This window comes from Haplochromis burtoni, unplaced genomic scaffold, assembly GCF_018398535.1.
Source record: "Haplochromis burtoni strain Fernald_Lab_line unplaced genomic scaffold, NCSU_Asbu1 Contig_189, whole genome shotgun sequence".
NCBI lineage: Eukaryota > Metazoa > Chordata > Actinopteri > Cichliformes > Cichlidae > Haplochromis > Haplochromis burtoni.
In genome coordinates, this window is record NW_024582550.1 from 258,332 (window position 1) to 319,089 (window position 60,758).

A 60,758-nucleotide genomic window follows, 5' to 3' on the forward strand; every position below is an offset into this window, starting at 1 on the left:
AGAAAAGAAAGTGCAGCTTTATGGTTTCATGGACAAAAGAATTTCTGTGGCTGCAATATGACGAGCTAAATAACCAGGGCTGCACATAAGTGGTCCGCAGGTGCGCATTCGCTGTCAAAATAAAAAACACGCACAAGATAAGAAGTTGCAACGCGTGTTTGCGTACATAAGATTTTCTGGAGGAGGACAGACATTTGTTTAGAACTCTTAAAGATGTCGAAGAAGCTCCTTTAAGCAATTACTTTGGTGTTCCTCCACCTCCAAAGAAATGTCAGAAGGAGTCCGAACCACAAAAGAAGCACGTATTCTCGGAAAAGTGGTTGCAGGAGGTGAGCTGGCTTCAAACAAATGATGAACGCACAGAGATGTGGTGCAGAATGTGCCGTGAAAATCCCACTCTAGCGGACAAAAACAGTGCTTTTTATATGGACGCAAACGCGCGTTGCAACTTCTTATCTGGTGCGCGTCTTTTATTTTGACAGCGAATGCGCACATGCGGACCACTTATGTGCACCCGTGTAAATAACATAATGTTCTGCCGGGTGTGTTGTTGGTTTTCTCTCGATTTCTGAGTCGACAAGCGCCTTTGTTACTGGGACCAGTCATTTTAAGAAAGGCCCCCATTAGAACCCATGAGAAATGCAAGAAATGCATTATTGCTCAGTCTGCAATATCTTTCCCAGAACAAACACCAATTGCAAATAACATACTAAAAATAAACCTGAAAAATCTGTTTAGAACAGCTACTATGTTGCAAAGAGTGAACTACCACTGGCAAAATTTAGCAGTCTTTGCAAACTTCAAAAAGCAAATGGCCTAGATCTTGGTTCCACTTGTCTCTTACCCGTGACTTCAGTGGAAATTTCAAATTCAGGATCTGACACAGACTGATTCATGTCCTACACAGTTCTTACAAGTTCATAGAAATTTCTGTTCAATTAGAACCAAGTATTTGAGTTGATGATTGTAATTTTTATACAATGTTGTAATTTGTTTTTCAACAATTTTTTGATTAATGTTTTGTTTCCTTTACAATATTATACTTTAATGTATAATATTGTAAAGGAAACAAAACAGGAAACAAAACATCAATCAAAAAATTGCTCTTTTTTTATTCGGGCTACTTAAATTTATTTTGGGCTACCAAAAACTGAAGAGTCCCTGCCCGAAGGGCTACCAGGGATTTTGAAATTTTGCGAGCCCTGAGATATATTTTTTTTTTATTACTTTTTTGTTTCAGCAACATTAAATTTAAAAACTGTACTTTTGAGTTAAAATATATATTTATAATTTTAATAAATGACAAATTAAAAAGGCATGAACATTTTTTGTATCGAAAAAATATCGAACCGTGACACCAAAGTATCGAACCGAACCGAACCGTGAATTTTGTGTATCGTTGCACCCCTAATATATATATATATATAAAATACCACATTCAGCACACAGCGGTCTCTTGTTTACTAACCTAGTTTGTTTAGAGCTCCGTGATCTGGGCAGACCAATACAAAAATTTAATTCTTCACATAAGGGTGATGGGGTCAGTCTATTCACAGAGGGATAGAAGAAAACGTATTTCGTTGAGTTGTGCGATTACAGTTTCTGGAGCTTAAAAATACCACACTGATGAAACTATCTCAGCACCAAGTTGGGTATATATAAACAAAGATGTCAGAAAAGTCTGTGTTTCCCAGTCATAATTATTACTTTAGAAGTCTAGATCTCATAATTACCATTACCAAAATCTGACCTGAATGTGGCACAAAATGCGAAGGAAAACAACAGCGAATGAAGTATTGATTTATAGCCCGGTCTCGCTGCGGCGGTTGTATCTCAGTACGTGGCCCGGTCAGAATATGTCAGTTATATTTTTTACTTCTCCTGACACTGCTGCGTCCAGCTTTCTTTTTCCTGCCTGCATCATGTCACCGCAGTGCACTGGCCTGCTAAAATTAAAGCCACTTGTAATAAAGCTAAAAATACGACACATGTACTTTATCAAGCAGGACTCATGAGCACACACTCAAATGCAATTTAGTTCTAATTTAATAAACTGTTCTCCATCAGCTCCGAGGTGTAAATCAGGCTAGGAAGATGCAAAAAATGAGAAGCACATGCGCATAAGCCCTCCAAGAAAAAAGAGACTCTAAGAACAAATACATATATATATACATACACATATACATATATATATATATATACATACACATATACATATATATATATATATATATACACATATAAATATATATATAAATAAAAATATATATATATATATATATATATATATAAATATACATATATATATATATATATATATATATATATATATATATATATATATACATACACATATATATATATATATTTACATATATATATATATATATGTATATATATATATATGTATATTTTATATTATTATTATTATATATATATATATATATATATATATGTGAGTAGATATATATATATATAATATACACATATACATATATATCATATACTAATAATCCTGTCACTGAGTATCAAGAGTGTTACAGTGACCTCTTGACTCCTCCAAGTAGACTTACTGCCAAGCTATTTTTGAGGTGGCAGCAGTAAGTCAAACCCCAGGGTCCTGTTGCAGAAAGGCAGCTTCCCCTGAGAGAGCGCCACAAAGTTATTAAGAGCTTAACACAAATTCTGAAGAGCTTCTCCTCATCGCCCCCATCAATTTCTCACTCTTACCCTTCATCCAGAGACTTAAGGATGTATTTACTGCAACTGCCTCTTTGATTTCAGTTTTCTGGAGCCCTGATATTTAGTCTGTTAATCCATACGGCTGCTATATTTCACTCCCGAACCAATAAATGAGCTCACTTTTTTTTCTTCCTACTCCCACATTAGTTAATTAAGGAAGAGCTGATGGGTGGACAAGAAATCCAAAAAGGTTACATTATGCAGAATTGCTGACAATAGCGAGGTAACGACGAGCCACCGAGCACCAGCCACTACACTGCTTCACCTACTTATCTCATGATTCCTGTTCTGCTGAGCTCATCGTTCCCAGACAGGCAACAAATTGTTTTATCCCATGACGCGCAACATAACGACAACATCCTGACCGAAAGAACGTCCATGACATTCATGAGGGGTGTGTGTGTGTGTGTGTGTGTGTGTGTGTGTGTGTGTGTGTTGGCAGCACAAAGCACTCTTCACTGCAAAACAACAGGCCAGAAAATCAAAACATGTCTCTTGGGTTTGAGCCACAGATGGATCTGCAGAGGTTTCTTATTTAATATACAAACAAAGGTCACAACACAATGGCCGCACATTAGAGCTCTGAAACTTTAAACTGGATCCATTTAAACATCAAGGTTACCGTCCCACAGCCTAATAAAGGAGACCTGGAGATCACTTTAGTTTGTCGGCAAATCAAAGTGAAATTAATTTTACTGACCGAACAGCTATTCTCGGTGTGTGTTCTGTCTTCTAGTAGCTGCACATCCAGCAGTGCAAAAGAGACTTAGCAGAGTAGAACTAGGTTATGTGTTCGGCATAAGTTGCATGGTGATTCAGCCAGGTAAGGGTGGACACTTTGATGAAACAGAAAACTCGGACTTCAAGCTCACATAGCTCGAAAACTTCCAATCTTGCTTTATAGTACTTATACACATCTAATTATAGATTCAGTTGAAAAACAACTGATCAGATTTTAAAGACAGAGCATTAATACCACAGTCAGCACTTTATTAATATAGCAGAACCACTGAGCTAAGATCTCTTTTACAACAGAGACTTTGTCAAGATAGCAACCATATAAACTCAAAACATCTCAAAAGTATCAAAAATCCAACATTACATACAGGACCTACAACATAATATGCAGCATTGCCACACTGACTGCCAGTGTTAGGGTAAATGAAGCTGTGGGTATGCAGACCTTGTTTTTTAATAGTAGTGGCGTTAATCACTTTAACCAAAAGCTTAAATACGCACTTCCTGTTTCATTAATACAGGTGAGACAGCAACACAATTCTTTAGCCGCTGAATAACTTCATAACATAAAGTGCACTTCTTCTGTTTGGATGAAGGATCAAAGTCGAGTTGTAAAAACTTGTCTTTGTATCGAAAAGAAATGCAGCAAAAGTTTTTATTGTCTTATAAACCTTCAAATTCATGGATGTGTGAATAAAAAAGGAAAAAAGAGCCTCTGAGGGTAATATCTCATCACCTCACTGGTATTTAATGTAACACGCCCCCAACAGCGCTGCCACTTAGGATTTTTTTTAAAGCAGTGCTGTTTTCAAGCTAAACATCCGGAGCTGTGGCTGCAGGCCGTCCATCATCCCAAGTGATTCATAGTGAGAGGCTGATGAAGCCAGCAAAGCTACAGGGCAAACCAGACACTGGAATCACAGCACTTTATTATAAGACAGGAAAGCAGCCAGGGGGACAGATATTGGGGGTGCTGACTTGGGATGGAGGGGGATTTCCGTCCTATAAAGCAGCCTCACCCCTCCCACAACAATGTCTGGCACAGAAAGATGTTCCCTTCTTTACTGAAGCTACATTTAGTTTGCTTCACATGTGAAGAAGCTGCAGTGTGTCCTGCAGGAAGAGGTGTAAAAGGAGATGCGCACTGAAGTGGCTCGTCTGAGGTTTGACAAGTCAAAGCAACAGCAATAACAACAACAACAACAACAACAACACAACAAGAAAACCACAAAAGATATCACGAACACTGACCTAAATCCTGTCATTTCTAATGTGAGACAGCCGCAGGCAATAAAACACAGCTGTAAAGTGAATGGTTCTCATAGCAAATGCAGTGGTGGGAGAAAAGCCCTGTTTGGGAAACAAAAACTATTTTCAGTTTGCCAAATTAGTGGCGAGGGAGCCAGTACAAACCACATCCACTCAGACAGTTCAGTAAAACCTAAATAGAGTCTGAGTAGAAGCTCAAATTTAAACAAGGGAGCATTTAAAATAATTTAAAAATGTATATATTATATATAAGGTTCCAGAGGCAAACACAAAATCAGACATTATCAATAATCCACTGGAACAGTTTGCAGCAGCCTCTGTTTAACACACAACTACTTTGGCCAGAGGCTCGATTAGTAATAATTAGCTAATCAATACAGCCATGGACCCCCTCGGGCACTGCTGTCTTACCTTGTGGCTGCCCTCCGTCCAGTCACACTGAGGCTTGTCATAACTTCAGTAGAGGTAAGAAAAGTTTGGGAGGAGAAGGAGGGAGGGGAAAAAAACTCCTACCCCCTGACTTCAGCCTTTGGGTCAAGTTACCGAAAAAGTTTAAAATGTGTTTCCGATTTAGAATTTCAAAATAAAACGACCACGTTGCACTGAAGGGGTTTGTTTTACCTCTTGTATACATTTGCATCTCTAATCTCGTTTTCTTAAATCACGTTCTATCACAGCTCTTGTGTATACGCTGATGACAGACCTGTCAGCTTCAGTTATCTAATGGTTTGTCTGATATTATAAATACATTTAGAGCATTGAACTTTTAATTTATTTATTTATTTATTCATTCATGCTTTTGTATCGTAAAATTGATTTTCTAAAACATGCATTTTATTATTTTATTTCTCAGTAGTGATACAGTAATAATACAGTAGGTTTAACATTTGCATGATTTTTAGTAAAGATCATTGTTTGATCAGTAAATAAGTCCAACAAACAGGTTTTCTTTCAACACGGCAGAGCATATACAAACATAATTCAAACTCACGACTGCTTATATCATGACTGATGCGTTGCTTTCTACCAGTCTACTTGTGTGTTTGTCGGATGCACAGAGTGATGAGGATTTGGAAAAGCATCATTGGTGTTTATACATATTCCTTGTCTTACAGGGTTTTGTTTTGTTTTTTAACCTATGAAAATCATCTTCTGTGAGCATACTGTGTATCTGCATAGTATGCTCAGAGCAACAGAGCATACTGTTGCTTTAACTGGCTTTTATTTTGAATGCAGAGGCCTTCTTTTCCGTCATTTCCTGTTTAGCTGCGACGACAGATTATATTTTGACGTAGGTTTTGGAGAGTTTGCCGCTAATTCCATCTTGAAGGAACACTGACAAACAGCTGAATGCTCCAATCAGGAACCCTGTGTGGAGCCCCCAGGGACCGACGACACATAGGCGGGACTTGTTTGTCAGTTTGGTCAAATGGCGCCAAATCTGGCATGTAATCATAAATCATTTTTAAATATTTCTTTTGTTTCTTGCATGTAACAATGGCACAAGTTTGTGCCATTGTAAAAAAAAAAAATAAAAAAAAAAAGCCCAACACAAGTTAAAATTTCTGGTTTTGAGATCAAGGTTTTTCCTTAACTCAAAGGGTTTGGTTGGTAAATTAACAGGAAGAAACCTCCAACAGATGCAGGGTCAAGGAGGGTTGGCCATCTACTGTGACTGGTTAGGGGCTACAGGAGGAAGACAGACAAAAGATACGCTGTGGAAGAGAACCAGAGATGAATAATAACTAATGATTAAGGAGGCCAGTGAAGAAGAAGCACTCAGTGCATCATGCGAAGCTCCTTGCAGCCTGGGCTTATTGCAGGGTAACTATGGGAAGATTCAGGGTCACCTGATCCAACCCTAACTATGGGCTTTGTCAATAAGGAAAGTTTAAAGCCTAATCTTTAAAGAAGAGAGGATGTCTGTCTCTTGAGTCCAAACTGGGAGCTGAGAGGTTAAAAATAAAGTTTCTTGAGACGCCTTTGTGGCCGATTTATTCTAGACTGTCTGCCTGAGGGATGAAAAACCATGATTCCAAGAGATTTTCCCACATTTGGTGCTTTGACAGTTGTAGTGAAGGATTAATGACAAATAACAGCGTCACCAACCACAGGGCAGGGGACACTGTTATTGGTCAAGTCTAACTGAACTCCTACTGGGTATTTTGGGTGCTACTTTGAGGTATTTACTCAGAATTTTGAGTTAATAAGTTGAGATTTTGACATGCCTAATTCGAAATTTCAAGATATAAAATCGACAAAACCGTCCAAGGATTGTGTGTCTCTTCCTGGCCTCAAAAAAGGGGATGATTGACTTATTATTCGAAAGTACCTTCATAAAGCACTGTAAACTGCATCACCTGCCATCCAACAGCTGAGGGCGCTGTAGTCTTTCCAGTATGAAGGTACTCACAGGGATTCTCTACATACAACAAACAGGACGCCCCAGAAAATACAGATGCCTAAAGTGGCTGTGACAAAGAAGTTTCCAAATGTTTTATACTGAATTAAAAATTTAAAAGAAACCTTACTGAGCCAAAATATTTGAAACCAAACAAAGAAACTGTAAAGGGTCATTTCAGTGAAATAAAGAATGAAAATATTGGCTTTAATACAATAAAAAGACATCAGCCACACACAAAGATACCAGTCTGAATGAAGTGTAACAAAGACTAACTAGGGAGAAGAGCCCTGCACCATAACAAAATGTTAAAATATCTCAAATTGATTCCCAAAATTCTTTTTCTGCTGTAAGTTTTGGTTATTTCTCACCATTTTGATCACCGTCAAAGCAAAGACTCTATAAAAAAACTAAAAACTTAAGGATTATCATGTTGCATCATTCTCCTGACATGCTTGTTGAGTTCATCCAGTATTTTGGGGTGTGCACAGCTGCATTTAGCTCTTGTGTATCTTCAGTCATTTCTAATTCATCGCCTTGCTCCATGTTCATTACTGCAGTGGTCCTCTGGTCTGAGCTATGAAGCAAGTTCAACATAAAGAGCATTTTGTTTTTGCTGTTTGCGTGAAATTTAACAGCAGGACAGCGTGCAGAACAGAGTCACAACGGGGGTTATAGGAGTATTCATGCATGAGTCAAACATAAGCGTGCAATTAGGACTAAGTTTGGGTCCAAACCTAAGAGCTCTTTCATGCTGGTAATCAAACTGATGGCCCCAAAGATGAAACTACTGCTGTCAGTGGTTATGGGAGGGTTTAATCCAAGAACTTTTATGGATGACTGGTCTGTCCACAGGGATTTTCTTCCCACAGAAATGACCTCAAATGAACGCTACATTACTCTGTACTTTCAGCTCTCAAATGTGTCTCTGAGGATTCACGGGTTTTTTAAAAACCTTGTTAATGGTGAATTGTAACCATTGTTAAGCTTACACGGTAATTAATTGTGAAATCTGTTTTTATGGCCTTGAGGCTCAAAGTTTGGGCCTGCATTTTTGTTGGAGTCTACTCAACCTGTTTCTTATTTGTGCATCAGCTCAAACAATCAACATATTAAAATTCAAATAATACACTCATTCTCAACCATTTATTATCTTTTTCATATCACACAGAGCTGTTGTTTGCTTTCTCAAAAAGTGTAATATAAATTTTTATTACTGGGTTTAGCATTCATCCATCCATTGTTTTAGGTCACTGAGCAGCAGTCTAAGCAATGATACCCAGACCCTCATCTGCTACCTCCTCCAGCTCTTCTGGGGGTGGATGCTGAGGCGTTCCCATATCAGCCAAAAGATATAATGCCCTGGGTTGGCTCCCAGTCAGGCCTGCCCGAAACATCTCACCTTATCCAGGAGAAATTTGCCCCAGATAGTGTCTTCCAAGACAAACTGGTCCTTGGTGTCAGGCCAGACCAAGACCAAGATAGAAGATCAGTGGTCCATATTACCTTGCACAGATCGTTACTAGGGCCCCACCCTGGACCCACGACTAAGCAAGAAATTGCCATCCTTCATCCTAATCTATAAACAATAGGGGAACAATGCCACTCCTTCTCTGCTGCTGGGAAGCCAGACCATCCAGCATCTGGTTTGTTTTTGCTGCCATAACAAACCATAAACTATGAGAGAAAAAGGAACATTTGACTTAGTTACAGTTCACCTCTCCCTCTCCCGAAGCAGTTTCCTTTTTGCTTATAAGCCTGTTTTATGGGGAACTTACACAGTTCACAGTGATGACATGACCATTTCTTCACCTCACACAGTCTTTATGGGATGAGGGTGAGAGAACAGAGCTATAACAATGAAAGAAAAAAACTTCTTCTTTTTTTCTTTTTAGGAAGAGCTTTGAGAGAACGCATGAGAGTCACAATCATCAAAATCTCAGCTCATGGTTTTCTTATAGAATATTGTATCACTTATTACTGACTGACACACAAAAATATGATTTAAAAAAGTATTTAAACAACCTGGAAACAGAGAGAAATGTTTGAGATTATAATGTCAAACTGCCTTTAAATGTGGTTATAATGAAACCTGTTATCATTAGTTCTGAGAAGCACATGATATGTTTTAAACCTGGGGAAAGCTGGCAAGATAGTTTGTTTGATTTTGGGTTAGAGGCAAGCAATTTGTGAACTGTAGCACTGCAGAGGTGACACATTGTTGAACCTTGGTTTGGATCTGACTGATATAAGATGGAGTGTGAGCTGCTGGACAGGAAGGCTGAAGCAACAATGCTTTCAGGTCAGTGTGACCCAGCAGGGTCGACATGACACTGTGTCAATACATTAATGAGCAACACGACACTGAAAACACAGCAGGCTCTGGACGGGAAGAGCAGTGCAGTTCAACAGTTCATATCTCTGGAGCCAAACTATCCCACCCTGGAGGAACAGATACTTAGAAGTAGCAAAGCTGCTGCTTCTGTGATCTTGTTAGAAAGACCTGTGACCTGGTCCACTTCTTAAGAAACACTCATACACAGATAACCCTTTCCCCCACTTGGATCAAAACATAAAACTTTTAGTCTCTACAATGAAACAAGGCAAAAACAAACAATGACTTCAACTGAATACATTCAGTTAAAAAAGAAGTTACACCTTGTCAGTGTTGAACTCCCTTTTGCCTTTAAAATTGCATTTTCTTTCAAAGTACAGATTCAACAAGCTGCTGGAAAAACTCTCAGAGATTCGGGTCTATATTGACATGATATTTTCCATCCCAAAGAAACCAGGAGTGTTAGCTTGGTGGAACCAGCAGGTAGAAGATCGGTACACTGTGGTTATAAAGGGATAGAGATAGTCAGCAACAATACTCGGGCAGGCTGTGGCATTTGAATAATGCTCAGTTGGTACTAATGGGCTCAAAGTGTGATAAGAAAACAGTACAGTATTACTACAGTATTACTTCACACTACAAGTCTGCACCATTAATGAGAGTCAGGATAGATCCATGTTGTTTATGCCAAATATTGACCCTACAGCAGAAATTAAGACTCATCACAACAAACATTTTAAATTTTTCCAATCTTACATGTTACACAAGGTTACATTTTTCCCAGCCGGTCACGGCAGATGGCCCCGCCCCTCTCTGAGCAGGAGGTTCTGCAGGAGGTTTCTTCCTGTTAAAAGGGAGTTTTTCCTTCCCACTGTCACTAAAGTGCTTGCTCATAGGGGGTCATATGATGGTTGGGTTTTCTCTGTATGTATTATGTATTATTATTAGGGTCTACCTTACAATATAAAGCTCCTTGAGGTGACTGTTGTTGTGATTAGTATAAATATGGTATATTTATATATGGTAAGTATAAATAAAATTGAATTGAATTGTTCAGTTTTGGGGAGCCTGTGCAAATTGTAGCCTCAGTTTATTGTTCATAGCTGACAGGGAATGAAGCTGGTGTGCTCTGCGGTAGCCCGTCAGCTTAAATGTTTAATATGTTGTGCATTCAAAGATGCTCTTCTGAGGCTCCAGTACATCTCGCCTGGTTGAGCAAGAGATGTGCTGCGAGACACAATTCCAACCCAGGGCCCTTTGTCTTTCCTCATTCACTCCTTTTTTTTTAAGAAACACTCTTCTCCTTAACTGGGTTTTATCAATTGGTTATTTGAGTTACTCTTGCCTTCCTATCTGCAAAGCAGTTTTGGCCACTCTCCTCTTACATCAACATTTTCACCCAGAGAAACCCAGAGCTGTATATTTTTCTCTTTTTCTGACCATTTTCTGTAAACCTGGTTATGTGGGAAAATCCCAGCAGACCAGCAGTTTCTGAATTACTCAAACCAGCCTGTCTGGCACCATAGTCACTTACTTAGTCACTCATTCACTTATTTCTTTGTTGTGTGTGGTCATGACCCACCCAGCTGTAACCTCTGTAAACTGTAGAAATGGTCTGAAATTTAGAAAATTATTTCAGTATACCAGTGCATTTTCCTGCTAATGGTTCTGCACGTCTCCTACAGGTTGCTGCTGTTTTTCTTCTTACAGCCACAGTTACAGACGTGCAGGAGTTTGCATGAGGAGATGTTCTGATGGATTGTACAGATGGAGGAAGCTGCAGCAATTTGGAAGCACTGAAAGGTTTTATGGCTTCTTTTTCCTCCAGGTAAGCACGACTTCCGGTTCAGAAGGTCACCCTCACAGTGACTTGGATCATGCCTAAAAAAGATGGACACACCCTCATCCTCCTAAAAGAAGAGGAGACTGCCATCAGCTAAAGTCAACCTTTTAACCTTTCATTTTTTTTAAACACAGATGTGTGGGAGAAAAAAATCTGGAGTTCCATTATGCCCAAGAAAGAGCTTTGATTTTAGTGGGCAAAGTCTCTCTCTTTCCATGTCTCTCTCAAGGTCCTTTTGAAGCTTTTAAGCTGTTCACAGGACATGTGGTAATATATCATAACGTTTTTGTTTGCTAATATTGCCACAAATCAAAGGTTTTCTGTTATCACGGATGGCGTCAACACCCACTTCATCCCACCAGAAACATAGGGCGGTTGCTGGTTGTTTGTGTGTTGGCAAGGTTTCTCTCAGTGAGTCATTACTTCCATCAGCGCGATGGTTTGTCTTCAAGAACGAACGTGCAATGTGCATTAAACACGACAAAGCCAGGAAGTTATCATTCGGATCAGTCTGAGCTTTAGCTCCACGCCTGCTCTGTGCAACACCAGAGGAGACTCTCCTGGTAGATTTTCAGTGATCTTACTAAAACAGAAGTTCATCAGGAAATTATTTGTAATTTTTGAGTAAAACACTAGAACAATCTGTTCATGGATGATGGATGAAAAAAAAATGTGGCCACTTGGGGCCAGAGAAACCACCTGTAAACACAAACCTGAGATCACAGCACGTTCCAATCGTTCCCAACTGAGAAATGATTAAAATGCTGACAAACACTGCAATAAAAACTGCTGCACATTCTGTACCATCAGTGGTACCACTCCTCTCTGCTGTTTCTCTCACTGCCGCATTTCATGGTAACATTGTAGAAACCTTTGTACGCTATTACCGGCCAGGGAGGAAAAACAAAGCTGGAGGCCAAGCAGCAGCGGCTCTTTATCAGAACAATAACCTGTAAAATAATTTCCCTGCTGAGCAGTTAGTTGTACGTACAGGATGGAGGTAGGAGTATACCTGTCTATCAGCTCAGAGTATGCATCAAAGTCCAAGAAAAGGCTGGCAGCAAAATGTGTTTTCTCAAGTAGAGTCAGAATGAGGCCACACAGGAAGGAGTCATAAACACATTTACATTGGTCTCAAGGCCTCTGCGCACATAAATGCACAGAATTTCCAAGAAAAACAAGCTTACAAATAAATAACTGATGCAGTCGTCTAGTTTAAGTGGCTATATTATTATATACTATTTCTACATCATAGTAATGATTTTTTTGTCATTGACCATTTTTCCTTTAAAACTCGATCAGAGAAGAGTCGGAATCACAGGAGACCTTTATATCAAGAATTACATCATTTTAGCTTCTTGAAGTTTGTTCATCTTCCCTAAAAAAAAACATCAGATTCATTAAATGCCTCACCTGTCGAGGCTCTCTGAGCCACTGGCTTAAGGTGTTGAGGGTGCTCAGGAGGCAGAATGGGTCATCTGCTAATATGAAGGTTGGTGGTTCAATCCCTGGCTGCTCCAGTCAAAAGATCACTGGGCATAATGCTGAACCTCAAGTTGCTCTGCAGTGTGTTCAATAGCGTGTGAATCTTGAATCTCAGAATAAAGCGTGTGTGAATGAGGCATGTTATATAAACCAGAGCAGAAAAGTGCCACATAAGAACGAGCCTGTTTAAAAGAATGACTGATTTCTACTTTATAAGTTATTATCTTTCAAATGTTTCAGCATTTTACTGACAAGAAAATTCACATTTAACAGAAAAGGGAACTCCCATAACCGAAAGAGTTTCCGTCACTCTTGGCCTCGTTACGTGTTTTCTTGTTAGGGGTTAAATTGGGGTTAAAAATAAATTTAGGAAACTCTCCATCACCCTCTTGCTTTATGAAGATGAGTCATTTAAACTTGCCTCACAACAGATTCCCTCTTTTATTGTGAAAATACACTTTAGCAGCTCTGGATGCTGCAATGGAAAAAAGTCCTGTTCAAACAAGTACTGGAGCTCTCTGATATGATAGTTGTGTTACAAGAACAGCCTGGAGCTCTCCTGAGTCAGTACAAGTCATCTTGATGGGAACATTACTATCCATAGATTTCACAGAAATGCTTCAAACAGTTGGATCTGAAGACAGAAACATCCAAAACCATGCAGTTTGTGAATATTTGCAGGAAAAGTAGGAAAACTACAGCCTCAACAAAGTCAGGTGAATTCATCCTCTGGTTGGTGATGACTCCTGGATCAACATTACAAAAAGAAATATTAACAGTTACAAAAACTAGAACAATTAAGGTATTTGAGGTCAAACTCATAAATTAACTCATAGTTTCAGGAAACAAACTGTTGTTTCACAGTACTCACTCACAAAACATTACATAATCAAATTAAAATGATAAAAGTCACATAAATTAAATCAATTTTATTAGCAGTTTTAATGTTAGTGTTTTACTAAACTTATCCATTACTAACATTTCAGTCATTTTTTCCTGATTAGAAACCACTAAGATTACATTTTTAAAAACTGAAAAACTTTATTGATTTCTTCTGAGCTGCTCACAAACAGAGCTTTGTAGGATATCATATGAATCCCATGAAATTTGAATATTCAGACAAAATGCAAACGCTCACCAGAGGGCTGATTTTGCCTATGCCCCTAATCTCTACAAATGCGGTAACCAACACTTATTATTTGTTTTCTGTTCATTTTCGCACATGTGAGGGCTTTCCTCCCAGTTTCTGGGTAAAAGGTGAGCTGTGTAAAAACAGCAGCGTGGCCTGCCAGGAGCAGTCACGACCAATCAGAGTGCAGAGTAACGGGATGGAGGGTGAAGTGAACCCATGATCAGAGCTTAATACCTAATAACAAAAATATACCTGCTTCTTTTTATTGAGTGTGAGTATGCTGAAACATGTGCGATCAGTATCAGACTATTAAACAGGGTGGAGAACTCAAACTTGTGGGTTTTAGTAATCTGGCAACCACAAATCAGAGTGGAAAGTCCCACAGAGTTTTGGTAAAGGGAATCTTTTTAATGGGAATGTGGTCCTATCGCTTACAGAAGAACAACAAGCACACTGTGCACCACACCCACAGCAGATTACTTTAGTGATGAAATTCAGATGAAAACAGTCTAAGATGCATTTGTTTTAGGTGAAAGGGTGTAACTGCTACACCAAGCAATGACTGAAGTGTGTCTCATGTCAATTATTCATGTTTTTCACAAACTTATAAAACGTTCACTTCTCCACTGAGTCTCATTAAGCCTTAAATGAGTCATTAGGATCTAGAAGGCGGGCCGTGGCCTGTGCTGATTAATGACATTTTCAGACTGACTGAAACCTCATGGAAATGATGCTAAATGAAACTTAGACAAATGTTTGATAAAGAACATCTGTCCCTCATTCCTTTTGTTTCTCCGTCACTTCTCCTGCCCACATTTTTTTTTAAGCTCAGTGCTTTAAACCACTTATTTTTTCCCACTGTGCCACTTCCTCCTCCTCCTCCTCCTCTTCTTGGATGTCCAGTGACTTTCAAAATTTCCATCAGCTATTCCAAAACAACCTTCACCACCACCAGCACCACCAGCATATGGACTACACACATGGTCCTATTCTGTGTTTTACCTTCATCTGATGTGACCTTTCCCCCCTCTTGTCATTTTAGTGTTTACTGGTTGGACTGCTGAATGCAACGCAGGTCGAGACACAGCATTGTGCGATTTTCCTTTCTTATAAAAACAAAGTGGGAGTCAAAACAACATATCAAAGAACATTTTCAGATCGTATCTGTGATCTCATCCACAATTATGCAAAAGTAACATCTGCACTGGGAAGTTTGTTTGGGTTGGTAATGTTGTTTTGCACACAGATGCAGGTTTATACTTGCAACACAATGCCAACAAATCCTGGATGCAAATGTCTAAAGAAGATATTTGCTTTTACACCAGGACAAGGATCCAAGTGAACTTCAAAATCTGCATGAATACAAGCAGAAGCTTTTGAAGAGGCGCCTGGAAACCAGTGGGGGGGATCTTAAATATCCTGAAAGGGGTAAAAATGAAGTACTACTTTTATAGTTCAAGGAATAAAAACTAATCATAATACTATTTAAAAACATCTGTTTGCTTTAACTTAAAAAAATAAAATAATGGTTCCAGTAAAGTGTGAAACTTCTCTCTTGTCCCTTCCTAAGAGTGTGGATGCTTGGAAAGTGTTTAAATTTACACATTGATGCTTTTACACAGAGTTAGGAAAACTGGGTAATAGTCAAAGTGCTACTTTACTATGCTCGGGCATTTACAGCAGCCATAAAATTCAATTAACACACTCACATCCACACGAAAAGTCAGCATGTTTTTGCAGTCAACACAAATCTAACCTCTGACTTACATGTCTTTGGCTCTGCTCCTCTGTTTGATCAGAGGGAGGACGCCCTGAGGAAACGGTGCTGCATTCTGGGTTAAAGTGCATTCAGAAAGTGTAAAAGAAAAAACACCACCAGTCCCAAAGTGAGTCGTAAAGCAGGGATGCTGCGAGCGTGTGGAAACTAGGTAAAAGGTCAGTGGGAAGAAAGTCAGCGAATGGAGCAGCAGCCTTGCAATTGTGAATAACAGCTGTTTTTAATGAATCCCACATGACATCAACACATGAAGCTGTGCGCGAGCTGCGTACGAGCTGTGCGCGAGCATTACCTTTCACCCACTTTTCTTCTCTGCCAAAAGTTGACATGAAAAACAGGAGCCAGACTAACATGAATCAATAATATAATGAAAATAAACAAAAAGTGAAATCAGACTTGATTTTTATGATGGAGATTTATCTTCTTCAGAAACAAATCGACGTTTTAATAAAGAGAGGTGCAGGTGAATAGACTGTTCTTGTACGTCTCGGTTTAACGGCATTATCTACGTCTCCTCATCTGCCACTCTGTCCTATGGTGTACCTCAAGGTTCTGGTTTGGCGCCCGTACTGTTTGAACTGTATTTATTATCTTCTGCACCTTTCATATCAACGTTAAGTGGATGATATCTAATTGTAAATGTCTTTTCTAAATATATCTATCCTTAAGAACTGGATGGCTGCTAGTTATCTTTTACTTAACACTGGGAAACTGACTGGTCCAACTCATTGTTGAACTATTGTAATTCACTGTATCTGGGCGTCAGGATTTCATTGTTGGATCGGTTACAAAATCCAGCTGCGAAGGTACCTACCAAGTCCTCCGAGTGGTCTCAGGTGACACCTAATTTGTCGTCTTTGCGCTGGCTCCCCATAAAGTTCAGACTTCACTTTAAGATCTTGGTGATCCCTGTTCAACTGTCTGCAGACTCCTATGAAAATGCAGGTAACTGATGCCTTCTTACAGAAACCTGTATACGTTTTGTATTATTTGTATAGGCTTGGCTTTAACTAGTGGATGTTGGCATCAGTTTAACTCCCTGCATATATATCAAATTTCAAGCTATTTCAGTAAAGTAAATTCATTGTGTAGGTCAGCATCAAGGTAAGGATAATAAATCTGGGGGGACTTCTGGTTACAGCCAAGTAAGAAAGAGCTCTTAACACATTTGACATGAAAATGGAAGAAACAGACCATATCCCAGGAGTGGAGGAGAATACCTTGAAATCTCTGAGCTTCATGGAATGATGGCAGCCATAGCACAATATGATAAAGAAAATAAAGGACTGGGTTTACCAAGCTGCAAATGGACAGCGCTTATTTAGGCTTCTTGTCTCATCTTTATGCCACTTACCTGACACCTGACCAGGGATTAAGACCCTTTTAAAGACCCTGGCCACCACCATCAGATTATTTTAGAGTCTGAAAGCCTCCTTTCAGAGTTCTATGAATAACACTTTGCTGAGGTTGGTTGTTCGAGAATTTCCTTGTTTGAGTTTCCTGATAATTACTAAACAAGATAATGGTTACATGCTGATCCAGCTGCTGTGCCTCTGCCTGCTTTTAGAGGCTTGGGTTCAGAGTCCCGGCTCTTCCTCTGGGTCTCCCGCTGTGCATGTCTGGGCTTAAACAGAGCTCAGGGGGAATAGTATGGGAATAGTTCATGCCCGCTAGAGGCTGATGCAACATACCAGACATGTAGCAACATCCTGACCTTTCACACACTAACCCACTGGTGCCTGAGGACACCGTCTTCCTGCGATCCCCCGCTCTGGAAACTCATGCACTGTACATGTGCAGATCTGACGGGACATGCTGTGTGGCTGTAATCTGCACAGTTACCGTGCCCTCGTGGGTAATAAACAAAGGAAGGAGGTTTCAGGGCTTATTTTAGACAACAGAAGCTGTTTTGACTTCCTACAAGTTTGAGATTTTAAAACGACAGATGAACAGAGCCTGATGTTTGTGTTTTTTTGTAATCAGACAGACAGCGCTATCCAACCCTGTGATGATGGAGGTCCTTTCAAAGATAGACACAGTAAATTACACATCATGTAACACTTTTATCTTTACAGAGCATTGATTTTTATGGGGGTGTCGTCATATAAAAGCCTAAAAAGAAATACGCAGGGAGGCGATTACACTCTAGATTTGAACTCTGCCACAGTACCAAATTAAATACATGACGAAAGTGAAGTGTGCTATATTTAGTAATGATTGTAGCATTAAAATGTAAGATTTAAACCAAATATCTGTGCTAAACTTACAAGCTCATAAAACAAGATGCAATCATTTTTAATTAAATAGAAGTGAAATATAAAAAAATCAAAGGTTTATTTATTTAAATTATTATTCATTAAGGAAAAAATGTTTGGTATAAACTGAATATAAAGCAATCAAGAAAATTTAATTTCACCAGAGTCCATTAAATTTAACATTTTACATTCTACTTATGTAAATTTAAAAAGAATTACATCAAATTCGAGCATTTTTCACATAAATATGTTTTTGAGTCTAGATTGTGATTGTCCTTCAAAACAAATAACCTGGTAACTTTGACCCAAAGTAGTCTGTGATCAGCAGTGTGCTGTGTTTCATCTCATCATTTCTTGGTCACAATAATTTCTAGAACTCACACTTAAGCTCAGATCAAAAAAACCTACAAATGAAAAATAAATAACAAATCAAAGTCAAAAAGTTTAGTCAAGAATTTCATTTTATTTTGAAAAAACAAACTTGAGAAGTAGTGATACTATATGTGTAATTACAGTTTTTCTTATGAATGGTGATTTTTGAACATAAAAACAAAACTGTTTGACATGAAAGGAACACCACATGCGGCTTAAATCGAGGTGCAGCCTTTGAACTGCATTTCAAAGCGAGTCATCTCCCGTGTTGACATATTAAATGTAACAGCACTAAAAAGCACATTTACCTCCTGGTACAAAACACAGTTTTGGTCTCTGTGGTTATACCTATTATTTTATAACTCATCCACCTGGAAAACAAAGTCAGGGGCGTAACCATGATGATTGTCAGGTGTCTGCTACTGGAGCCTTCTGGAGCGTTTGAATGGATTATCTGACTGATATCAGGAGTCGCTGTGTGGTACAGAAGCTTGTTCTTGAGTTTGGGTGAGTGAGTAGCTTATTAGTCCGTTACTTGTAACTTCTGGCTTCAAGAAACTAACGTGGTGGTGGCCAAAATACAAATGTGCGAGGCTTCAAGTACTTTCATTTTTACAGATGATTGCCTGCTAACTAACAGAAGTCGGAAAGCTTGGCCTCTTTTGTATACAGTCTGTTTTAGTTCCCAAAACGCTGAGTGAGTCATTCCAAAGTGAAGCACAGACTGACTGGAAAAACTGGTTCCCAGTTTACGCAGGTCCTCCTCCTGTGTCTGCTGGCTGTGCTGACCCTCCTGCAGCTCCCTGCATCACGCAGGATCACATTTATCTCCTCACGGGACATGAGCTACATGCAAGCAGCACAGCCTCATGTTTAATGCGAACATAGTGTTCGGATAGAGCTGAGTAAGGACGGAGACCCGCCTGTGCATCCGACTGAGGACAATGGTCTGGTTCACGTAAGCTGAGTGCAGCGGGTTCGGAGGATACGTGCAGAACAGCAGCCTGCAGCGGGAGGGAGTCCTACGTGCACCGGGTGTCCAGCATCCAGGAAGTACCCTGCTCCCTGCAGAGGTTCATCATGTAAAAACTCAAATCCTGCTGGTACGAGAAGTGCACCTCTGCATAATGACACGTGTGGTTAAACAACAATTTTAAGGGTTTAAAAGAGGCTGAAGGAGAAACGCGTCTTTTTTATGATTGGACAAAATGTACAGTGGAAATGCAAGTTTGCTCTTCTGAGTCAGAGCGAGGGTTTCTTTCACTTTTACTTGCAAGTAATTTTTTTCAGTATTAATTTCCCACCATAACAACATATTGTTACTTAGTGACTCCAGTCAAACATTAACCACACTGACCTTTTAGTTAAACATGTAGTTGTTTGTTGTTGGCTGTCTCTCTTATCCCTCTACAATACTCGCTGTCATTACATTTTCCAGCCTTTCTCTTCCCCGCAGCATGAAACCTCCCAAGTTTACTCTAATCCAGTGATACCTTAACATACAGTGGGTGTAGAAACATTTGGACATGTGCATTTCATCATATTTCTCGGATGGCTGCTTAGCGCTTTGAGAGAAGTACAGTATCTGAGCCTAATGTGTGATTAAATGTGAAACAGGAGCCGTGACCCGCTGACACGTGCGTGTGTGTCTGAGCGCCTGGCAGGACATCAGCATCACGTTCCTCATGTCTGCGTGAGCGGGGTTTCTGTTGTCGGGAACGAGTGTGTAAAAGGGCCCGAAGGCTTGAACTTTCCCCTACTTCTCACAGTGACTCCTCAGCCTCTGTTGTTCACCAGCATTCCTGATTCAGCAACTGGCTGTCTTCACCCACTGAGGTCATTAAGCTCAGCTATCAGGGCTTTAGTCTTAAACGTGAAAAAATCCAAAAGGAGTCATTGGTTTTTGGGTGAAACTGTTTTAGGGACGGCTTAAAAGCCAATCAGATGTGAAAATAGGGACTTTAAAGGACTTTTAAGATTTAATAAAACAGCCATCAAAAGAAAAAGAAATAACTGCTTTTAATGGTACATGCATCTGTGGGTCATTTCAAGGGAACATTTTATAGCCCTGAGCTGTTGGAAATTATCTGCATTTATTCAGATGTTACAGAAATAATAAAACAAATAGTTGATTTGTAAATGAATCAGCAGTGAGAACAGCGGGGAGTCAAAGTGTTTTTGTAGCAAATGAAACCAACAGAGTGGGAATAAGAGGCAAAAATATGACATCATCAGCATAAGCCTCAAAACTAAAACTGTAAACATGTCATTTTTCTGCATCAGTGAGTGTATAACCAGAAATTCAGGCCCTTGTTGCATCATGTTGCTCACTGTGAGACTTTCCCCGCCCCCTCTTCCTCCTCCTCTCCTACCAGAGCTATAAAAAGCCTCAGTGCCTCTCAGTGAGCAGCACACACAACAGACAGAGACAGATTTCAGACGCAGCACTGACACCAGATCGGACCTACAAAGATGAAGATGCCTCAACTTCTCATCCTCCTCGTGACCATTTTGGTGCACGCAGCAGTTGGTTTCCCCACTGACAGGAGGGGCCGGGAGAAACAGGCCTCGTGGGACGATGTGAACGTGGTGGCCCACGGCCTCCTCCAGCTCGGCCTGGGGCTCAAGGAGCACGTGGACAAGGCCAAAGTCCAGATGAGCGACATCAACACCAAACTGAAGGCCTTCAACGGCACGGTGGCCGAGCTGGAGAGGAAACAGCGGGAGCAAGATGAAGCTCTGAAGGCCAGAAGTGAGGGACCGGAGGAGAGTCAGAGGCTGGCGGAGCTGGCTGAGGAGGTGAAGAAGCAGACAGCGGATTTAAACTCCAGGATGGACTGGCTGCAGGGAGCGCTTACAGAAAGGATGCTGGACAGCAACGACAGCGGTCACTCAGGAGTCCCAGTGATCCAGGTGAGAGGGGGGAAAGAGGGCTTTTGTAGCTGCTCTTTAACCAGGTAGACACATGAGAGCAGTGCACGCCCATTTTAATAGACCTGAATAGCCCCTTTAAACCTTTTAGCGGCAGCCACTAAGAGTTCTCTCTTTAAATAATAGTTCATTCCAAATTTAAGCACCTCCCATCGCAGACCGGTGGATGTTGTACGTTGCATAAAGCTGATGATGTTTCTCCCTGTTGTCTCCAGCTGCTGCTGGCTCAGGACAAACGCGTGGACCAGCTGGAGGAGAAACTCAAGCTGCAGCAAGACAAACTGGAGAAGCAGAGTCTGCAACTACAAGCACTGCAGAACAAGGTGAGCCGCACCACATCCACGAATCCACGCGTTCCCCAGCACCTGAGACGTTAAAGCAAAAAAACTTTAACGAGAAGTTTCTGTGTCCTGCAGATTTCGCATAAGAGAGTAAAGGCGCACAGGAGGAGACACGAAGAGATGGCACTGAGGGGCGAGGCTCAGCAGATCCACACAGAATCAGGTAAGATTTGTGCTATTGAAGTTTAAAGCCATGCGTGTGTGTGTGCTGCTTTCAGAAGAGTTTAGACCCTCAGAGCACTTTCAGACATCAAGTCTCTTTTTACAAAACTGGCAGCCTTGAGCGCAAACACGCATGAACTACATATGAATCATAACAAGTGACATAAGAAGTTCACCTTTGCGCCTGAGTTTATAGCGCTGACTTGTTGGCAGATCTGTGCGAGCACAGTCCAAAGATCAAGGAAAAGGAGGGCAGCAGCTTTAAAAACATGTTGACTGCACATACTTTTATTTCCAAGGCAGAGAAAGTTTCCCAAAGATTAATAACGAACGCCAAACTGTGAGCAGAAATGCAAAGTGCAGCCTCAAACTCATCACTCTTCTCTTCCTCTCAGGTTTGACCGGAGACGGTGATGATCTCCTCCTACGTGGGCAGCGAGCCAGCAGAGACAGGAGAAGCAGGAGGGAGCAGCTCAAGAAGCAGGCGGCATCCTTCTCCACGGCCACAGAGCGAGAGAGCAACTCTCTGAACGCCGGTCATCTAAAAATGACACCGCCATCCCCGAACCATTAAAGCAGAGCGCTAAAGAGAGAATGACTTTAACTTAAACGCTGAACTACTGAAGGACTGAAACCAGACTGAGTGTTTACACGCACATCATTGCTCTCTGCTGATTCACTGCAGGGTCAGACACATGGATGCTATGCCATGCTATAACTCATTGTCTCATTGGACATGTTCAGTCATATTGACGGGTGTAACTTTATTCCCTTTGTAAGGGATTTATCCATTTGTTTTGTTTTGTACTTAAATAATGTGAAGTTTCTTATTTTATTTGGATTTGTACAAAACTTTGAATATTTTATATGAAGTGGATGGAAATAAAACTTTTAAGTTTACCTTACCAGGACGTCCTGGCTCTTTGTTTGTGGTTGAAGAGGCTGAATGACATGACTCCAGGAAGACAGTCTAGACTTTGCTCTTTATTTTATATTTCAGTGTGATAAACAAATAGAATTATTCACTTATGAGGCATTCATTTCTGTCATTGTGTGTGTCTGTATGCAGTGAAACTTGGCTCCACAAATGAGCAGCTATTAAACTGCATTTAAACCCGACTATAAAAGTGAAGTTGAAGCCAAATTGAATTGAGGCCAAACGATTGGAGCTACACAAGTTTTGATGCCACCTAGAGGTGGGAGCAAAGATTTGGCCACTTTACGCATTGCTAGAAGCAGGTTGGACACTAGTTTTCCTTCAGAACGGCTCAAATTCAACAAGCTGCTGAAACCATTCCTCAGAGATTTGGTCCATGTTGTCCTGGCAGCATCACACAGTTACTGCTTGTTAGTTGCACATCCATGGTGTAAAATTTCTAGTTCAGCAACATCGCAACAGATGTGGGATTGGAATGAGATCTGGGGACTGTTGAGGTTATTTGAGTTCAGCATATTTAGTGTCATGATCAAGAAATAAGTTTGCGATGACCTCAGCTTTGTGTCACAGTGTGTTATCCTGCTGGAAGCAGTGTGGTCATAAAGGGACATGATCGGAAACAAGACTCAGGTAGGCTGTGGTGTTTAAACAGGGCCCAGTTGATACTAAGGAAGAATATTCCCCTCACCATTACAACAGCAGCAGCCTGAACAGCTGATACAAGTTGGGATGGATCCATGTTTTCATGCTGTTTAGTGCCAACTGTGACCACCACCCAAATGTCAGACCAGGCAACATTTCATCAATCCTTTGTTGTCCAGTTTGTGTGAGCTGGTGGGACCCAAAGCCCCAGTTTCCTGTAGCCCATCAGCTTCAGCACGTGTCAGACACGTGCATCCAGAGGTGCTCATCTGTATACCTTCCCAACAAGTGGTTATCTGGAGTCACTGTTGCCGTCATATCAGCTCGCAGCAGTCTGGCTATTCTCCTCTTACCTCTGATATCAAAGCAACAAGATATTTTCACCCAGAGAACTGCTGCTCACTCGATATTTTGCTCCTTTTCAGGCCATTTTCTGTAAACCCCAGAGAAGGTCGAGTAATACTCAGACCAAGCACCAACAACCATGTGCAAAATCACTTAAAGTCACCGTTCTCATGCTCACTTTGAACATCACTGGGTTGCCTTGACCATGCCTACATGCCTAAATGGATTAGGTTGATGCCATGTGATTGGCTGGTTAGATATTTGCAGTAATAGGTGTCCCTAATAAAGTGGCCAGAGAGTTAATATTGACAATCCTGTCACCTGGGAGACTGAACAATGAACTTTTAAAGGTTTATTTTTCTTATCAGAGTATTATCTAATTATTACAGAATTGGAAAGTAATCTAAATCACTCTGCAGCTCTGTAATAATGAAGCTGTCCTGCATTAGGTCTTCATGAACACATTTAAATTCAGTTTACTTAAAAATACCCAATGCACTGTTTAAGTTACTGTGTTAAGTGTTTTTAGTCCATTTTAATAATTGCATCCTAAGTTTAATAATGAACTGCCTTAAATAATATTCACTCTGCTTTGTGTGATGACTTTTTTTTTAATACAATATGGTTAAGATGGTGCTATGGCGTGCCAAGGTGGTGCTCTGGTTGAAAGCAACAGTCCTAACGTAGGTGTGGATATGAGTTGACAGCTGTTAGCCACACTGATCACAGTATAATAGGATGACTGAGGCAGCTCCTGTGTCTGTGTGTGTAACTGTGGGAGTGTTGAGGTTCTGCCCGTGTATCTGATGAAAGCTGGGCAGATCTCGTAATCACTCAGTCAGCAAAAATTATTTCAGCAGCACTTTAAGTGGCGAGTGCTGGAGCTGTTTTTAACAAATTTTTATAAAAGTATATTCTATAAATTCAATTTTGCACTAAACGATCAACGAAACTCCTTTAAAAACACATTTAATCCGGTGAGAAGAGTTTGGAAAAGATTGTTCACTTCTGTTTATTTCTTCAATATCTGAGAGTACATTTAACCATGTACAGATACCATGTCATGGCAGCTCATCTTACAGATGTTCATCAGACACTTGAGGTACTCTAACAGGTTCCCTGATATGGGTGATGTGAGCGGGCGCTCTTAAACTCTTGCAAGGCACCTCAGATTGCCAACGGCTCTGCCAGACATCATGCAGGTCAGCTTGTCGGCACCAAGGCAAACATGTACTGTGCAAAAGTCCTCAGCAGCAGAAGAAAAAGAAGCTCCAGAGAAAAGTTAAAGCACGTGACTGAGGGAAGCAGTGAAGGGTCGCTACGCATTCCCATTATGAATGATTAGATAACAATAAAAGTATAAATTTTATTAATACACAATAAAAATGTGGCATTTGGCTTGGCATGCCACATAAAAATCATCTCTGACAGCACATGAGAAAGAAATCTCAAAGCACAAAAAGACTACAAAGTGTGTGACAAGGAGGGTTAAGCGCTTTTTTGTTTGCTCTTTCAGAGCTTTACATTTACTAGCTTCACATCAGTGTTTATTCACATGGGGGGGAAAGTGATATCTCTGTCAGTTGATACCCAGAAAAGCAGAACTTTAAAAAAAAAAAAAAAGGCACCAAAAAGAAAAAAAAATAGACAAACCAGGTTCAAAAACTGGGCACTGCAGGTCCATTTATGCACTTTTTGCATTGCTGATGAATTGATTGTGTTGGTGCAGCATGTTCAGCATCAATCATCATTACTGTGACACTCTCTCACTCCACTGTGACTACAAACCCCAAAGCTACATTTCTTTCTGGCGAATAGCGCCCCCTGCTTGTTTTGTGGCTCAAAGCAACCGATCGTTCTCTCCCCAAAGCCTCCGTCAGCCTGAAGGCTACAAGAGGTCTCCTCAGTGCCGGGCAGTACCTGCCCATCGTACTGACATCTGCATATGATCCCTGTAATGATTTATTGATGCTAAAATGCTGAAGTGCCTTTAAGACAGATATCTGTCAAGGTGTGATGAGATTTGGCATAGCTTGCATTCAACAGATTATAAAAATCTAGGAGGCGACGCGGAGGTGGACAAATGGAGGAATGTGAAAGAGGAGAAAAGGGGAGGAAGGACAGGAAGCGAGGAGGGAAGGTTGCTGCGTCAAAAGGCTTTATCAGAGGTTCTGCTGGAGGAAGTGCAGCAGTGTAATCTCATAATGCTCTCCAGACTCTGGACATCTGATGCTGTGTCGCTCGTTGGGGTAAACCTGGAAAAAACAGAAACAACAAACAAGCGTTTCAAAGCTGCCGCTTCTTCAAACGTGCCGGTCTCATCGTTAAACAGTGCGCAGGTTTGAACCCCGCGAGACATCAGTCAGCGGCCATACCTGCAGGCTGTACGGTTTCCCTGCTCGGATGAGTTGAGACACAAGGAAGTTAGTGTGGAAAAAGTGCACGTTCTCGTCTAAGAATCCATGCAGGATCAGCAACCTGTTGGGCCTGTATTAATCACAGAGAGGGCATATAAAACACTGATGTGTTGCACCACTCGGAGAAAACAACACCGAATAGCGAGTCTCTTCCTGTGCTGCTTCATACAGAATTTTATGAATAACTCAAAGTATAATATAGTACTGCCAGAGGTAATAGTGCATTATAGTCTCAGCTGCCTGATGGATGCAGCAACATACAATAACTGAATAATAATGTGTCATAAATGCACTAAAGCAGTAACTGTTTCTCACTCATTGGGAAGCTTGTCGACGTGCAGAGCGACAGAACAAGCTTCGTATCCTCTCTGGTTTTTTTCGGGGGTGTCCAAATATCGCTCCGTGTAGCCGGTGTCATAGGCCATCCACAACGTCACCGGAGCGCCCGCGATAGCAACCTAACCAACAAAGAGATCACACGGGAGACGGCGTCATCATTTCTGCCTTTCACTGAAAGTGAAGTTCCAGGTCTGTTCTCTGACAGAGGCGGCAATCACTCTGCATGAAATGTAATTATAGAAACTGCCTAAAGCACCAGGATTATCAACATCCATACAGCTTTTTTATTTTTGTAACGCTCACATCCTTAGAAAAGATACGGTAAATGTATCTGATGGAACAAATAATTTACTCTTAGGGTTTTAAAGAGTTATTTATCATGTGATGGAGACCTACTTTTCTAATTAAACAACAAAGAGAGAGTTTTACAAATGTGTGTTTACATTTTTTAATGGGTATTTCTGTTTCCTGGAGCAAAGAGGAAAAACTGAACTGACACATCAAACTTCTAGTTTTCGGCTTGTTGGCTGATCTAAATCTGACAGTAAATGTTTTTTCACCTTAAAGATGTCGGGTCTGTGGATGAGGCCCATGAGGGACAGGAAGCCGCCGTACGACCAGCCGTGGATGGCGACACGACTCAGGTCTACAAACTTGTACTTGTCTGCGATGTAGTGCAAACCCTCCACCTGGTCTTCAATCTCCACCTGACCCTGGACAGAGGAGAAAAGATTGAACTTGGCTGCTTTGTTTCTACAGAAGAAAACTAAGAAAAGAGGCTAATGCGTTCCTGAATTTTAGGAAACCTAGGAGAGTTTGGAGGGAGCATCTTCATCTTTAACCCGTACACGTTTGTCTCGAGACATTTACCATTCTGTCCTTCACAGCTCCTTCAAACTTGAGGCCTCGCTGGCAGGAGCCCCGCCCATCGATAACAAGCACAACGTAGCCCAAAGAGGCCAGCGTGCTCAGCCGCAGGTACTTCACCCCTTTATAAGAATTGTTCACTAATTGCACCTGGAAGAAAATAAACTTGTGTTTATGTCACTGTGACATGACAAAATGTGGAACAAATGAAGTGCTGTGAATACTTTCTGGATGCGTTGTGAGCATTTTTGTGGAGTTCCTTTATTAACGTTGAAAAGAAATTAAGGATCAGGTCATATAAATGAAGCGTGCAAACTGATTTACTAGCATCTGCAACAGGCAGTTTATTGCTAACTGCACTCACACACCATTTTGACTCGTTTAGTAAATCTGGCCCTATGAATGGGGTGGGAGTTGGAGGGCGAACCTGAGGACCACCATAGACAAAGACGACGGTGGGGTGCTTCCTCCCGGGGACTAGCTTCTCCGGTTTGTACAGCATGCCGTAGAGCTCGAAACCAGACTTGCCCGTGAAGCTAAAGATCTCTGGAGGTGTGCCGTCAAGTGGGAAAGCTGGAGACGACAAAAAAACCCCAAAACAAAATCTTTAAGTTGTTGTCCATCTTTAATGAGCAGAACAGGAAAACTAAACAAACAGGGAGGCAAGGGTGTCAAACCATCTGATAAAAGTGTAAAAATCTGTTTGATTTTAAGGGGAATTCAGTACCAGAAGATTCCATCATGCTCGCCCAAAACTGGGGCTCTTTGTGCAGAGGGTCGCTGTCTGAGCCATTCAGCTTGTAAATGTGGACACACGGTGCAGTGGTCAGGCTGCTGTAATGGCTGATAAACATGTCAAAGGTCTGTGTGAAAGAAAACAGATGAGGCAGAGTTAGAAAGCATCGCCAAGGTGTACACAAACACTTCAAACACATATCTGAATGTGAAGTTTACTGCATTGGGTCATGCTCTCTCATGTGCATTAAACTATTGAATACTGTTAAAGCCTCGCTCACTTAAGAGAGCTATTCAAATGATAAAACAGGAAAAAGCAGGCAATACATAATTTGTGAAAATTTCTACAGGAAACAGCAAAAAAGGAACGATCAGACAGTAACTGCTTGTACTCTTAGATTTTAAAAAAGTAAAATCAGTTGACAGGTGTAGAAAGGTCAGAGGAGATTTGGCGAAGAACACGAGTGTGTATTCAGGTACCTGGCTCACAGAGCAGCTGTGGGAGAAGCCAGGTTTGGTGAGTCGGACGATTTCACCCGGCGAGTCGTAGCTCACCACGTAGAGGTGATGCTCCAGAGGAGAGTCTTTGGTTCCCTGAAAGTAAACCAGCTTGGCTGCCTCATCCACCCAAATCTGAGGGCTGGATGAACGCTGCACAAACAAGAAAAAACACTGTTGGAACATTTTGTTTACACACAAACAAAAAGACAGCTGAGCTATGACACCAAACAGTAAGTAAGTATCTCCTTTATTAGGTTGTTCTAATCTGCATGAGAGTCTGTGTGTTATTAGTCTTTTTTAAGCAAAATGTAGAAATATTATTCTCATATTCAGATACATGCTGATGCAACAGTACAAGAGAGGTGAGGAAGAGAGCACAGGCAGGGTGGAGCAAGCCCGAGTGTCGAGGTGACAGAAGGGAGAGCAAGAGTGAAAGGGAAGGTTTACGAGGTTTGGAGACGGTGCTGCTGACAAGACGACAAGAGGATTTGTGTTCGGAGTGACCAGGATGGACAAGATTAGAAATGAGTAAATCGGCTGAGCTCGATCAGGGGGGTGATTTTGGAGACAAGTATGAGAGGCGAGGCTGGGATGGCTTTGTATGTGTGCAGAGAGAGTGGATCAATTAGACAGAAGATGCTGAATATGGAGCTGCCAGGCTGGAGGAAAAGAGGAAGAACAGACAGACAGAGGTTTGGTGTATCATTGGTGCGATGGAGGAGAATGCTAGGGATAGGATGAGATGGAGGAAGATGATCCACTCTGGCTACCCCGAAACAGAGCAGAGAGCAGCAGCAGTAGAAGAAGATGCGACATAACAGTTACAGGAGCAAAAAAACATAAAGACGACCAACTCTGCTCACAGCGCTTAATTAACCGACTACTTATGTGCTTACATGTGACATATGCTGTGTCACTACTGTTACATTAATGCTGCTGGTACCTTGTTTCAAATTAGGCTGTGTGTCGTCAATGACAGCAGCTCATTGTAAAAGAAGGAAAATGCCCTTCATTTACTTGCAGTTATAAAACCTTCAGTATTTTTATTCTTATATCATTGATTATATATCACATTAATATATAATAGTGACACTACATTGCCTACCTCTACTCTATGTACTCAGCAGAAGTTATTTTGTATAAAACTATAGTTGTAAGTGGCTGCTGTGAATGTGGGAACCCATGTACAGGGCTTTACCTTTGCGCCATGATTGGCCAGCACCTCCCACTCCCCGCTGGTCACCATCACCTCCTCTTTGACTGGACACTTGAAATCATCTGATGACAGAGGAGCAAATGTGTCACATAGGTCGTGTGAGTGGCATGGTAAGAACAGCACAGTAAAACTATGTTACAAACCCAGAAACATCCCAGGAATACAGAATTGTTCATAAAATAAATAAATCTCACTTAAAACCATGTCAAAGATGTTCTGCATGAACAGTACAGATGAGTTAGTGTGTGTCTGCACGTGGTGCTACCTTCAGAGTGCGTGTAGCCTTTGGCCCAGTGATGGCTGCCCCGCTGCAACACTGAGGTGATCTTATACAGGTGGCAGAAGCCAGTTTTGGACTCGTTTACTGTGATGAAAGTGATCTCGTCCTCAGTGGTTTGGATGAAAGGATGGAAGATGTCATGGACCTGTGTAGGAAAGGCAAACAAAATGTTTTTGATCCAAGTCCAGAGTAGGATTATATTGTATATTGTAAACTTCACAGCAAACATCTGCCTCTGTGCCACTCGGGCTGATTGAAACATGAGGGGAAACTAATCTGAGAAACAACCAGGCTCGATAAAGACGTGCTGCTGGTGCTCACATTGATCCAGATGTCGCTGGTCTCTTGGTAAACGATGAAAGGGTGGACCGAGTCTCCGAGGGCCTCCAGGCTCTCCTGTCTTTTGGCTTCGTCCTGATGCGCTGGGATGAAGAGTTCAGGAGGCAGCAGGACCAGCTGGAGATTCTGCTGCCGTCGGTCCATCATCACCGCCCACGCGCTGACACACAAACACAGGAGAGCTGTGATGCAACGAGAACATGTGCCCTCTACTGACAAGTTTACTTCTGGGCTTCCTGTTTTTAACTATTTATTATTTTCTGGCTTACAATCGCCCGTCTTTAGTCCATCCGGCTCTGGTAATGTACTCTGCACGTGGGAACAGGCTGGTGAAGGGAACAGGTAGCTCCTTTTCCTGTGTGCTGACAATCTGAAGAGAGAAAAACACCAATAAGACCAGCTCACATCAGTGCTGCGTTCACTGTGGGGGGGAAACCCACTGAACTCTGAATGAGCACTTACTCTGCCTTGACTGTCTGTTCGTATTTCTGCTATTTTGAGGGTGATATCAGGATTTTTGCTGCCTGAAAAAGAAAGTAAGCTGATTTATGTACCAAAATATAAGCAAACATTTTACAGGAGCACATGTATAAACACAGGCTACACCCAGCATTAGGAGTTAAGCCATGTAGAAGTATATGTAGAACTTTTGTGTAGCTTTCTGCTGATTTGATACCTGCGTGTGGGTATCTGTACACATCTGTCTTGCGCTCTTCCAGAGCCGGAGACGGGACGTGGATGATCTCTACCTCAGACTCATCCACCTCCTCGTAGAGAATCTGTAGAGTTTTCCCGCCGTCTGCCTCTAAACCAATGAGAACAGCCAGAAAAGTAAGCAGCTGTGAGGATTATTTAAAGGTCTTTGGAAGAAACCAAACATGAAAGCTTGTAGAAATAATTTCATGACGAAGCGACCGGGCTCACAAAAACTGTATTAATAAATATTGTGAGTCATTTTCTAATGAATGATAACTACAAAAGCAATGTACTCACCTTCTTGAGCAGCCGGACACCACCAGTATCCAGTGAAGCGATCAAACTCTTCCTGGGTGACAAAAGTGGCTACGCCGGCAGATTTAGGATCCTCTTTGGGGTTATCGATACCTACAATAAAAACACCCGAGAGACAAAACACGAGAGTGAGCTTACATTAGGCAACCTGTGCCATCCCTACCAGGGTTTGACCTCCAATTTAAGTTTACGGTGCTGTGGCTGACTTGAACAGCCGCTGTTATGCTTCTGTAAATATCTGGTGCCATCACTGGCTTCATGCACCACAACTAACAACGACTTATTTAATAACTAATATAAACGACTGTCTCACAGTCCCAAACATACCATAAACAAAGAAAGAGAGAAAAGGATGAATTAAAGATGCTTTTGAGTCTATTTAGTTGGTTTAAGGGAACCAGTTCAACTACAAGAAAGGAAAAAGTTGAAGGGAACTTGATAAATGTCACAGTCGCAGTTCACACCTTTGTGGCAGAAGGTGAGTCTCTTCTCTTCCCCCGTCTCAATACTAGTCACCCAAATGTCATTGTTGTTGATGAACCCGATGAAGCTGGGGTCACCGGGGCAGATCTTGGGGTCCATACGTGTGCCTGAATTCTGGCTCGTAATCTCTGTGGGATTCATCGGAGAAGTCTGGGGAAGAAAAAGAAAACATTAATTATAAGATGCAGAGCCGCCTCTTCTTCCTGTGGCAGCTGAGGTCATTTGGTGTGTGTGTGAGGAGATGCTGCATATATTTTAATCACACTGTGGTGGCCAGTGCTTTCTTTTATGCTGCTGTGTGTCGGGGGTAAAGCTGCAGGTTGGATTTAAGACTGTGGTGGAGAAGGGCACATTTCAACTTGTCCCCACTGGAATAGGACTTTTTTCCTGTTTATATTGTATTTTTATCACTATTACTAACATTATTTAATTAGATGATTTTGTATTTTTGGCCAGAGGGATGTTTTTTGTTTTTTTTAAATAAAGATGCTGGATATTTGAATTTCTGCTTGGGGAAAAGTAAAGTATCGATCTGTCTATTATCATGGATTTATTTGATCCCTGCTGATGCTTTGCAGGGTTGAGGGGGATGGAGAAAACTTCAAGATACATGGAGTGAAGGGAGACTTCAACTTTTTATATTTAGTGATGCACAAAAATCAGATGTCTTTCCCAACTAGCCTCATCGGGTCTGTAATTTTCAGCCTGTGCTCTGCAGCAGGGAGAGTCTTACTTAACTGGCCTTTAACTCACAATGAAGCTGCTGTTCCCACCATCACGGCAGTAGTACAGGCTGCTGTTGGCCTGGAACAGGAAGAGGCCGCTGGGTCGGTGGTAGTCATAGGAGGTGATGCCAGACACCCCCAAACGCTTCCTCTCTCGCAGCAGCTCTTCTTCCCGAGAGAAGCCTCCGTGGTGAGGGCTGGCCTGAGGTCAGGAGTGACAAGAGAACGCACAACGTGACAGTGACCAAAGTCAAGGTCAAAGACAGTTCGTTCACGCCGTGGAAAAACAAAAACATACAAACAAAACATGACCAAATTTCTAAATTACAGAGAGCATCTCTGCGGACCAGGAAATAAAAGCTGTTCTCTCGCTTCAGCAGGAGCACGCCTTGTTTGTGAAATCAGCGCAGACCAGCTGGATAGCAATTAACATCAATCATGTGGTCTCATGTGACCTGAGTGTTCGAGTTAATTTGTCTTCAGGAGAAGATTTACAACAGCAGTTTTAAGCTCCATAAGGAGAAGTGCAATTATTTAGGAAATGGCTCACAATAAACCTCTAAATAATTAAATAGTCCTAAAGGGGAAATATCAAACACATTTCCAGGTCTATAGTTTTATTCAGGGGAAATTAAAAACACATCAAATTAATATTTCACAGGTCCTTTACACAGCCTCTCAGACCAGACGCCGTCTGATAAAGAGTCCGTTTCATCCAGCATTCCCTCAGCTGACAACAGCAACATACAGCTGTAGTCAGACTCATTCATTATATTATGACCGTTTTTTAATCAAATGTAAATTCCGCTGCACATTCCCTCAGTTGTATCTGGCCCTGTGACACCAGTGACCATCCCTCTGCTTTCTGGCTGTACTTGCTGCTAACTGAGAAGGTGCACGGTCAAACCCAGCGGATCAGTGGATTCACCTGGTTGGTGCTTGACTTGAAGCTTCCATGCATTCACACTGTAAAGTTTTATGCAAGTTAATGGTGTTTATGAGGTCAGACAGTCTTTGCTCTCAACTTTTAAGAAATATTTTTATATAAATTCACCTGTAATTCTTAAACGTTTTACCAAGTACAAACTTTAAAATCATCACTGAAAATAAAAGGCAAAAAAATCAGTAAGTCCCTTTAACCTCCTGCGACCCTGCATCCTCATTTGGGGACATTACCTTTTGGCTCTTTTGCACCTTCTACTTCATTCTGCTCAACAGTGTTTTATATTTTGTTAAAGAATGCCAATGTTATTAAATAAATGCACTGTTCAAATGACGGTGCACAAAAACACGTCTGAAACGAATGTCAAGACAGCAAGATGAGGACTAAAAATCTTCCTCACCTGAAAGTGATCCAGCATTGGTTTCCAAGACAAAACCAACAGGGCATCTTTGCGGATCTTCTTGGGAATGTCTGAGTAGAGTAACGCATTTTCCCTGCTGGCGTAAGGCATTCCTGTCAGGAAACATACCACAGAAGGCATCAGACGAAGCAAGGCGAGCTGGTCTTTTTGTAGGCGCGCTCTGGTTCGACCGGCATTCGCAGCAGTAGTGTTGGCTTACACAAGCTTCTTACTGAGGAACATACCGCACAGAGTGCCAAGATGAGCAGGCAACCCTTGGGCCATAGGGCTAATGCAAAGGCCCAGGTTCAATTCCGCCCTGAGGCAATTCACAGCACGTCTTCCCCTGTGCCTGCAGTAAGGTCTTAAACAGAGACAGGTTTAAGACTGAATTCAATTCAGTTTTATTTATATAGCACCAAATCACAACAACAGTCACCTTAAAGTGTTTTATATTGTAAGGTAAAGACCCTACAACAATACAGAGAACACCCCAACAATCAGATGACCCCTTTAAGCAAGCACTTGGTGACAGTGGGGAGGAAAAACACCCACAGTGAAGGCTAAGGGAGGGTCCGCCATCTGCTGCGACCAGTTGGAGGTGAGGGGAGGGAGACAGGATAATAATAACAAGACAAGACCCTTACTGTCTTGTCTTACATGATCACTCTTCAAAAAGGTTTGTCCATGTAAGTGCACAGTTTGCTTTTTGTGTGCAGCTGTCTTGTGGCTGCATAAAAAAAAGAAAAATGGCAGCTGATGTTTGCCATCACAGATGTTTGCCATCACAGATGTTTGACAAAGACAACACATTTGTGTGCTATAAAATGTTCTAATAATCCAACTATGCAGTTCACAGAAAGGAAAGAATAAAACATGGGTAAGAAGCTATTTTAAAAGCATGAGGTAGGTGTTTTTGGTTTGTTTTTTGCGCGGCTAGCTATATTTGAGACTGAACAACAAATCTATTAAATCAGTTTGGGAAGGCTCTACAGCAAAACTATGTAACTTCAGCTAAATGACAGTCAGGGGAGGCAAACAGCAATTAAAGGATGATGGCCAATGCAGCATAAATACACCACGAAGATAAAAAACAGGCATGAGATCAACATGTACCACACACTTCTGGTCACAGTGAAGGTCTAAATATAAAAAGAGCATTCAGACCAGGCGGTAACTGTTAAGGTCTGACTGGTTATAACGGACAAAATAACCAAACCATCAGCTATGGTTAGCAGTTATAGCTGACTAAATTAGTCAACATTACACAGCTTACTATAGCCAGGTATCAAAATGTAAAACTCAGAGCAACAAAAACTAGCAGCCATTTTACAAGAATCCTGTGTGCTACAGCTGCAAGACGAGGGGGGGAAAAAAGCAGAAATATGTCCACAATGCAAAATGTTGTTCCACATTTTTTTCCAGCACACACTAAAGCCAGTGCAGCTCTGTGGAAATCAAATGAGCTCGAAAACAGGTGCAGGCTGGCAGCTCTGACTCACCAGCTGCATCCACAGATTTTTCACAGACGTGTGCTACCTTTCAAAGAGACTGAACGGAAGCCACTGAATCTGCAAGCCAACAAGTCACGGCCGCTAAAAAATGCCTCTGTGAGCTCGGGCTTCTTACAGCGCTAGTGGAAAATGACATGTTATTTCAGCCATTCATGTGTCAGACCTCAGGTTTCAGTTACCGCCGCTCACCAAGGTAGTAGATGCGGTGAGAGTGCGGGCTGCTCTCGTCTTTCTGGATGAACTGGAAGTCGTGCGGTGCCTTGTTGATAACCACGCCGGTGTTTTTGCGGCTGTTGTGGATGATCTTCCGCAGGCCGTCCCACGTATGTTTCTCCACCTGGAACTGGGTGGAACTCACGTCCTCCATCTCCACCACCTCTGTGCTGTCTGAGAGCTCGTCCACCCCGGTCATGCCTGCCAGTGCTGCTCTCACACTGTCGACAGACATTTATAACGATTAGCGTGATCTGCCTACGCTCAGCCCACAAATAAAACAAAACCATTAGGCTCCTAAATATATGAAACACTCTAAACCACAGATGTGAAATTCACCTTACATCATGGGCCCTACACAGACCCCTTTGATTGTAAGTGGGCCAGATCACTAAAACTCCCCTTTCTAAAGATATTAAACTAAGCATTTAATCCCTGAATAATCTTAATGTAAGAAAAATAAATGTAATTTCTACGGGCCCGTTCTTTAAACGACCATAACTCTGCTACCGCTTGTACTAGAGACAAAATTCAGGAGAAGCAGAGAGTATCGGGGTTATTTGGGAAATCATGGTGGAGTAAAACATTCACAAGGCACTGCTGCCTGAACACAGACAGAAAATTTGGCTCCTCCTAGATTTTATCATGTATGCTTCCCAACTTCTCCTGAATGATTTGAATAATTTTGTAATTTTACAGCCCAAATTACATAAGTCCAAGCAGCCTGTGTGATACTTGGGTGATAATGATTACATGAATGAAAATCCTAATCAGCTGCAAAACCTACAGTAAAGTTAAACAACTACGGACTGCTTCAAGTCTTCCAAAGCTAACCAGGGGGCTGGACTGGATCGCTTTGCCAGGCCGATTTTAGCCCCCAGGCCTTATGTTTGACACCCATGGTTTAAGCAGTTGAAATAAATCCTCTAAGAGATCTTTTAAAGTCAACAAATGCTGCTATTAATTGGCATGAAATTCAGCACCGATGTTAAAGACTTTGGTGTTTACTGGTCCATTTACCCCACCAGCAGGTCAGTATTTTAGCTTGTGAGATAATTCAGTCTGTGATCAAATATCTACAAAGCTAATTAAATTAGTCAGAAAATACTTCTATTCTAATGATGAACATGTTAATCTTAATACTAGCTTTAAGCTTTTCTAAACTTTTTGTTCATTAAACCTGTGAAAATGGTTACAAAATGATTTGACTGAGCTGAAAATTCAAACCAAATGACAGTCAGATAGCTTCACCTACCTTACCTCGCCGTCTTCTGTTTTGTCTTCAATTTTCGGCCTCTTTACTCTGTGCATTAACTGTTCAACCAGACTGAACCAGACCTGACACCCTGTAAAACACCAGGCAACCGAATAAAAACTGGGAAACTTTCTTTCCAGATCACAGAAATTCAACAGCATGGCGACAGCTCGTCTAACTCGGTCTAATAACAGAAGCAAACAGAAACGACAGCAATCCATAAGCTAAGCTAAGCTAAGCTCACAGGCTATGAACAGTGAAACTGTTACTGGGGTTGAGGCCCCGCTCTTCTCCCACATCTCTGCACTTCTTCATGGAGAAGCTGCTGTTCTTCAGCTTGCCATATTCCAGCTGAGCATTTCTCATGTGAAGCCTCACCGAGTGTGACTCAGCTGCATGACTCGAACACTACAGCGTCTGTGTCATAAGTGTGGCAAATTTCACACTGCAACTCCGCATTTTACTGCAGCACTGTAGGCTGTTCTGCTGCCTGTATCCTTAACATAGTGTACAGCACACACGGCAGTATTTTTCCAGAAGTTAGCCAACTTCAGGGATTTTGCCACACTGGGAATAGTAAGAATGATATACAGTCACTGGACACCTTTTCAGGTACACCTGTTAAACTGCTTGTTGACACTAATCAGCCAATAACATGGCAGCAACTCAGACCATCAGAATGTGGAAGAAAGGGGATTTAAGTGACTCTGAACATAGCATGGTTACTGGTGTCAAACAGGCTGGTGTGACGATTTCAGATATTGGTGATCTACTGGGATTTTCCTCCTGTGTGGAAAATCCCACACAACCTCAACTGGGGGTTACCAGAGAATGATCTAAAAAAAAAAAAGAGAGAGAAGATATCCAGTGAGCAGCAATTCTCTGTGTCAGAGGTCAGAGGAGAAGGACCAGACTGTTTCATAAACGAAGGCAACGGGAACTCAACATTGCACAACATAATATTGGAAAAACATTGCCTGGTCCGATGATTCTTGACTGTGGAAGAAAGCATCGATCCTTCATGCCTTGTAGCAATGCCTCTTGCTGGTGGTAGCCTAATGGTGTGGCAGATTTTTCCTTGGCACATTTAGGGCCAATTTGGTACTATTTGACCATTGTTTAAACACCACAGCCTACCTCAGTGCTGTCGCTGAGCATGTCCATCAGTGTACCTGCTCTACCAGGATAACGCACTGTGTCACAAACTTCTAATTATCTCATATTGGTTTCTTGAGCATGAGTTCACTGTACTCAAATGGCCTCCACAGTCACAGATCTCCAATAGAGTGCTTTTGGGATGTGGTGAAAGACTTGCATCATGGATGAGCAGCTGACAATTTCAGTCATGTCAATATGGACCAATAATATCTGAGAAGTATTTCCAACACCTTGTTGAGTCTATACCATAAAGATTTTAGGTAGTCTTGAAGGCAAAAGGGAGTCCAACTAGCCCGGTGTACCTAAATAAATGTCCAGTGAGAGTATACAAGTCAAGAAAAAATAACATAGCTTGATGATGTAAACATGTATTACATATGGTTAAAAAAAACCCAAAAAACCTTAGTGCCTGATAAATGGAGACAATGAGGTGCTTAAAATACCAATTACACGTTTACAGTCCTCAGGCTAAAATGTTACTGAATATTCCCCAACACCTGTCAGGGCATCAAGAAAGTGTTGTGTCACTGTATTTAACTTCTACTGACTGCTAGCTTAAATGTAGATTAGACTCATTTGACTCCACAAAAGACACCGTGAGAACCTCGCGTTTCATTTTTGACATCCGTGTCCTCTACATCTGTACATTTTTATGTTTCACTGACACCATAAAAACGCAGATTCGCGTTAGAAACAGCGACTCAGTTTCACTATTTCTGCCCAGGCTGACACTTATGCTACTAAACTTAAAAGGTCTAAGCTAATAACAGGCTAACAGAAAACTTCTGGCAGAGTGTGTCCTAAGCGCCAAACTTTGCAAAGCCTAACCATCCAATAATTATATGCATATATATTATATCCAATAACAAAACTCACTGTGGCTGTGATGCGCTGCTGGGAGCTAACATGTTAGCCACCCATTAAACAGAACAGAAACGAGCAAGCTAGCTATTGGGTAAACCAGAAGAGCACAAAACAGAAAACGTAAGAAACAAAGCAAAACAAAATGTAACCACTCGCTTCCATCTTACACTTTCTGCCCGGAGACCTTGAAGCTGTATCTCCTTTTGTCGAATAGACGTCTGTGTTGAAAAGTCGTGATTAATTAGAGTTAACTACTTTTCAGACACCAGGTAGCTTGATGCTAAAACGATAGCAACGCGGAAATAGACCGTGAATCAAACCCGAGCAACGTTAGAAAATTACTACCTTTAACCCGGATATACTCGATCCGTTTGTTTTTCGTGTCTTTCAGCGTGTATTTTTCCTTTTTTACTGGGCAATATTTGAACCTGCTATTTTAATTTCGAAGAACCCAAAATGATTTGCTTCCTTGTCAATGTGACAATAGCCAAATGTGACCCCTTCATTTAAAAACAAACAATCAAAAGATACTTACATCAGTCCTTTTTCAATTGTTTTACCCCCCCCCCCTCCTCCTTTTTTTAAAAAAACAAAACAAAAGACCAGATAGAAACACAACTGAGATCAGCGAGAATGATTTTATCGTTAAAACGTTTATTTTTGTAATAATTTTTCATCTTTACTTTTTGCATAAGTGCAAAAATGCACCCAAAACAGCCACCTGAGGGAAGTCTACATCTTTAAATAAAAAAACAAGCAAAGTGTACATTTATAGTACAAAATTTTTTTTCCTTTTTAAAAAATTGCACAGTTTGTGTATAATATATATATTCATAATCTCCATTTTAAACAAACTTTAAAGGCTCAGAAAGTAAACAAAATTCACCAAATGAAAAATAAAAACATTTTCCCTATAATTTAAAGCTGAGGAAACTTGAGACCCTGTTTTCATTTGTGTCCACCATAAATATACATATTCATAGGCAAGTCTCTTTACATATAGTCTCTGTGCTAGTGTTTGACCAGACAAAATTATTGCAAAGTAGTTTATTTCTACTATAAAACATGGGTTGGGGGTGGGGAATAAAAGCTTCTTTCTGCTGAATGTTTTTTTTAATTTATGCAAAACGAAAAAATAAAATAAAATAATTTTAAAAAAAGACAAAAAATACCCTTTTAAATTTACTGGAATCCCTGTTTCACAAACTGTGTGCATTCAACATTCCTAAAGAACATCCAGAACTCCAGTTTTGCCTTTTAGCAAGAACACAGATTTCCCTGACTTCTTATTTTTTGTTTATTTTTGAACTTTACACAGCGGTCCTGCCTGGGAAGGGGTGATGGTGGTGGTGGTCAGCGTCGATACGGGTGGAAGCCCTGTACGTTGTGGTTCTGCCCTCTGCCGAATGCGCTGGCGGCAGGCTGGGGAGCAGCGGCGGGCTGTGCTGTCGGTGCACCATACGAGGCTGTCGGCTGGCTGGGGTCTGCGAAGCTGTGGCCGAAGGCTGTCAGGTCCTGACCGTACCCTGAGGTGAACAACACACAGGACAGGTGCAGACAGGACAGAGGGGGTGACGTTAATGTCAGGTTCACCGGACGGTGTTTCGATAGAAGGCTAATGCCTTAAATCCTTTTACTGAATAAATTTAATGTAAAATATTCACAGTTTGTACTTTAAGGAAAAATCCAACACCAACTGCTTCTTATTGTACTCACACTGCTCCCATATTCCAAATATTACAGGACACACTGCTGTGCGTGTTGCTTGGTGCAGGTGCTACATTTGCAGCTTTGAAGTAGTTTTGTGCAGCTCTAACCAAGCAACAACAGGGGTTTAGAAACAGAGTAAGCACTGCTTGACAGTAAATTTAAGTTTTCTCAGTGTTTCATGGTGGATTTTTCCAACTAGTTGTGTAATCCTTCAATGAGCCTTTTTATGTCAAAACCTGTGTGCGTTCGAACAAACAGTAAAAGGAAAATTTCAGTTGAATTTAAGGGACATTTTTAAATGGCTTCATTGAGGAAAACATTGTTTAAGACACTTAGGATGTTCTCCTACACACACGCTCGCACACGCACGCGGTGGCACCATCTCCCTGCAAACACACGAGGGAACCACAGTGACTCCCAGGGAAGGAAACCAATCTTATCAAAAAACAGAAGCACTGCTCACACTGCTGAAACCTGCTCATGGCGACTGATTATTTTCCAACCCTGGTAAAACCCAGTCAACAAAAGAGTGAAGGTATCAATGTGTCACCAAAAAAACAAAAACAAACAGAAAACAAAGCATTTCAGAGATAGTTCTGAATAACTGAATTGAAAAGAGAGAAAGAAAATGGTGAAAATTGGAAAATACAACAAAATTTCATAGGAAAAGAACTAAAACGAGGAGTGATCCCAACAGGACCGTGAGACAGAACAATCTGAGAGAAATTGAAATTTACTGGTTTCGTGGCCTTCTTTAAATCTTCTTTCCTTTCTCACCCCTTTAGCTAAAATGTGGAGACAGTACATGGGGAAAAGAAACAATGGTTGAATGGACTGCTGATGCATAGAGATAACTGAACCATGAACACATTTTCTGACAATTAGATCATCCTTTAACAACCAGCAAAGCAATGCAGACTGAGAAAGTGAACAAAAAAGGAGGATGTGGTCAGTCTTGGTATAGTAAAGCTACAGCTGCTGAGGGAAACGGCAGGCCTACGGCTAAGCTTGCCAAATTTAAATTTCTTTCAAATCCACTCAGCTTTGGGGCTTGCAATAGCTTGATTTTACTATACAAGAATACACATAGTAATTTGTATGTACATGCAAAATGTACATGCAAAATACTCAACACAGAGCAAAAGAAAAGAGGCACAGAACCAAGTTGCAGCTCTAAATACTGTATTACTGAACAAATGCTGCTTTTGTGGTTGGAGAAGACGATGCTGGCACCTACCTGAACTATATCCTCCCTGCTCATCCTGACCATAACTGTGAGAAGGACGCGTTGGTCCGTAGGCAGAGGGGTCCTGAGGGTAGTTACCCAAGCCTATCAGGGAGATGAGGAGACCAGGTTGACTGAACCCACATACGGCTGGCCGACTACTTTACATAGTTCCCCCTCTTACTGAGCTAACAGAGCTGTACATTTATACTTATTTAATGGGTCTGCACTATGCTCCGCGATGCATTTCTTTTCAGCTTCGCCTACAAGTCAAAACACATGTGTGAGCTAGCTGCTAGCACACCTGACTTTATCATGCCAGCCTGGTCTCGCAAAATTTTGTGAAATGTGCATTGTTCTAAAAACAAAACAAAACAACAACAACAAAAAAACCCACCAAAACAAGTAAGAAGTCTGAAAATACGGGTAGGAAGCAGCTAGAAACAAGAAAGAGAACCATTGGTCTACCATGGTACACATTTCTAGGCTTGTTTCCCATCTTTCAACACGCCACTTGGAGTCTTTGTGTCACTGCTGTGTGCACTTTTCATCTCTTTGTTTGGTTACTTGAATAACCCCAGTTCTCTTAGAAATCGAATGCACCTTGGCAGTGCACTCAAGGGCATTTCGACAACTGCTGCTTTTAAGACAAGCATCACTTTAATAAAAGCCAAACTAACCATTTGCTAGTTTTACACACAAACTTATCCAGTATCTAAATCTTGCGTCACTTTTGAGCTCCGTGTTTTATGCTCATTTCACAAAACCTTCGCAAGGCTCTGCTGTTTCTACCAACTGATAAGCAGACAAAGTGCCTGAACAGTAAAAGCAAAAAAGCTGGATGGAGGATAAGCACAGGCACAAAACACTGAACAAGATGGGCACCTGTCATGACTGGCAGCAATCGCAGGACTGCTGTAGATGTGGGATTAAGCAGTTGGAAGCAGCTGGAAGCCAAGTCAGAATAATAATAATGATAATAAAAAAAAAAAATTAACACCAGTCAGCCAAGAAACTGGATGGAAGCTATGAATGAGCATCTGACTGTTATCTGCCTGTGTGCTTATGTAAGTGAATGGCTCGGTGTTGAACAAAGACAAAGACTGCTCCTTTTCCATGGATGCTGGTTAGTTTTTATCTCGGCCTTTTGTTTCACATCTGAAAACTTCCAGCCTCCATTTGTGCTCTCAGCGTGATCGCCGTTTCTCCATCGTGCATTTACAACATGTGATTCAGGCCCCTAACAGTCTTAAAATCATACAAACTAAAAATCATTGTTTTCTACTAAAGTGGATTGGCGAACTGTCTCATTTTCAAGGCACTGAATGCTGACTGAAATGTGGCAGCAGTTTCAGAGCTCAGTTGAGATCCAGGATGAATATTTATTGTGGTCCGACACGATCTAAAGGTTTTGTTAGACTGGTCGACAGCACTGTTCAAAGACCACAAAGACAGAAACCACAAAGTACAACCTACAGACACATTAGTCAAAAATGACTAATCCAGTACTCCAATATCTCTATGCATTTACAACACAGAGTGGAAAAAGGTCACATTCTGCAGACAAGCATGCAAAGCTCCAGTGCAATAACAATGATGAACATGGTGAAAAAAATCTGATAGGTGGCTTGGCAGATTGGACACGGCATATTCCAGAAACAGTGTTTCATAAGATAATATTGTCATGCTGGTGCTCTTCTATGGGAATCGTGCCAAGTCTGGGAAAAGAAGCCAGCAAAGTCATCAACATGGAAGAGGAGGAAGGGTAGAAGGGATTAAATGAAAAGCAGGAGTGCCTGAACCAAATCAAATCAAATGGTTTGCACGTTCAGGCCAAGTTTGGAATCCTTTTAAAATAAAAAACAAAACAAAACAGGAAAAACAAACATCGCAAGGCAGGATGATCTAATTCAAACCTACCAAGACCTACCAATCTTTTATCAATCCAGGGCCCGCCGGAAACACTCAACTGAAATGACTGCTGAGGACTCCTGGGTATGGCGAAACTTCAGCAGTGATCTTCTTGGCGGAGCCAGAGGGGTTCATGTATGCAGAAAGTATGTATGCATGTGTAGCCGTTCAAGCTAAATGGTACCATCAGCAAGCTCCTGCTCGTCTAAGGGGGATACTCATGAACCTAAAAAGGCTGTAGCTGCACCCAGTAAAATAACCAGGGAGACGGGCAGGACCGAGAGGTGAAGAAAAATCAACTGGGAGAGAAAAGAGGCGGCATTCTTTATGCACAAAGCCCGTCTTACCATACTGGCTATAAGTGAAGTCGGGCTGCCCGGTGGGAGCTTTGCTCAAATCCTGAGTCGGTGTGGTGGCTGGTGCAAAGCCCAGCGGTGCAGTTCCTGGAGTCGTGGGTGGAGGAGGAACCTGTGGAGCATACTGGTCTGCTTGTGGTGTGCCGAAACTGTAACCTGTTGGAAAGACATATCATGATTTGTATTTGTTTTTCACCCCAAAGAACGTTTTCTAGCGTTGCTTTAGCATTTTATACCATTTGTGTGCAAAAAAGGAGAAAAAAAGTGGATGATTTCTGACACCATTACCACCTCACAAAAAACACTTCTAGTCAAGGCACTAAGTACCATTTATTCACCTAATATCACTGTCTAACAGTCTAAACCTAGACCACATAAGGGGTATAAGAACCAAAGCTCTGTGTGGCCAATACATGTCTTTCATAAATAGAAACTTCCGGATCAAACTGTGATTGTTACAAAAATGACTTAAATCATTGTTTCAAATTTTCTTCTCTTTTCTTCAGTGACGCTGCACTAAACATGTTTTTTTCAAATGCTTTAAAAATAAATAAAAGTCACCGTCTACTGGCCTCCAAACTATTAACTTATTTATATACACAGCATTACCAATCAACAGTAGTAAAATGTGACTGAGTTAGTATGACTGACCAAACTGAGGTGCGGTGCTGTAGCCCTGCTGAGGGTAGCCCTGAGGTGCAGCAAAGCCACCTGCCGGGGTCGTGACCAGGAATGCGTTGAAAGGCGACGGAGGCTGGGCGGGGGTTCCCCGGCCTGTTGGCAACGGAGGTCCATACCCGCCTACCCCAACACAGAATAACAAAGACTAATGAGACTTGAGCACAGTTGACAATAATAGGATACATATGAACTGCATCAAACAGATTCTCTGATTAAAAGTGTGCACAGAGAAGTTGTTTAAAGACTGAAGCAGACGACTATCTGAAACTGAAGGATCTTGCAAGCGAGCACAGAGTCGACACTGCAGCGAGCGCTGCAGGTTGACCCGGAGGTGGTGATATGAAGCCGAGCCTGACCAATAGCAGAGGGAGGCCCGGAATCCATTCAATGCTGCCATCTGTCTCGAGCAGCAAATTATCAGCAGCCTCAGCCTTTATGAATCAGTGATAACATGTACTGTTAACTGTCATCGGTCCATGGGCCACACCGTGTGCGAGCCCTGTGCTGTCACACAAGCGTTTTGAGATAAGCACATGATCACATGGCAAAAACACATGTATCTGCAGTCTAACAGTTACACAACATGCAAGAAAGCCACAAAAATAACAAAAAGAAGACAGTTTTTGTGTTGTCAAGTGGAGGACTAACACCTACCTATGGGCTGGCCGGTAGTTGACACCCACACTCCTTTAGGAAGGAGAAGAAAAAAAAAAAAAAGAAGATTAGACTGAAAACATAAAATGTTCACATAACAGTTAAGTATTCAAACTGTCACACATACATACAAACCTAATGTTTAAGCAGAGGATTAAACATTGGATTTTCCTCTGAACAGTGAGCTTCTCTTGCTCTGCTCTGGGACTTGTTCCCACTCACCCTGTGGCCCATAAGGCTGTTGCCAGCCCTGAGCAGGCTGTGCTGTCCAACCATTAGCTGCACTCAAGATGCCCCTGGGTGCCCACTGGCCAGGGCCAAGCTGGCCAGGAGCTTTGCTGTCACGAGGTTCGGCCTTCTTTACTTCCACCTGGACAAAGGACAAGGAGGGCACATTTGGCAACACCAGTAAAAAGTCCATGAAGCCCCTCACCTAGACAGACCTGTCCTAGCTCTGATACTTAATCTCAGCAATTTTGGGCCAGTTTGAAATATTTTACTTTATGTTTATTTAATTTATGTGGGCCAGCTAGCTATATATAAATTAATATTACTGTGTAGCCAGAAGGGCTGTATGGCTATGTGTCTCAGGTACTCTGTGTTAATCGGGAATTTCACTGGCCAGGAAAAAAAAAGAAAAAAAGAAAATCAAAGAGCCAATCAATGATCCAAGATCTGAAAGGTACCTGAGAAACATAGATGTCTGTCTTTTTCTTTGTCATTAACTACCCTATATAAAAGATAAAGACATCTAATGGAAGGTCATGACTTACCTTTCTCCAGCTAACGCTTACAGAGAATTTAATTTGTATTTTGTTTTGGTATAAGTTTTAAGGGGGAATGGATGTAGATCGGTATCTCAGCTCTAACAGAATATAAGGTAAACATGCAGAAACTACAAATGAACAGTTTTGTTTTTTTTTATTCAATCTAAATCTGAATCTTCATACTGTGTCAAAAGTGAGAAAACAGTTTTCAAACTGGATCCCAACAATTGTCCATAAATTTGACAAGTTGTTTCTTCATTTTTGATAAAGACGATGTTAATTAAATGCCACATTTGATTTAATTTTAATTATATATAAATATATATAAAAAAAATTGGGTGACCTTGAGTCAAGTATGAATGTGTTGACCCAATAACAAAACTTCCCTGTCTATAACTAGGCAAAGCTGCCAGCACTTAACCAGAGCAAAGAAACAGGCTGAGACTAAGGGGGAGCCAACCATAAATAGACTGAGAGGTTGAGTTATTGGGGTCACCTTGCGGGAGGAAAACGAATTGCAAATTCCTCCCTGCTTTAAGGTGTTACCACCTTCCCCAGCCTCCTCTCTTCCTTCTCTGTCGACCTAATTACATGCACATGTTTCCGGGAGTGGCCTCGCCGCCGGTTACCTGAGCACTTTCTCCCTTGGGCATCTCAGCTACGAGTGATGGATACCGTGACTTCTGTACAGTCCCCAACAGCAGAATTGGGATTTGTTCCACAGTTTGATGTGCTCCAATTTCTAATTTTGTAACTCATATCTCCCAGCCTCCCTCAAGTCCCAGCGTAAGGTAATGTCAAGTCAAGAACAATGGATTAAGTTGAGCCCCCAATCCTACCTACAAGAAATGAGGGCAAAGTCAAGGGGAGCGGGTACCAGCAGAGAGTATACAGGTCGGGCTGGCAAAATTGGATTCAGCTCATCTTTTTCATGTAATAATCAGTGACATCTGAATGAAAATCTGTTGCCGTTCTAAATTGGCAAATAATAAAATCAATTTCAGGGAAGCTTTCAAATTTCCTGGCCTTAGGTATTTTCTGGAGAAAATTAACTGGTAGTTAATAATATCATTTAATTTGTGGTTTGGACTGAGGACTCCAGTTGAGGTCTTTATTGAATGTCACATCCAATTCAGAGTGGCGATCGGTTCGTTTTACAGCCATCTCGTCACTGTTCGTTCTCCCTCGAGTACTTATTCCAAGTCAAGTTTGACAGAGAAAACATCTATGAAGGGAGACACAGAGAGGTGTGTCTCTCCAAAATCATTTTAACATACGTTACGAAAGGTCTTCAACGTGTCAGCTACTATGGACTGACCTTGAAACACTAAAACCACATGTGCAGTAACAGGATATGCATAAGAGTGGATGTAACTGTACTGCGACCATTTTCTCATGCCCACAACTCATTACTATTTGCATGGAGGGCAAGGAGGAGGCCGTCTTCATTTACTGCCTCTCCGGGGTGGTTTTCCTAGGGAGCGGATAAAGTCCCATTTTAACCCAAGTCAATGTTTTTTTGCTTGGTTGTAACTCAGGTGAGGTGTCAGCTGGATTGTCCGTACAATGGTACAATCAGAGGTGTGGCAGCGGGTTAAGAGCTGTGCTTAAATATTACAACACAGCAGACTTACTGTTACTTTACCAGACGGACGGCCTACCTGACACTATCTGAACTGACTCTGTACACTAAACCTCATCCATCTGCTTCACGCGCCGAGTTAAAGCAAACACTGTGAAGTGGCAGACTTTCATTTGGTAGATTTAAAGAACTGACAGACACAGTATGGAGATTCTTCAACTGAGGTCACTGAGTTGAGCTTTTCTTTAACTTTTCAAAAAGAAAAACAAAGAAAATAAAACATGTTGACGTGTAAGTGACCTGCCAACAAAACATTAGAAAAGAAAACATCAACAAAGAAAAAAAAAAGAAACAAAGAAAAAAAAAAGAAACAAAGAAACAAAAATAGAAGTGACTCGACCAATCCTTTAGGTGAGTTAAAATCTCAAGAAGACTGCTGGATTTAAAGCCTTGCATTTCATTCATTTGGTTTCCATTTTAGCACATCAAGAGCCAGAAAATTACTGTAATTGAAATTCGTGGAATACAATTTAACTTGTTTAGACATCCTAAAGGAGTGGTCAGTTTAAACAAAGCCTTGGGCGACAATTTAAACTGTAATAGCAGCAAGAGAAGGATGAGGGCTTTTAGAAACTATGAAAGCATAAGTGGGAGATAGCCATGTAATGTGATGAAAAAAATATTACGTACATCAATTTAAGATATTAGACACTTAATTTTGAGCCGTATGATGCTGCGTTCACAAATAGGAAGCCACTAGAAAATTAGCTCTGAGCAATAAAGCAGCATCACAGTACAGTTCCTGCTCTGTCGCCCAAGCCTCAGTTTGATCTTAAGGGTAAAATAAAACTACAACTACACACTTTTTTGCCCATGATGTCGTGAAAATGCATGTTGACAGCCTGGTCCACTGATTGTTCGGCCTCGAAAGTAATAAATCCAAAACCTAGCCAACGACCAAGAGTGAATCAAGGTAGCAGGGGGGTTGTGACAACACAAGATGAAGAACAGTATTGGGCTTCAGCAGAGTGAGGATCCGTCAAGACTGAGCAAGAGGCTCCTGGGGTTCGGATGACGTCGCAGACAATACAAATCCAAGACTAACGCCTGGGGAATTAAAGGAAACTTTACTGTGCAGAGAAACTTTTGGTGAAGATTAATAATGGAGTGCTTAAATGTTAAACATGAAGGGTGACAGGTTTGATTTAAAGTGAAATGTCACATAAAAAGGTCAAACGTGTAGCTGATGAATTCCAATTGAGCCAATATTACAATTAATTACTTCATGCTGTTTCATCCAAACCCCACCTTGATCTGTCCCGTGGTATATTGCTGTGGAGCACACACTCGCAACAGCCATTGTTAATGCATCACAAAAAATATGGAGAAACACAAACTGTAGAATGCCTAAAGCTTTCTCCAAGCTTTCCCAAATTCAGTATTTTACTTTTGAGTCAGCCAGGATAAGCCTAAAATGGACAATTAAAATATTGCTCACAACGGTAACACAAAGATATAGGCCACAACTGATCGTCCGCACTGATGAGCAGGGTGTGTTTTGTTTCATCAAGGGAATACACAAAGTGCATCAACAAGTTCGACAACTTTTTGACCACGCCGGCTGTTCGGGAAATTATTTCATCTGATGATCTGAGGCAAAACCCTGCAGAGCCAACAAGCTGCTGCGTGCTGCAGTGATCTACTTTCAATCTGATTAACTTTCCGCTGTGGCAGAATTGGGTTGGGTGTGCATCTCTACTTGGGGACCTAACCTGAATCCAATTAAATGTCCTACAAGACAACTGAGATTTTCAGAGACCTCTAGTACCCTGCCAAACATTCCCAAGACTCGTGATCTACTGCTATTATTAACATCTGTCGATGACCCGTTCCCCAACCTAAATGTAAAACCAAGTTGGCCCATTAAAGATTTTGACATATGGTGTCATTGGTAAGGATTTTACCCAGCCTAAAATATCAGCTAACAAACTACAGACCATCTGGATGGAGAAGTAGAACATAATTTGACATTTTCAAATTATTGGCTTATTAATTACCAAGATTTGTTATATTCAAGTGACAGTTTAAGTATTTTTAATGCAGAAATGACACAAATTTACTGAAATCAAGTATTTTTTTATCAGAGTAAACTTTATATTACAAATTTGTATTATTGAAAATATTTAATAATAAATTATTACTGAAGTTGTAATTAGTTAGACTTTTTTCCCAAGGCAATATTGAACTTTTGGGGTCACAATTAAGCAAGATTGGTCCACACAGAGTCTGTGTTACATCTTATATATATATAAATCTTTACATCTAAAATTCATTATATGTAGGGAAAAAGGTTATTATTTATAATAATTATGCTGCAGCATCATGTGATCACAACCGTGAGACACTGTTGCGACAGGACTTTCCTTAAATTGCTCTTAAGCTTAATAGAGTGAAACCATCAGTCAAGTCCAGGTAAGCATAGATGCAGCTTTGTGTACACCTCATTTTTTACCAAGTTAAAAAGAAAAAAAATAAAACAAACGGATAAAATAAAATAAATTGGCTGCATTTACGTTTGGCCTGTACCTCTGTGCTACCCATCAATACACAGTAACCTAAAGGAGAAAAGACAAATCTTAAGAGACACCGTTAATCACATTCAAACCATTCACAAGAAGAAGGGGGACAGAAGAAAGAAAAAATAGAAAGGGCTTACTTACAAAAATACTTAACTTTCTACATATGGGAAAACACATACTATGCCATTTAAGATACAAGTATCAGTTACTTCTAAATCAAGGTAAAGAAAACTTATTCCAATGATCAGCATCTAATGGTTTTAGTAAAAGAAGGTTTACACTATTAAAGATTATGTAATGGTTGTTACTTGTGCAATAGATCATGTTAAAATCCAATGGCAAACTATTCTGGGTTTTTCCCCAACAGAGAGTGAACAGAGAGTGGGTTCTGAAGGGAGAGGCGGGGTGCGTGCTGTGGATCAGTGACCGCTTCATCGTTTCTATGTAGGACAAATGCAGATGAAGCAGCTGTGACTGTAACTCGGTGGGCAGGGCCTGACACCATCGCGTCCGGTGTCACGGGTCTGATTCCCAGCGAGGCCATCCGTGCTAAAAGTGTCGACACATGTCACACACTCATGATACATTTATGACTTAAGTGGGTAAACATAAAAGGTCCTTTCTGAAGTTCAAAATTAGGTCTCTGAAAGTTTTGAGGAGTCCAAGGGAAATAAAAGGGTTTAAAATGATTCCATTGTTCTCCAGATAACAGGCTGCAACCAGCCTCTTTGAAGGACAAACCCCCCCTTCACACGCTCAAAGTGTTCTCAATACGCCAGTTGCACAGTGTGATTAAGTACTGTGTTTTTTTGAGCACCTATTTTTCCTGCAAAATGTCTCTTTTTCAGTTAGTTAGTCTTAGCTTGTTTCCGAGATCATTTTTAATAACTAGTGGAAACAGTTTTAGTAAATAAAAAAGATAAAATAAGTCGTTTTACTTCATGGTGATTAATTGTGGTTTTCAAGACAAATTTGCATCTTTAGTATGCGTTGTTTTCTTCTTCTTTTTTTAAGAATATGTTTTTATACCTTTTATTTCAGCTATTTGTAAAGAAAATGACAAAATGCACTAGGAATGGAATATTTTGACTAAGCTGTTTTAAAACTGCACAACATATTTTTTCAATGTCATTTTGAAGGCCAAATAATGCTGGGGAGGTTAACTGGTAATTAAATATCACGTTACATTTGATTGGTTATGGACAGCGACAGCCACAAAACAAACAAAACGTTTGATACGTAAAAATCTAGTGTCAATATTTGTTTTAAGGTGTATTTGTTTTTCTTTTTTAAAAACTGAAATATTCAGCAGTTCTTAAGTGTCTTTAGTCCTCCTAGTTACACTCACTATGAAGAGATCTCTGCTTAAGCGGTTCCAGTTTAAAGGTCACTGCAGTGTCAGATTTTGAAAGATACCAACTTTGTTTGACTTTTTTAGACTCAAGTTAGCTCCAAATAAACAAGGACTGTGGACTTTGCTTCCATCTCTCACACTGAAAGTGAAGTGAATACGAGCAAGAGGAAAAATTACACCAAAAAGTAGTTTCCTAATTTTACTTCTTCATTTTACCCAACTATTGTTTACATACTTGAAAAAGTGAAGCCATCACTTACACTAAATGCTAATGAACTAGTTACGCTCATGATAGCCAGTTAATTTGCTCTTATGACACCAGTTTGCTAGACAACCTATGCAAAATTCACATATTCCCACTGTGATAATGTACAACACAGGTTCAGCTAAAGTTTTGGGTTATTATGTTATAAAAATACATATATGAATGCACAATTATTGCCTTCATTTATCTTGAGGAATTTAATGCAGCCTCAGCGGGCAGTGTTTTTTTCCACAGCAATAATAAAAACTGGTTGATATTGACTGAAGTAACCTAGTATGGGTTCCAGTTAATGCTTGTATTTACCATGAACAAAATTCCCGTTCCAGTGCATTAACTAAACGAGATCGCTGGGGCTGAATGGGATTTTTTTTTTTTGGGGGGGGGGGGCAGAATAGTTTGTCATTAGATTTAATATGGTAAGGTATGGAGAGGGGAGGGAAAGGACAGGATCAGCTTTTACCTCGGGGCCTCTGCTTCTCCGCATCATAGATCATTACCACCTCTGTGACCTTGAATGGGACAAAGGGAAACAGTGGCTCAGCTTTAGAAATCTGGTAAGGGTCCGTTCTTATTCCAGTTAAATATTCTTGCTCAGTTTGGAAAAATAATGAATCGTCCTATCGCATCTCGCCCCATATATTTTTATGCTGTAGTACTGACCCTGTTCAATGTCACATCCATTCAAGCACTCTTAATGACAATAATGAACTGACTTGTATTATGCACTTGGCAATACTCACCACTCCGAATCTATTGAAATAGTCCCTGAGTTCAGGCTCGCCGCAGTTATGGGGGATTCCACCTACAAATATCTTCTTTGATTTATTGCTATCAGCTTTGCTGCCCTTCTGAAAAAAAACAGGGAGTGTATGGATTTCAATGTCTCTTACAGGATCACTCTGGGAAGGGGCCAGTTAGCCATCATCTATTCAGACAGTGCAGAAGAAATTAGGTTCTCTTCTTGCCCTGGGGTATAATTCTTAACATGTCATGTCAATGCAAAGACTAGTCTCCACAGATCAGAGAACACGGCTTCTTCCACTTATTCTCAACCACTAAGCGTTTCGCCGTTGCTGTACACTGCACTCATGCCGTAAGGGCTAGAGGCTGTTTACAACAATGATTTCTAACAATTACATCTTGTGTTTACTTAGTAAAACATTCAGTACCAGCTGCATGACTTAAAGCCAGTGAAAGGGGCTCCAGCAGCAGCAGCAAGCAAAGAGCCGCATTTCTAAAAGCTTCTGACATACAGTCTGCTTACAGCCAAATAAGCAACTTATGAAAACGTTATATTGACAGCAAAACTAAAGTCCCTGCTGCCCAAAGGGACAAAATGGCTATAATAGGTCTGCAGGGGTTTGATAAGCATCGTTGATCGACCCACAAATTATCCGAGCAAGAGCGGAGATTTCTGCCTTTCAGAAAATTTGTTGCTGAGAGCGATGCACCACATTAGCCAACTCATGTTCAAACCCTCCTTAATAATACCTCGATGTGTGAGGGCAATTACAAGAACATCACATTTCAGATAAGACGGCTAGAAAAAAAAAAGTTAATGCAATCATGCAGCTGTATTTTAATTTAGTGTCGTTATACAGGAACATTTTAAAATGTCACAATTCTATACTTCAATTTCAAATAAGTGGAAGCTGTACCAGAGAGTGGCTGATATTGCTGCAGTCCCTGCAGTAAGAGATCGAAGCTGGCAGAAGTCACAGATTGTTTAATGTTTCTGTGAGTTATCCAGACCTCAAAGTAATAAAGGCTGTGTTTTTGTCACGATGGGGGGAAAAAAAGAAAATTATTATACTTTAAAGAAAAAAATATATAATTTACACTTAAAAGCTCAAGGTCGCCTCATTAAAACAAGCTATAGCCTAACCTCCAGAAGAGGAGGGGACGGAGAGGCTGGGGTCTATTCCAGGTTTATTCCAGTAGAAACAGCTAGCCTAGCATCCCCAGAAGAAATCAGATTCCTCTTACCCAGCCCTCCTTGGTTCGAGACTTTTCAGGCTGCATTCCTCTGGGAGTACATGGCTTCGGGTCAATCTAACAACAGAGAGAGTTTTCCATTAGCCTAAAATAAAGGCACCTTCAAATGTTCCTCACCCCCCGCACTGTTTCTATCAGCACAGCAAACCAAGCAAAATCTCACGTGAATGAAACTGATTTGATGCACGTGGGAGAAACCCATCCCTATTTCAATTTCACTCATTTAAACAGGTAAATCTTGTCGGGCAAACTAATGTCAGTCTTTCCAAAGTGCATCATCTGTACTAATGGTTCCAGGCATGTATGGCCTAAAGAAAACCTGTCCTCTCCCTTAAATAACTTCTAACTGGTGGATGATGAAATACAATATGAAGGTTTTTTTCTCAGTTTTCTCACAGAAAGCGCCGGCAGATTACTGCGTTTGATTCAACCATCTGCTCTTCTGTTGTTAAAATACTTACATTTCTTCCATCGAGATTATGTGGCTTTGTCTCCAGCACTGTCCGTACACAATTGGGGTCTTTGAACTTAACAAAGCCGAAGCCTCGCGACTGATTTGTAGTTTTGTCCTTCATGATGACACAATCTACTACTTCCCCATACTGTGAGAAGTAGTTTCTCAGTGTCTCTGAGAAGAGAAGAGAAGATAACAAAGCAAAAGCATTGAGCCACAGCAATTTTCCTCATGAAGAGAAGGAAGTGCAGTCATTGTTTAAATACTAGATGACTTCTTTATGTTGAAGGACACCATAAAAATATCTGTGACACTCCAACTTGGACCAAAACCTGAGAGAAAAAATTATGTGTGGATTATACTGGCAACACCAAAAGGTATTAAGGAACCTTTATTGTTATGGAACAATATCTGGTATTGTGCTATCCATGCGAAAACATAATGTTACAGTAAGTGACACTAAAACTCCTCAAGAGCAAATGAAGCATTGACCCACTGTCATCTTGCATTGCACTAAATATACAACCAACAAATGTAAGGCCCGCACACGCCCACGGAGGCAGGACAAGCAAGGCGTGCAAGTTTGAACAAATGAGGAGTCACATTGGAGAGCATTACCGTAATTGCTTTTTCTCATTGCTGAGAAGCCCTGAGGCATCACCGTAGAAACAAGCTCAGAGTTACGTAGCCCTGTGGTTCAGTGCTGGTAGCACAGACAAGCACCCGTGCAATGTTACACAATGGCCAATCTAGCATGAGACAGTGCAGGGCTTTCAACAAGCAAGACAATCTCCGGCTCGGACTGAATGAGAGGACAGTGTAAACACACACCCAACAGAGACATTCATATATATACACGTGGATATATCAGTTATATTGCGATGTGAAAAGCACATCAAAAGTCACTACAGCATATCAAAAAATTCAATAATACCGAGAGACACTTGCTACAAGCAAACCATCAGGGACACTTACACTATCTGCATGGAAATATGAAAATTAAAGGCTCATAAATGACAGTTTGAATGAAATCATAGTAAAGCGTGAGGCGTTACTATGCCTACTTTTTATATTCCTGTTCTTTATAACAGACAAAGCACATTAATGACCACGGAGATTTCAATGACATGATTTAATATCTAATAAATGCTGCTACTAACTATACGTTCCTAGTATGCTGTCAAGTCTATGCATATTACAAAGTCACTACACCAATAATATCATGCAAAACTTGTTATTATCTGTAATTACGGTTACTGTGAGTGTTACATAGTCTGCTTCTAGATACTCAAGGCTAAGGACTAATTAAAATGATACACATGCTTTGGTACACAGCAAAACAGTGCTCATAATAACAAACAGGAATGAGCAATTCCACCTTGGCAGGTTATGTTTTACAAAACCTCGCTTTCAGGTGCTCATTAGATAAAAATTACATGATATTGAGTTTTGAAGGGTTTGACATTAAAGGGTCAAAAATGTGTAATTAATATTAACTACATACTCTTAGCAATCATAAGGATAAATTTACTAAAACCTCAAGAGAAACTACTTCTCTACAGGTCTTCACATGACTCAGTGACAGGTTATCAATTAAATGCAAGCCCCATTAGTCACTGTCAGTATATCATCATAATACTGATATTAAAGTAAGATTTTATTTCATTATTATCTCTGGAAATCACCTCTGTATTGCTACTGACTTGACCTGACCTGATCTATATGCTACATTCACAACTAATTTCTGATACACAACCAGGCAGCGTGAACAGTGCAATGCAGAAAGGGTTGAATTATATAAATAAGCCTTCATGGGTGAAACCGTGTGACATACCTTGTGTGGTACTCCAGTCCAATCCACCCACAAAAAGTTTCCTGAAAGGAGATGTGACCATTAAGTGAGCACTGATCATCACTCTGAGCCAGACTAAATGATAATCTGGAAATCGTCAGGACAGAGTCACATATGAAAGGCATGATTTAAAAAAAATGAAAGCTCTCCTGCACAGGCTGAAAGCACAGCTGATTAAACAGCCAGGAACACAGCTATTACACAACATCAGGCAAGCCTGCTACCAATGCAGCATCTGGTTATATCCACAGTACAGCTACAGTTAAAATGTCCGTGTTTAGTGTGACTCATGTTGAGGTCTAGTCCTTGCTATGGATGTCACTTTGGTCTTCTAACATTCAAGGCAATGGCCTCGACAATAAAGGGTTTTTTATAAACCTCCTGCCACGTAAGTTACCCGGGACAGAGCCCTGGCGTCTAGCAGGCTAACACAAACTGAGTTCCGAAACCACGACAGCCCGTGTCTATCACCTTTCAACGCTGAGATCCGTATTTCCATCTGTGAGCGGAGCAACGAGCGGTTACTCGGCTCTCCGCATGCGGACCAGTGAACTCGGATGATGCCTGCATAACTGGAAGTTTAGCGGCAGTTCAAACGGTACTTCTGTCAAATGCGCTAGCGAGTTCGTTAATGTGTGCCTCGGATCACTGCTGAAACACACAAATGACAATTGTAACGACCGTGGGAAAAGTGAAGACTGGCTACACACGAGGATGCTCCATCCTCCAGCAGTGCCCGCTAAATGTCCTCGCACCGACGAAGTCAGGAACGGAGACTTTCGCTTCGCTGGCAAGCGTTAGCTCAACTAGCTCAGTTGCTTGGAGCTAACCGAAAACAACACAGAAATAACTAACTACAATTCCGTGTACTCGTCTGACAAGTGGTAGCATTTCACACAAACATGGTAAATTTCTCCATGAGCTGTGGCACCAAAGGCTGGGCTACTCTGAAGACTACTTTCACTTTTTTGGCCGCCTTTCCTCAGGCTAGCGACTTCGCTAAGTTACTCAGGCTAGCTTAGCCTGCTAGCTAATGTTAGCTGTCAACTGACAGCTTGACAACACAGCGCTCTAACAGAAAGTCACAAACAGATTCACGGTTCCGCATGGATGCCGTGCACGGCTCTGTTAAACCGATCTTACCCGACTTCATCTCCGACTAAGTTGTTGTTCATTTCTGAAGCTAAAGCGGGGGGACTGCGGGAGCTGTGACCGGCTTATTGCTTCAGTGCTGCCCCTCTCAGACTGAGAGCGGAGGAAGGTCACTCCGCTTTTTGGTTCAAACTGCTCTGCGCAATGACGACGCTGCGGGGGGCAGCGCTCTTTAAAGGAACATTACACCCAGCAGCACCCACTCACCCGTCAATTCTAATGAGCCCCGAGGGGGCAGCTAAACGCTTTAAACAACGATTCTTATTTCACAGTTAGTTTACTCAGCCTTAAAATGCTCTGATAAGGGCAACATTAGCAAGACACAGCACCGAATGATAATCAAACAGAAAGTCAACTTTACGATTGATACCCCATGTTTTTCTTTTATTTATTTATTTATTTATTTATTTATTTATGCTCATTCAAATGTAAAAGCTCCACCAAAAGATCCGTATGTAATAATAATAATAATAATAATAATAATAATAATAATAATAATAATAATAATATCCATGAATGACAGTGTTTTTCTATCGAGGTATGCTTTTACGGCATTGGCAGTCTGTTTGTGACTATTGTCATGCTGAAAAATTGAGCATTTGCCAATCAGACAGATGTTATTGCATATTGGATCAAAATCTGATGCCGTCATTATTTCATCACTTTTGACAAAATCACCAACATCACTGGCTGAAATGCAGTTCAAGCCATGAGAGCATCCACCATGTTTTATAGATAGCTATAGACAATCACCTCCTGAACTCCTGCGTACACAAAAACGTAAGACTTGTTGTTACTGTTTTTCAGTCCAGTTCTTTAATCATTACCTTAGCCTCAGACAAAAAAAATTATGCCCATCAAACTGTATGTATTTATTTATTTTTTGCTAGATTTAACTAAAGCAATTGAAACAAATAGTGTTTTTATGATAGGTTGCTAATTACAAGTGCCTAAAGATAGTTGTCTATTATGTGTAGACACAACAGCAGCTCTCTGAGTTAAGTGCCCATTACACTTCAATGATCCATAGAACAGTGTTGAGTGGTTCAAAAAAATGGTCAGATATGAGAACTGGACTGAAATAAGTGATAAAGTGACCAATGTCCAAAGAAAAACTTCGAACCCTCAGAAATCCTATTACTTATGACCACATTAAAGTCTGACTCCTTGGAAGTTGGCTCGAGACATTTACATACAGTGCTTTAGTTTTTAAAAACTGTAAGCTCAGCCTCCAGCAATGTTACAGCAAAGAAGAGGCCCAAAATCAACTTTCCTCCTTGCAGACAACAAGTTTTATGCAAATTCAGACCTTACTTCAATATTTGTGCCTGATAACCAGATGGTGACGTGACAACGGCTCTTTAAATAAAACCACACACAAGTGACAGCAGTGACAGTTTAAACATGGAATGCAAATCCAAGTGTCAGGGGTGACACACGATGTGTGATTACATAACACTTTACATGCACAATGCCCATTAATTTTTTTTTTTTTAATGATTGAAGTCTTCTGTGTTCTGAACAGAGTGTGCTTATGCTGCCAATAGTACTCTGGCAAATTAGACTTATTCTACCCTCAGTAATGTATTATGTGCTCCTGTGTGTGGTTGTAAATAAACTAACTCTCTGTATTTATATCCTCGTTGTATGTAGACATGGTGATATTATTCAGTGCTGTAATAACACCATTTTCCCACTACAATCATTAACCACCAATCAGACAAATCAGATTTTTGTTGAACGTATTATTTTGAACCTCATTAATTTTCTGGGCATCATTACAGAAAAATATGCTTTATGAGAACGCCAGACTGTATATCGTATAACTCCCCATCGCACATTTATTCTAACACTCTCTGAAGGATCAACAAAATCTGCATCCAAGTCATATCGGATTAAATGGAAAAACTGTCAGGAGAGAAAAAACTCGAGCTCTTTCACTATAAAACATAAAAGTACTTCATGTACATCTCATAATTTATACACATGCTGCCTCCTTTACTCTCATTGAAGGCATTAAATTGTGTAACTTGTAACATTCAATAATTGAAGAACTAATTAACAATGAAAATAGAGACACAGAGGTGTGCAGATACCCCCATGTGGTTATGTTCCCTGAACTTTCCTAAATATTCTTGTGGGAACTGTGAATGTCAGAGAAATTCACCTTCTCACTCAGTCCTTGGAAGATCCTCTCTCTCTCTCTCTCTCTCTCTCTCTCTCTCTCTCTCTCTCTCTCTTTCCTTTTTGGAGGACAAAGTGAGGTTACAAATCAGCATGTCAAGATTTATAACACACTCTCCGCTGGGACTGAAGCCAATTTTTCTTTCAAATTGCTTTGCATGTGGGGGGGAAACAGCTGATCATGTTTCTCAGAAGAAATTGGCTCACTTGAAATGGGTACTGTTATGTTAACAGGGAGTTATAAAAGACCAGGAGCAGGAGATGGTGATATGCAGAAAGCATACTCACTCTGTACTCACTAATTATTAGTCGTCAGTAATCTCAGAGTGACTTGAACAATGTTCAGCTACATTCTGCACGTGCATTTATGAATAGTTTGTGTTTTTTCTCATTTGAAGAGGATCTTAAATGGGGAAAATGATGATAATACAACACATCATGTCATCATCACGAGTTTTGTTAGACAAATTAAAAGTCTATTTGTACACAAAGCAGTGCCAATAAAATGCAAAGTCAGTGGTCTCTTGTGTAACTGCAGCCCTTATCTTTCAATCCTAAAAGGTCCAATATTTCCTGGTCTGTAGTGTGGCTACATTTTTGTTAATACTGATGTGTAGTAGTAGTAGCTATAACCAGCTTTGCAGCACTGCAGTCTTTGTGGAAAGGCTGTCATGAAAGTCAGTCTTGCATCATTCATTTCTGACAGTTGCCATAATACCATAAAGCCCTGCACTGCTGTTGCCTCTTTCTCACAATAAAAAACAAGACAAAACAAAGCAAAAGATTCACAGTCATTCCTGCTGTGTGCTGCAAAAGCAAGAAGGGGTAAATGTTTTTGTTGGTTACCACTGGCTGTGAAGTTGTGCCTCTAACCTGCTTTTGACTGCTGCCACTGGGACACTGGTTGACCATGAGTTATTACAGCGTTGCTATGGAGATATTATTTATGAGATACTATCATGATAGATGTAAGCATATATATATAAAAAAACAACCAGCACGCCCCTGCGGGCGGTTTATCCTTCAAGCTCGGGTCCTCTACCAGAGGCCTGGGAGCTTGAGGGTCCTGC

General features: G+C 40.9%; 4 protein-coding genes across 13 annotated transcripts in view; 1 reads left to right on the top strand and 3 right to left on the bottom strand.

The window, feature by feature from the left end:
- The window catches only part of kank3 (KN motif and ankyrin repeat domains 3), a 39,096-nt gene extending 33,810 nt beyond the window's left edge, over positions 1–5,286 (bottom strand). For both annotated transcript variants that reach the window (XM_005934898.2, XM_005934896.2), the window contains exon 1: positions 5,161–5,286. The gene's annotated coding sequence lies outside the window, so the exon portion shown is untranslated. The remainder of the gene's footprint in view (positions 1–5,160) is intronic.
- A 15,423-nt stretch (positions 5,287–20,709) lies between these two features.
- On the top strand, positions 20,710–23,936 carry LOC102292605 (angiopoietin-related protein 4). The gene is made up of 4 exons (XM_005934895.3): positions 20,710–21,262; positions 21,496–21,603; positions 21,697–21,784; positions 22,179–23,936. The coding sequence occupies exons 1-4, from the start codon at positions 20,822–20,824 to the stop codon at positions 22,355–22,357; spliced, it is 816 nt and encodes a 271-aa protein (XP_005934957.1). The 5' UTR covers positions 20,710–20,821; the 3' UTR covers positions 22,358–23,936.
- Positions 23,937–24,694: 758 nt separating this feature from the next.
- Positions 24,695–39,463, bottom strand: LOC102291045 (dipeptidyl peptidase 9). Of its 5 annotated transcripts, none has more exons than XM_005934891.2 (21): positions 39,313–39,463; positions 36,946–37,036; positions 35,667–35,911; positions 33,964–34,076; positions 32,649–32,822; positions 31,877–32,045; positions 31,395–31,505; positions 31,078–31,206; positions 30,864–30,925; positions 30,671–30,771; positions 30,384–30,561; positions 30,048–30,207; positions 29,765–29,844; positions 28,546–28,716; positions 28,058–28,193; positions 27,758–27,903; positions 27,334–27,480; positions 27,024–27,176; positions 26,440–26,582; positions 26,083–26,194; positions 24,695–25,962 (listed from the first exon to the last, which is right to left on the bottom strand). In XM_005934891.2, exons 2-21 carry the CDS (start codon positions 36,999–37,001, stop codon positions 25,870–25,872), a joined length of 2,679 nt encoding a protein of 892 aa, XP_005934953.1. In that variant the 5' UTR covers positions 37,002–37,036; positions 39,313–39,463; the 3' UTR covers positions 24,695–25,869. The 5 variants fall into 5 exon arrangements, with proteins under 5 accessions (XP_005934953.1, XP_005934952.1, XP_005934954.1 ...); XM_005934890.2 differs by lacking the exon at positions 39,313–39,463 and adding an exon at positions 39,135–39,294; XM_005934892.3 differs by lacking the exon at positions 39,313–39,463 and adding an exon at positions 38,980–39,128.
- Positions 39,464–39,601: 138 nt separating this feature from the next.
- dazap1 (DAZ associated protein 1) lies at positions 39,602–57,830 on the bottom strand. 5 transcript variants are annotated; one of them, XM_005934885.3, is made up of 14 exons: positions 57,496–57,830; positions 56,335–56,375; positions 54,508–54,674; positions 54,038–54,103; positions 52,792–52,896; positions 52,512–52,560; positions 48,717–48,799; positions 45,727–45,874; positions 45,505–45,537; positions 44,821–44,970; positions 44,161–44,325; positions 41,915–42,007; positions 41,415–41,462; positions 39,602–40,493 (listed from the first exon to the last, which is right to left on the bottom strand). In XM_005934885.3, exons 1-14 carry the CDS (start codon positions 57,525–57,527, stop codon positions 40,321–40,323), a joined length of 1,353 nt encoding a protein of 450 aa, XP_005934947.1. In that variant the 5' UTR covers positions 57,528–57,830; the 3' UTR covers positions 39,602–40,320. The 5 variants fall into 5 exon arrangements, with proteins under 5 accessions (XP_005934947.1, XP_005934946.1, XP_042081866.1 ...); XM_005934884.3 differs by having other exon boundaries at positions 52,792–52,899; positions 57,496–57,826; XM_042225932.1 differs by lacking the exon at positions 57,496–57,830 and adding an exon at positions 56,824–57,489 and having other exon boundaries at positions 52,792–52,899.
- Between the last annotated feature and the right edge of the window lie 2,928 nt (positions 57,831–60,758).

Coding starts and splice junctions, on each gene's coding strand:
- LOC102292605 (XM_005934895.3), top strand. CDS start 20,822: ATGAAGATGCCTCAACTTCTCATCCTCCTCGTGACCATTTTGGTGCAC. Junction 21,604..21,696: donor TACAAGCACTGCAGAACAAG/GTGAGCCGCACC, acceptor TGTGTCCTGCAG/ATTTCGCATAAGAGAGTAAA. Junction 21,785..22,178: donor GCAGATCCACACAGAATCAG/GTAAGATTTGTG, acceptor TCTTCCTCTCAG/GTTTGACCGGAGACGGTGAT.
- LOC102291045 (XM_005934891.2), bottom strand. CDS start 37,001: ATGCACAGAGTAAAGAGGCCGAAAATTGAAGACAAAACAGAAGACGGC. Junction 35,912..36,945: donor ACAGAAGACGGCGAGGTAAG/GTAGGTGAAGCT, acceptor GTCTGTCGACAG/TGTGAGAGCAGCACTGGCAG. Junction 27,481..27,757: donor TTGTCTATGGTGGTCCTCAG/GTTCGCCCTCCA, acceptor ATTTTCTTCCAG/GTGCAATTAGTGAACAATTC.
- dazap1 (XM_005934884.3), bottom strand. CDS start 57,527: ATGAACAACAACTTAGTCGGAGATGAAGTCGG. Junction 54,675..56,334: donor GGACTGGAGTACCACACAAG/GTATGTCACACG, acceptor TTCTCTTCTCAG/AGACACTGAGAAACTACTTC. Junction 48,800..52,511: donor GGAGAAGCAGAGGCCCCGAG/GTAAAAGCTGAT, acceptor GTCGTTGGCTAG/GTTTTGGATTTATTACTTTC.